Source organism: Tinamus guttatus, unplaced genomic scaffold (genome assembly GCF_059628265.1).
Source record: "Tinamus guttatus ecotype Peru unplaced genomic scaffold, ASM5962826v1 Tinamus_guttatus_pri_ptg000547l, whole genome shotgun sequence".
Taxonomy (NCBI): domain Eukaryota; kingdom Metazoa; phylum Chordata; class Aves; order Tinamiformes; family Tinamidae; genus Tinamus; species Tinamus guttatus.
In genome coordinates this window covers 695,600-761,219 of record NW_028289081.1, presented here as the reverse complement: position 1 = coordinate 761,219, position 65,620 = coordinate 695,600, and the positions used below count along the sequence as shown (strand labels likewise).

Genomic DNA, 65,620 nt, shown 5'->3' with positions numbered 1-65,620 from the left:
TTCCAATAAGGACGCAGGTGACTGGAAGGTCTATCAGGTCTGTACGACTTTCATGCATGCAGTGCATGAAAGGAACATCACCTGCCAAGTTTTATAAGGCCATTTGCTGCAGCTCTTCCCTATGAAGAGACCCAGCCAGTGAGTAAAGCGGGAATTTCGACATTGATTTCCAAGGGAGCTAAACGGAGCTCCCTGAAAATGGAGCGTTAGCATGCAGTGCTCTTTTTCGTCTTATGAATGTGACTAATTAAATGCGTGTATTTTTTAAGCACTAACTGGCTTTTGATAGTCATTTAGAGACTTTTGAGAAAGTCAATAATTTTGATGAAATAAGGCTGTAGGCTCCAGAACAAAGTCCACATGGAATCTGCGGTGTTGCTAGGATACAGCTATTAGTATTTTCAGTGGCTGGGGTATTTTTTGGTGATTTTTATTTATTTATTTTTTTCCTAATAGATTTAGTCTAGCCACTCTTAGAAATAATAGAAGAGGATGTGATTGACTGATCTCATTTACATCATACTCCCCCAGTTTACAGTAACTAAGCCAAATTTGACCCATTCATTTCATCCAATGTTATATACAAAGAAGAAACACAAGCAGTAATTTTGACCTGAGCTCCACGGAGCACCTTTTATTCCCCTTTCAACTTTTTTTTTTCTTTTTTTTTTCCCTGCAGGTGTAGAATTTTCTCCATCTCTGAGTTATGTTCGTGAACTCAGTCTCCCTCTAGTGGCTCATTTCCAAAGGGGTCCTTGGCTTTACTGTCCTGGAGACTTGGATGGGCACAGGATTTGCTCGAGGGTGATGCAGAGCACTGAGGTGACCCATGCGAGTTCAACTATAGAGTTCATGATGTTCAAGAGGTGAGTATAAAATCAATCATCATTTATTATTTTCTGTATTTTTTCATTTTAGATTACTTTAAAAGATTTTTACATCTTCCCATCTCAGACTTACTCTGCTGTACAGACTAAATCGTTCTGCTCAGCATGCAGGATTTGCCTCCTGCATCTTGTTTCCTTCAGCTGTGTACTGTATAAAAGCCTGTATAAAGAAATCTGTGTTTAAGCTGAGAAGTTTCACGTCTAAGAGGTGGACAGATGTGCCAATAACATTCTTTTTGACTTAATATAATGAACATGGTGGATTATGCTATTTTGAGGCCCTTATATTTAGGGGAGAGATAACCAAGAGAAACACTCTGCAGTTATTTTAGTGGCGAACAAGGAAAGGAAAGCTCATTGGAGTTTGTTTTTCACACAGAACAAAGCTTGCTTTTGAAGTCCTCCAGGCCTCTTGCAGTCCTGCATGTGATCCTGTGCCTCACAAGCAGAGGGGAAGGAAAGGTGGTGGGATAACAGCAGGAAGCTTGTATTCAAAGCCAAGTGAGAAATTCACGTTTCTTTACAGTGGTGCATGGATTGAATACTGAGTTAAGCCAGTTCAGCTCCTTGGAAATGACTAGGTAAAGAATACAGATCTGGTTTAAAGAATATTTAAGTCATTATGTGCCATTATTTACTGTGAAGGATGCTGGACCAGGCATAGACTTCCTTCCCAAGCAACAGTAATCAATGAGGGCTGATTCTGAAATGCATCAACAACTCCAGAAAGACCGAGTCTTTCCCACTCGCCTGCTGACTTGAGATAGGCAGGGAACTGTCGTTGCCTTCTTCATGAGCACACTCACATCTAGCAGACATCTGCCCTGTGATGCAGCTTGATTTTCATGTGCCAGAGGCCACTTGGCCATGGGTTTTGCTTTATATGCTGTGATTAAAAAGAAAGCTTGGAGCAATTTAGGATTACCTAGCCTAGAAGTGACCAAACTCCCATGGCATTTCCAGAGACCCCTGAACTACAAGTTACGGAATACTGTTACCTTTCTGTGGAGCATTTTACAGTGTATTCAGCCATGTAACAACTTTCAGAATTTACGTTTTGCTTGAATTTTACTTAATGGTCAGCTTCTATCAGACAATCAGAATTCCTGATCCCTTGAGATATCACTTGAACACTTTCCTGTATACACCATTGAGTAAAAGGTGCACAGAGATGCCTGTTACAGCTCTTCTGTGGCCATTTTGTCTTTCATTTTTGTTTTCATGTTTCAGGTTAAGTTTTCACACAGTTTCCGGGCCAAAGGTGATTTGATTTTGATCTTTAACTTGAGCAAGAACTATTCTATTAGTTTTGTGTGTATAAAAGACTTATATTTATTCTTGACAAATAGAACAAGTTTGGTTTTTTTTTTTTTTGTACTTTTTCTTTCTAACAGTTCCATAGGTAAAAGAGCAGATGTCAAAAGGTAAGAGTTCAGTGTGCCCATGGTCCACTCTGAAATTTCTTCTAGCATCACTCAAAGTAAGTTAAGACTCTCATGTTTGCAAGATAGTCAAGAACATTTGAGGGGTTTCCATGAATACATGAACTGGTTTTAGTTTTAGGTAATTCTCTAGGGTTTTTTTCTTTTGTTTTTAGACTTGGACAATGCATATGTAGGACTGTTTTTGAGAAGGAAGGAAAGGATACAGTTGAAAAAAACTTCTTTTCCGACCAAAAGCACAGGTTCCTTGGGAGAAAAGTCCAAATGACAAGCTGTAGTAATAGCGCCTGGCTAAATGTCAAAAGGGAGGAAATGCCAAGCTGAGACTTCATGCAAACCATGGCTGTCCCAGGACTTGTGCACCTCAATCACTCTCAGAAGGATCATGCATTTGAAGGAGAACATCCATGAACAGCTGTTTCCAGGGGTCAAATGTATCTGGAACCTCTCCTGCAAGCAGTGCTTGATTTTGTCATGTGAAACTTTCTGTCCCAGACCAGACTGGCCCAAGCTTGTAGGAAAAATAATGAGGGAGAGGGGGGCAGGTTTTTTTTTTTTTTTTTAACAAAACAAAGTTATGCAATATCTTGCATTGCTGACATGTTCCCAACATGCCGCAAATGAAGAACTCACTAAATACAGTATATCTCTGGCCATATCATTTGAATATATCTTGTTTCCATGGTAACCTCATTTAACAGCTTGGCTGATATGAAATCATTCCTAGATGGGGGAGCTTTTGCCAAAATCATTTGTATTCAACACTTTAATACCATGTTTTAGGTTTTTAAAAACATTTACTTAAATCTCCGGAGGCAAATATCCAGTTAAAAATCCCTTCAACTTCACCTCTGCTTTGGCCTTTGGTTATTCGTTTATCTTCCTAGGAGCCTGTCAAAAGCAAGGCTTGTGTTTCTGAAAACGCTTCTAGAATCATGGACAATTATTCTACAGCAAGTGATGGTCATCCTGTTCCAGCATTTGGTATAGAAATCATGTTTGAGGGTTGTTGGCTGATTTTGTGGCTGCAGGAGCACCAGCAGCCTGGTGACCACTCAAGCAGTGAAGGCTTCTGCTACTACTAGCTTTGGCTGAACACTGAGTGTCCACGTTAACTGTTTCATGCAGTTTGATTTGCTGTAGGAGCACCGAAAGAAGCCCAGTTACTCTGCTACGAGTTCTGCAAGGTGTCACACCTATCATCTCTAAAATAGCTGATGAATTGTGGAACATTTCCAGTATAGGCATGAAATATGACTGCTCAGATGGCGCTTGTTCTCTTCCTCACTTCCAGGTGCTAAATTGCAGTAAAGCACAGCTAAAATAAGCCTAATGCTTTCCCCGCGTTTCTCATGCATACAGGTATTGTAGTTGCCACAGTGACAATGCACAGCTGTTGGGGAGAGGAAGGATGCTGCTGAACGCCTGACGATGCACTCAGCCTCTTCGAGCCTCCACACCGCAGGGTGCACCACGGTAGCTATTTGAACAGGCAAATAACTTTCCAAGCACCTGTAATATACCCACTTTGGGGCATATTATTGATTAAGGATTATAGGAGCCTGATTAAAGATCTGGAGTGAGGCCATGGAAAGAGTTATGAAGTATTTGGTGTTTATTCTGGCTGCAGTGAGCTTCCTTCAGCTCTAATTAGCCCCACGGTGAAACCACTTGGGCCTTACTGTGCCCCTCTCTGGGGGCAGCGAAACAGTGCTAAAAGCTTGCAGAATGTGTTAGCATTTGCAACCCAACTTTTCTTTTGCCATTTGTTGCCTGGAATTAGCTGAGCTGATCTAACTGCTGACTGTGGTTGTAGTCTGTAGTCTCCCAGCTACACAGATCTGCTTTTTAAGGCCCTTTTATAATCTGATTCAGTTCACTAAGTAGACATATATATATATATGTATATATATATATGTGTATATATATATATCCAGAAAACTCCACAAGAAACAGGAGCACATGGCTGGGAGCTGCAAAAGGAGTGAAGATTTGAGATAGGCAGCCTTTCTGACACGGAGAGCTTTGACTCATCTTTGCACCACCATCTTGCAGTGCAGAACTACACCTTAATACAATTTGTTTATTGTAAATCTCCTGAAAAGGTTCAAAGCACAGGGGACAGCTTCAGCTGAGTTCCTTTAAAGAGGAGGCTTCCAGATATATGGCAAACATCAGGGAAATGTGTATTTTTTTAATTACATCCCTATGAATATCTAAAACTGCTAATATGTTCTTGGGATTTTAAATCTCTGAATTGATGTTGTTCAAGAAGTGCTGGCAGCACACAGCAGCTGAGCAGAGTCAGGTTATCGTTCTCACCATTCTTTTTCCTTGTGCGATGCATCTCGGGAGACTCATTTTTGCCTCTGTGTCACGACTTCTTAGAAATCTCCCTAGGCAAAGGATGTGCTAATTCAGTGCATCCTGTGATTGCCCTTCCTCCACAGCCAGATTAATTTACAGTTATTTGAGATTCCCACAATGTACCTTGAGCTGCTGTGAAGCCTGGTATTTACTGATGTAAACAAGAAATGAACTGAGGCTTTTTTACATGTCTCATTTGGAATAATGATGCAGACTCTGTAGCCTGGCTTTCACTCAGTGTCTTGGAGGTGTGGGGGTTGTACTTGTATATTGTTACTTACAGCTCAGATTGCTTATAACATAATAATTTGTTTTCAACCTGAGACATACTGTTTTAAACCATGACTAGCTCGGTGATAATGGAATCTGGAGGTTTTCATTGAAGCTTACGGTTCCCGTCACAGAGGCAGGTGGTAGATTTTAAGTTAGATAGTTTTTGGTATTATAGTCTCATAGTTTCAATCTTATTTCCAGAGTGCTTGGGTGGTATATCCAAAACCTGATGCCTCACCAGGCACCTTAGCAGAAAATCCCCTGAATTTTATAGATGTACAGACTGAGAACTGCAGTTACGGAGGCAAGGTGAGGTCTCTTTGGGTCAAAAGAAACCAGCACTTTTTTCCTGGCCTCTCTCCTCCTGATCTGAGAAAATCCAGGCTTCTGGCTTTGGATATAGCCAGATATTGGATAAAATGGATACAATATTTATTGATATTTTTCAAAATTAACATTTTTGGTGGGCTCGTCACCAAAATGGAGAGTGAGCTCAGAGCAGGCCTATCACTGAACGGGAGTATCCAAGCTCTCTCAGATGATCATTATCTTTTGCCTTCTATTTAAAGAGGAGTAAATTAAATTGCAAGAGATGGCGCAACTGGTTTTCCAGATCTTATTTAATTTGGCTAAGCAGTTAGCATTTTCCATCTGCACAATATAATCATTAACTTTTTTTCTTTTTTTTTGTCTCTTAGTGTTACTGTACAGACTGCTTTTTTACGGGTGATCTCTGCCCTTTCTTACTGTTAAATTTCATTTCTGAGGGAGTGTGGCTTCACCTTTTTTTTTCTGTTTGGATTAAGTATATATAAAATTATTCATTCTACTAAATATACTTGCAAGGAATCCTATGTGATTCATGGTCTTTGATCCTGCTATCACTTACGTGGGCGTTTTGCTTTACTACTGTGCATAGTCCCACTGGGGAGAGTCTGATTTTATGAAATACTGTTAAGAAAATAACGTGAGATTTCAGCACATGTCCATGCTGCATTAGGAGGCACATATAGAAGCAGGTGTGTAAGTTAAAGAGGCAAAGAAGACAAGTAATTCCTCTGTCCCTGCAATTTTGAAGCAATGTTGTCCCCATCCGTGGTCAGTTTGTAGTTGCTGTCCCCTTATTTTGGGAGACACGTGTGAGAGTTTTGTGGCCTGAAAAGTGGATTTTCAGGGCTATTTTGGTGCTTTCCAAGCTGAACCAACAGAGGGTTTTTGAGGCGGCACTGCCAGGCCTCTGGTTTACAGCAGCTCACCCACGGGCCAGGGCAAGTGTGGTGCCACTGCGGGGACCTCCTCGCCGTCCCAGTCCTGGTGCTTTTGTCCTGTTGCCTGCGTCCCTGCCCCTCTCTTGTCCCTTGTCCCCCTGGGGCTCCCGCTTCATGTCCTGGTCGCCTGTGTCCCCGCCGCCTCCCCGCGGCCTGTCGCGGCCTGTCGCGGCCCGTCCCCGCGGGCCGCCCCGGCCCCGCCGCGGGCGGAGCGCGGCCGCGCGAGGGAGGGAGATGGCGCTGCGCCCCCCCGCGCCGCCGCCGGGCCCGGAGCTGCCGCTGCACTCGCCGTGGACCTTCTGGATCGACAAGTGAGTGCGGGCCGCGACAGGGCCTTGGAGCGGCGAGCGGCCGCCGGGCCCGCGCCTTCCCCTTCCCGGCCCTCTCCCCGCTCCGTGTTTCCCCCTCTCCCTTCCCCGCCGCCGAGGCCCCTCAGGCCCTTCCCGGCCCCACAGCCTGCTCGGCTTTCCTCTATTTTTTCCCTTAAAAAAGGCACTGTTGGGACTGCTGTGCTTGTGCACTGCCCCAAGCACCGTGAACCCACGGGGAACCCCCAGTCCACTCAACTTCCATTGCTGTGTTGTGGTTTGGTGAAAAGTATGATTTCACCATGTTAAATGCTTTTAAAAACTGTTTTTTTCCACTGATTTCTCCCTGCCCTCCCACTTCCCTCCCGTGATTCCATATAAGCGCACTTAATTAAATGCTGCTGTTGTTTCTTTAGTTGTAAGACTGGTAGCATATGTCACTTTAAAAAATATATAGCTATCGCCTTAAATTTCCAGAAGTTCACGGCTGGTGGTAAAAAAAAAGTGGTCAAACCAAACTAGTGGTTTACGAGTAGAGCTCTTGTGCTTTGTGGTAAAATAGCACCCGGGAGAGGGGTGATAGCAAAGCAGGAGGGATGTTTCCTACCCCAAAAGCCCTTTTGAGCACTAAGGGGCTCTTAAGAATCGGTCTAAATAGATGCAGATATGGATATGCAGTTGTCTTTTTTATTATTATATCACTGTGAGAGAAGTCCATAACTTATGTTCTAAGAGCTCCATAACATGTCATTAAGTTATACTGTTAAAATAAATACCCCTGGGCTCCACAGCGCTATGCGTAGCAGCTGTGAGGGCTACCAGGTACCTGACACCTGAATATGGTGCTGACCCCACCTGTATAACATTATCCCTTGATGCATCTCCTCCTCCAAAAGTCAATGTCTTATCTCCCATCAGCATTTCTTTCTGTAGATGCCTTAGCATCAGCCCCTGGAGGCTGCAGCTCTAGGAGCAGGTAAACTTTGTTTGTGGCCTTTCCTATATGGTGCTGGGCAGCTGCATTTCCTGTAAGCATGAAGCCTTTTTTGGCACCTGGGGCTACAGCATTTACCATCTGATACTGCTTTCTCATATATTACTCCATATTCATTTTAGTAAAGAGAGAATGATAAAAGTGTTAGGGGGAATATTATTCATCAGTTTGACAAGTAAGATCTTCAAGTGTCAGCAGGTCAGCCAACTCATAGAAGTCAGAAAAAGGTTTATTTATTTATTTACTTTTAAGAGAAATAAGATTTTCTTATTAATTGTGAAAATTTTTTCAGTAATTTCAAATATTTACCAGTGTTAGCAGCTACCTGTTTTTTTCAAGCTGACCATGAGGAGCTAGAGGTTCGGTGTACGGTGAGTTTTCATACGATGTGTGTGAATGTACATGTGGTGGTGGGGACACGTGCTGCTAATGTACCAACTTCAACCAACTGCAAGGAAAATATCAGTTCCTTCCTTGGCAAATCAGTGCTGTCAGAAAATAAGCATAGATTGTGTTAAAGTCTGGGAAGGAAGGCTCGTGTCTAGCTGAATTTTGTCAAAGATTCTCTTCCTTGGGGGGAAGTGTTAGTGTGTGTCTGTACAGATGGGATGGTAGGATCATGGTTGGCCTGTTGGGTCTTCTTGCCTGTCTCCTCACAGGGATTTTCAGTTAGTTTGTTGTAAGAACAATTTAACTTTTATGTATCTGTTTTTTGCGAGGAAAAGCATGATAATAAATATTATCAAATGCAAGGCAGTGCTATTAGTCTGCTCTAGGAAAGTGGAAGGGTTCTTAGAAAGCACATTGTCTTTGCTTGTTTTTCTCTCTCCATGTTACTCTGATGAGTTTTATATAAATAAACTTTAGAGATAAATTCTGATAATTGAGCGATTTTCATAATAAATGTGAATGTTCATAGCTGAACATATCAAATATTTGAAACAAAGCTTAATACTTTCCCTTCTTCCCTATAGCAAGATCTTGTTTATCTAGAATTTTCTATTCCATCTATTAAAGCTCATGAGTAGGTGGCTTACAATGAAAAATGATGGATAATATTACAAAAATGTTCAAACCAGTAAATGCTTTTTGACAGGCTTTGATAGCTTGAAATCAGTCTTTGTCTGGATTCAGAATGCATTACTAGATTTGTTTAGTTGCCACAGCATGGTTTTTGAGTGCATGCTTTGGAATTAAATATTTTGCTTATCTATACCAAAGCCAGTTGCAGCTAAATACTTACAGTGTTTTTTTTTTTCTGGCATGCTCAGATGCCTTTAAAGTTGCTGCCACTGGAGCCATGGGAAGATTCCCATTGGGAAACAAAGGCCTGTGTGACAGTGAGCACATGTGGGAAAAAAACCCTACCCTTAATTCTTTGTAGGCAGACAGAAGAGCTACAGTTCAGCATTAGACATTAACATAAGCACGACCACCTGGATATTTATTCACAGATAAAACAATGGCGTTTATCTTTGTGTCTTTGTTCATTATTCACGGCAGAATAATGAAGAAGTAGCTGCAAGCTGCCATTGGGATTCAGTTTGGGCAGGTTATGCACAGCTCCGTTTTCTCTCTCTCTTAACTAATGCTCATGCACTTGGCTGTAAGGTAGGGAAGATGTGTGGAAATTAGTTGTTGGCCATGGCTTGAATGGAAAGTTCAACATGGAATGGCAGATTGATGTTGCTGCTGATGGCAGGAAAGTTATTCTGAGTGAGCAAGTTCTGTCATGGCCTGTTTTAAGGATCAGTATTTGCAGTTTACCTGGTTTGTAGTGAGGTTTGTCAGCAAAGTGCACAACCACCTTATGACTCTTAACTTATGTCGTAACTCTTTTTTGGAAAAGTTGCAAAACCAGGAATTTCACTTGAAACTCATCTAGCTACTCTAAACTTTTTCTGTATTATTATTATTTTTAGTTGTTGTTCTGTGGGTTTCAAGGCACAAAACCCAGACAGTTGTCATTCATGCTGATGTGTGGAGCTTATGGGTGGCTATCACAGAATCACAGCACTCCAGATTTGTCACCGTCCTGTAATCTGGCAGGAAATTGAGTGCTTTTTCCTCCGGTTTTCTGTTGCTCGAGTACTTTGTTTCGATGTCTGCCACTTTGGCTGACTGTGACTAATACATTGTTTCTGTCTTACACAAATGCATTAATCCTAATTTATGCAAGTGTAATTCCTCTTAGTGTGGCAAATGACACAGAACTGAAACTTTTAAGTTGATGTATGTTGTCATTTTATAATTTGCAGTCTTTCCAATAGTTTGTTTCTCCTGGTTAATCAAATCGTGAGTTGGGTTATTGGCTGTAGCCAGAAGTAATAGATTACGAATGATCTAGAGGTATAGCAGAGTGTTCCTGAGAACTTTGAACATTATTTAAGTGTAAGCTGGATGTAACAAATAAAAAGGATTAGTTGGTTATTTGAATATTTATTTTGGAGAGTTCTCCATCTTTTTAAAGTTTTATTTGCAGCTATCAAAATGAAGCTTTTGATGACCTTGGAGTGGAATGTTCTGTCTGTCTGTCTTGGTCCATTTTCAGAATGGCTTTAGAGTTGCTGAATGGCTACTAGCAGCACCTAGATCATTTTTGGCTATGGTTACAGAGGATCTTTTCATCTCACATTTGAATAGACTTTATTATTATAGAATCTCAACAGCAATATCAAGGTGGATATATAGAACGATGCTTCTATAAAGCAAAGTCACAAAGCAAAGGTAATTCCATATGTATTGGTGGCTATTGAACTAACACGTTGTAAGCAGAAGCACTTGTCTTTATTTCTGTTCGATTAGTTTGAATTTCTGTTTGTGCTTTAACGTTGAGTGCAAAAAAGGCAACTTCAGTCTATCAGTTTTCCTGCGATATCTTTCATAGTACATAGACCACAATAGTAGAGCCAACACCTGTCAATTTCTTGTCTGTTTTTGGTAACCTTTGGTTAAAGTAATTATTGAGACTTGGACATTTAATACACTATTTTTTAAGATGAAATGGAAGGTTGCCTTGCTCAAAAATCAAGCTGCTTTAATGACCTTAGTTCTGTGTTAGAAACAGCACTTTGGAATTAGGGCTTACATGAGTTCGGGTCCTGCGCTGCTTATGTGACTTTGTAGTTTTGTGCCATCTAGTGGTGTGTGCAAGCAAGCAAGACTTCCAATTCAGAATACAATTCTGCAAATTTACAGTACTTCAAATGTAGAACTAATTATGTAGCTAGAATTTTTTAAAAGAACATGGAAGTACGAAATAGTGAGAATGTTTTAAAATGGCCCAAAAAATCTGGGTTATACTGAATGCAAGTAAAAAGAAATAATGGATGATAGCTTGAAACCTTTAAAATCAAACTATTTTTTTAAGGCTGATAAGAAAGTGTGGTGGCCCTTAAAAGGAACACAGGTGTTTTTGGTTTAAAATCTGATCTTAAGTTCTGCAAACATCTTAATTCTGCAAACAACCTGACAAATCTCAATTCATCCAAAATTATAAGAACAGTTGAATTCCGGGTTTTAAATAAGTAATTGCAACTTTGCCATGTGACATTTCAGCTTCTTGTGAATATGATTCACTTTTCTCCATTTACCTCCCTCCCTTTCCTTCTGCCCCCAGGTAAAATATGTATTTTTATTAACCTCTCTCTTTTTTTTTTTTTTTTTTTTTCTCTCCCTCCCAGGTCACTTCCTGGTACAACAGCAGCTGAATGTGCATCAAACTTGAAGAAGATTTATACAGTGCAAACAGTGCAGGTGAGATTAGCTCTGCAACAGTAGTTCCTACACATGCAAATTGAAACTTAAGGTGTGGAGTTACATTATCTCTCATATGGATGAGTCATTCATGCCTTCACTCACCTGTGGTATGGAATGTATGTGCTGCTCTTTGCATGTGGTGTCACTTAGTCATTTTTTTAATTTCATTTGGCTTTCCAGACCAGAATAGGGTGATTTATAATGATTTGTTTTGATCAGACGAGCCAACTCTCCTGAACCATTCCAGATTCCTCTGGTGCTGCTATTGGATTGTTGTACTTGATGTACTTTAAGTATTTATCCTGTTTTTTTCTCTAGTTGCTCTTTAATATGTCAGAATTAGAGCTTGTGGTTGTGATTTTTCTGCTCTACCCTTGGCACTGCAGCGTTCTGGCCAATTGATTCTTGTGAATTTGAGCCAATCACATGGTAATTCTTTTCTCATCTTTTCTTTGATCAGCTTTTGCAGATCATTGCTTAGCATTAAAGAGCAAAAACAGAACACAGAATTCAATATGTGTCCTTGATTTTGCTATCCTTTATTGATATCCTTGATAATTTTTCTTCTCTTTTAGTGACGAAGATAATGGAAATGGCTTTTAGATGGAATTGCCAAGGGCCATAAAAATTATCACATAATATTGTGATGTTTGGTTTTGATGTTGCATTTATACCTAGTGTTACCTGACTGCAGGTTGCTGCCACATACATCTTTAAAATCTTTAAGCAGTGAAACAAGTTTATTTCAGAGTATTTTGTTGTAAAGTACAAGAAGATAGCAATCTAACAGTAAAATATGTGATGGTTTTGGAGAAAATGAACAGTGGAAATTAATCTGCTTGAAAGTTTTTCTCACATGTTAGTGCAATTATCTTTTCTTTTTCTTGTTTTCTTTCTTAAGAATTTCTGGAGTGTCTACAACAACATCCCTCTGGTGACAGATTTGCCTCTGAGATGTAGTTACCATCTAATGAGGGGAGAGAGACGGCCGCTTTGGTGAGTGTCTTATCACTAGACATTCTGAGGAGTGGGTAGTGAAAAGCATTAAGTACACGGTGAAAGGAGGCAAGAGGGAGACAGGAGGGTCTTGTCACTGTTGCCTGCAACTCGCTGAACTAAGGATGTTTCTTTTGTAGGTCTATCAAGGTCTTGTTAGGCTTAAAAGTTACTGAAGCGAGTCTATTTTAAAAAGATGGTAACTAATTGTCCCCTTTGGAATGAAAAAAAAAATGTAAATAAGAAATTAAATAATGATTTAGAAATTAATGAATTATGGAACTTCAAGAATGCATAGGAAATACTTAATGGAATGTTACGCCTTCATGTGAATTACTAGTATTTAATTGGTTTTAACTTACACATTTTTTTTTTCTCTCCGCTGAAGATAGTGTAGTAACAGTGCAAATGTGTGATACTCCTTGCTAGTTGTTTACCCATGCAAAAGTATAGTTCATATGCATATAACTATATGTATGGGCTTAGATTAAAGCTAAGTGTTAACTAAGTTTAACTACGTCATTATGAAGGGGTAACTTGCAGCAAATTCTACAAGATTGTAAAATGGAAATGAAATTGAGTATAAATCTTTTTATTTTTTTTTCCTCTCTCTCCCCCCAGCCCCAAGAAGCTGAGTGTAGCATATCTTCTTCCTACTAAAATTTCTTTAACTTCTAATTAGATAACTTAAACATTTTTGAGGAGATTTTTTTCTTTTTTGGCCTCGTTTCCACTAGATGCTGATTGAATTAGAATTCTTTAACTTGATCTTAGTATGTCTAACTAAATGTTGACTTAGTATAGGGAGTTTACGTCCTAATCTGAAGAATAAAATAATTTTCTGAAGTGAAATATGTCTGAAAACATGCATTACATGTAACTGGTCAGAATAGTGGTTTGAAAGAAATACTGGTGCCTGTACAAATCAAGTAGGCAAGTGTGTGCAGGTCTTGGTATCTTTGTCAGGATGAGTGGGAACATTTTGTTTCTTCTCTATTTTTAGTTTTGATTTGGTAAATGACTAGCAGGGGTGTGAAATGCAAGGATCTTTTTTGAAAACGATACATCTATTTTAAGGCATCAAAGTAAATGCATATGCTGTATTTTAGAAAAGGGATTGCAAGATGTTGATATCATCAAAGCCCACTAGCTTTTCAGTAATTACCACAGAAGCTTTTCTCTGATTGCAGTTACAGCATGCTGTCTAATTGCAGCTGTCTAATTGTTTTTAAGAGGAACAACTAATTCTGGGCTGGAAATCGAGGACTACGGATATTGGAAGCTGTTGTTCCAAAGTTTGCCTCTCTACTTTTCCCAATGTTTGTCTGGATTGGTGGGAGCCCATTATCTTGAGGAATCTTTAGGTTTTATATTCAACCCTCATTGGTTTAGATATTCAAAAAGTGCATTTTAGGCTATGCCTATGAAAATTTCAACTTTGCTTTTGCAGAGTTCTAAAAGAAAGCTTAAAAACTCCAAGTGTAAAATTTATAAAAAGAATAGTGACAGAATAATCATGGAAAGTCTGCAGGTTTGTTGTTGTACCTCTGCCATTATAAAGCAGTTTCTGTCCTGATCCCAGGCAACTGCAGTCTTTTTATCTAAATAAGGACAATTAATTTCTAGCTGTCACAGAAATGAAGTATTTTTAAGTTCTTCTGTTGAAGTGAATGAACTTGAGAGTAACAAGTTGCTTATGTGAAAATATGCCAGAGTTTTTCCAAAATACAGGGTTACCATAGCAAAACATAAAATTGCTTTGTGGCATGTTCCCATATAGTGTGCAACCACATCAAAGATAGTCTGTGGTCAGGGAAAATGTAAGTATTTTCCAACACACAAAACTTAGTAGAGGGATTAGGTGTTGAGAGATACACTTCATATGAACAATGAAAGATTTATCTCTGATGTCAAAAGTTGTAACTTGAGTAATGCTACCTGGAGTTAATAATTGCATTTCAAATGGTGTTTTTTTCTGGGAAAATTAAACCCCAGACATAGGTTTATCTCAATGTGGATTTGAATGTTTATTTTACTGGTATATTTCCCATAACCAGGGAAGAGGAAAGTAATGCCAAAGGAGGTGTATGGAAAATGAAGGTCCCTAAAGAAAGTACGGTACGTAATATTCACATTTTACTTAGAAGTTATTTGACAAGGGGCTCTCTTTAAACTCTGTAAAATAAAGCTTTTGCAAAGTTTTTCACTTTTGACATCATTCAACACAACAACCAAACACTGTTTTAAGATCCATAACTTTTTTTTGCAAGACAGTGAGAGAGCAATTTTATTTTTATTTTTTAGCAAGTTCAGTGTTTTGTTCTTGACAATATTTGCCACTGTACGGTCAGTGGAGCAAAAGCTGAAGTGTTGCACTCCGTGTCACCTTGGCAAGCGTAGTGTCTCATAAGTGCGTTTGTGCTCAAGACTCGCCGTGCTTGCAGGTGTGCAAAATAAAATATAAAAGTCTTTTCCTGGTAATACTAAAAGCTCAGTTATAGCCAGCTCCTTAGTGATACTCGTCAGGAATGTCACACACAGTTCATCACCACTGCCAGGGTTGTGCTGAAGTTCAACGGGCGACTAAGCTTTCCGCCAGGCTCAGCAGGGCTGCTCGTGCTTCCCCTGCTCCTTTGCACCCGTGTAGGGATGTTCGTAGCCCTGTTTGCTCTGCACCTTTCTCGTGCTGGCTGAAAACTAAGGCTTTGCTTGCATGGACAACTGATCCTGGTGAATGGCTTGCTCCCGCTGGATGAGGGAAGATCTTGTTTATTCTCCTTTGCTGGTTCTGCTTGCGTGGGCAGTGCTCATCGGATCATTTTGTGAGCCAGTTTAACACACAAAGATGGCAGTTTTTCTTATTTTATTTTTTTAATTTGATCAATAGATGACCAGGGATGTAAGTTTACAGGATAGAGAGGAAAAGCAAAAGAGTGGGATAGTCCTCTTTGCTGGCAACAGTGAGCTGTCACATCACCTCGTGCATGTCTTGTGAAGTTATAGCACTTTTTCATTTGCTCTTTTTTTGCTTTGCCTTTTTTTTTTTTTTTTTTTAAATTGAAGAGAGAAAATCTGCTCAGGCATGTCATTGTTTTAGCCTCACTGAAACAATTTGTTTTCTGTGTGCTGGGCTTTGTGCCCCTATTAAAAGCATGTGAGTAACTTTTCCTGTGAACTGTCACAGTGAAGAGATTTGACCTATTCACATGTGTTATTTATGTGTTTAAGTGTGCTCTGGATCAGGCCTTTAAATGCTAAAAGTGAAGTGTAAGAAAAATGTGACAGCCTTGCAAAAGGCATTAAATGCTGAAAGATGGTACTTGAAATTTCAGCCAAAAGTTAATTGATTTTGCCTGTGGGTTTTTTTTTTTTTTTCCATATGTGAATTGCAGCTTTCCTCCTCTCCAATCCCAAGTGAACGCAAAAGACTGGAAATTTCTTTTTCCTTTTATAATCCGAAGTGTGAAGATTGTCAGAAGTGACAAGTGGCTTGAGGGGCCTGCATTTTTGGGCAGTGAATTTGGAGACCTCAGAGAGACATGTTTTTCAGAGGCTAAATGATCACCACTTTTTGAAAGAAGGGAACTTTTTGATCTCTCAAATATCAAATGTCCCTGGTCACTTCTGAATGTTTTAGTTGGAGATTAACTTGAGTCAGCTTTTGGTGCCTTTGTAAACAGGGTAAATATCTTCATGCCTGTGTCTCATTTTTGGCTTTACATTTTTAATGGTCACACATCCACACAGTATCTCTTAGGCTAAGAAGAACTATTTTGCACAGAGCTAAGTGGAAAGGATGTTGTGTTATAGCAGTGCTTTGGTGAGGGTGTGGAGGGAGGGAAATGTAGTTTTCCTAAAGATGTCAGTTTTTAAGATGGTGTGACAAACTAACAGACAAAATACTGACGTTTGAAAATGTTTTTGCATGTGTACAGTGATACTTCTGTATATTAATTTTTAATACAAAAACTAATACTTTTTAGATCCTCATAAGCTTGATCCTGCCTCTGCTTGCTGCTGGATGAAGTGCTTCCTCCCCTTGCGACCATTAGGACAACTCCCGGTAGCGAGCCCCGCGCCTGGTGCCGAGCGCGCGGGGTCAGTGTCGACGTTGTGTGCCAACTCTGCTGTTGACAGGCAAAATACAGCACCTCGGAGACTCTCACACTGACATCCTCAAACTGCCGCGTGGGGCTTTGCAACAGAGAGCTCCTTCCATAGCCTCGGTCTTTATTATGCATCAGATTAGCTGATAATTATCAGGTCGCAGAAATGCATGATGCATTTGTATCCCAGAAGATGGCTTATAAGTGCTCAGAAACCCCATTAAAACAGTTTGTTGGTTTATCTTCATAGCTGCTTGCTTTTTGTTTAACCTTGGTGCCTTTGATTTGTTTTTCTTCTTTTAATTGTACTAAAACCCAAACTAATACGAAATAGCAGAAAAGGCATTTCTTAGCAGTATATGAAAAAGCCATTATGGTGGTATAGAGGAGAAAAAAAGAAAGATGTTGCTATATCCTCAAGAAAGGATTATGTCTGTGTAACCACACACCTTGGAGCACATTACTGAATGTGTTAGAGTTGCATGTAATGTGTTAGAAAACAGATTCAAGTTTTGAATGCTCTTTGGCTTAGGTGATAACAAATGTCAAAAGCAAATAACAATGTAATTAGTCTGCCAGAGCCAAAGAAAACTGGCTGATAGCTTTTCTCTTTTTTTTCTCTCCAGTTTTAATTCTCTAGTTAGCATTTAAATTTGTTGAAAGTCATAGTCGAGGAGAATCAGACGTGATGTTTAAATACCAGAAAACTCTACCAGTAAACTAAATGGGTTTATATTTAAAGTGGATAGTAATTATTTTCCATAGAAACAAATGATTGTAAGTAGAGCTTTATAGTCTCTTTCATGTAAAATTCTTCGGAGAAATCTGCTTTCTTGCTTTACAATAATTAGTGCATTTGGATGAGTCATAGACACAGACAAAGAGAAGGTAAATTTATACTTAAATATTTTAAATATTTATTAGGCCAACTCTGTGTTATGGTATTTACAATCAAAGTGAAAACTTTCTCCAACAATTCTGAAGGAATTAGTAATATAATGCAGAGTGCAAAAATGTTTGCAAAGTATTCGGTGTACAATATATTCTCTTTTTGTCCAGATGACCTGTCCGAAAGAGAATGTGCTCAAAACTGAGCTAACACTTAAATTAAAAGAAAATAAAACAATAGTAACTGTGTGGTTTTTTTTTTTTTTTTTTTTTCTTCTTCTTAGGCTGCAGTTTGGAAAGAGTTACTGTTAGCAACTATTGGAGAGCAGTTTACAGATTGTTGTGCAGCAGGTAACTTTTAAAAATAATTTAGGCCAGCATCACAGTCACTTGGCTTGAAGGTAGACTGTGAAAAAAGGACATTTCAGACATTTTAAGGATGAATTTCATCCTGTGCTTGCTGGTTTGCATGTTCCATTTGGAAGTGGTATTCAGGGAGGGCTTGTGAGTGCTACTTCAAGTTGTATCATCGAATTCTCTATCTCAGTCATGAATAACAAGTATGAGTCTATGACCATTTCATAAGTGAAGGTTCAGCTGCAGAACTGGTTCTCGTTACTGGGAAAAGCAAATGATAACTTGCCAATCCAGTGGCCTACAGGGAATGGATTCTAAGAACTGATTGCTAAGCTAACTTTTCCATTTAGTGTGATATTTTCCATCATTTCTTGCAACCATGTTTACTTCTAGATTATATATAAACAATTAAATTGGCTTTTATTTAATGATAAGGAATATCTCATTAGGAAGTGTTATACCTCTGCTTTATCATTCAGGAGAAAAGAATTTGGTTTCTCCAACCAAAGAGTCTCTTCACAGAGTAACTCAGCAAAGATTTTTTCAAACAAATACTCTCTAGCATAGTTAATATAATAGAGTAGTCATAGCATTAGTTTGCTTGTGATGCATTGTTGGTTGTTTTATCTTTCTCTAAAAGGTTTACTGAACCAATTTCTCACACAATGTATTTCAGTGCTTGCCTGATCTTTTTCAGGATTATAAGAAATAAGTACAAACCTCAGATCCTTTACCTGCAAAAGACATTTCCAATGGGTGCTTTTTAAAGGCCTCCTTATTCCTAGTTGAGCTGATATCAAGAAGGGAGAGTCTCCCCCGGGGAGGGGAGGCAGTCGGTGGAAGGCAGGGGCTGCTTCCCTTTCGGCAGCATCCTGGTCTCGGAGCTGTCTGCACAACTGCATCCGGAGGATTTCCTACAAGAAGTGCTCAAGTTCAGAGTTACCAACACTGCTGGCAGCAGCAGGCCTGCCTGTGGTTTTGGTAACTTCTTTTTGCTGCTACTTTGACAAAATGGAAAGGGAAAACACAGCAATAGAGCTTCCAGTCTAGAATAAGTAGTGTACAGTCTCTGCTCATGTTGTTTTTCCTCTCAATTTTTTCTTTTAGTAAGCTGCTGGAGTAACTTACCTTTAGGAGTTCATGTTACTAGCTTTAGTGAATATTGTGTTCCCCTTCTAGCGCGATAATAAAGATGCATAGCTCTTTGACAGTTCATTAAAACTCTTGTGAGGTAATATTTACAATAGTTTCTACAAGTAATAATGTTTGTTTCTCTCTGGTAACTATTTTGTCTGGTTTCAGCATTGGTAATCTCTTCACTGGAGATTGCTCTCCTTCATTTCTTGAGTTTGTTCAACTTTTGGGCAGTGTTTCATAATACATAAGTATTAAATTAGACATGTCTCACTTTTAAAGAATTCTTTAATAATGCTTCCTCTTCTGTACAGATGATGAAGTAATAGGGGTTAGCGTCAGTGTTCGTGACCGTGAAGATGTTGTACAAGTCTGGAATGTGAACGCTTCTTTAGCAAGTGAAGCAAAAGTTTTAGAGAAGATATATAGACTTCTGCCACACGCATCTTTTAAAGCAGTGTTTTATAAATGTAAGTATTTTGTATGAGTTCATCTCTACCTTCACTAGAGAACTAAAGTGCCAGTAGGATAATATTTCCATGGGCATAACCTGCTTGATTCATCATTAAAGATTTAGAAATTTAGCATCTCTCATTTAATTCAATTTTTTACATCAAAATTACAGTTTTATGCCCCTTCAATGTCATAGTTATCACTCAGAGTATAAAGTATTTTAATTTTAGAATATACTTGGTTTCATATTTAATATTCAAGGTTCGTAAAGTGAGTGATAAAATCTCTTCATAACTCTCAAGACTGCATGCTTTTTAATTTAGGTATTCATATGGTGCAACTTTTTACTGTGAGGATTTTAAAGGATGTCTTATTTTAGGCTGTAAATAAAAGTACTGTCAGAGTAGTCTATTGTCCAAACTACTTGTTTGCATGTTATGTCTTCCTTGACTGCTCACATATTGTCTTCTATTTTCATCTTTACCTTCTTGGGAAAGCTTGCTTGACCAAGTTTGCACTTTATTTTTTCCCCCCCCCTCTCTCTTCTTTAGCACACAGAGAACATCGTGCTTTTGAAGGCCGACGTGGAAAACACTAAGTGCAGTTTGCACCAAGTTCATTCTTTGTCATTTAGCGTTTTCAAGTGCTGTAAACACAGAGGAGGATGGACGAGAAGCAGAAACACCTGCAGAAGTACCACATGGAGGGCCCTTTTGAATTTCTAACATTTCAAATTGGGTTATTGCTACTGAAAATGAAGGAAATTATTGCCTTAATTATTAAGTGCACCATTCATTACTTGTTGTGTTTTTTTTTTAGTTCTTCATTGTTTCTTTACAAATATTTTTTCATCACTTTTTTTTTTGATTGGATTATATTTGTTCCTGTTTCACTAGGAGAGAAAGCTTAAATTTTTTCTGTACTTAGTTAAGTGCAAATGTGCACAAACATGGTATACTGCTTTTTCTAGATGTGCTGTACATAGAGGAGTACTGGCTTGATAAATATGTTTTCAATTTTCATTTTGAAACATTCCTATCATGTTAAGACTTGCTCACTGTCTTTATCCCAAGAGAGAAGGAAATTGTACTGCATTATTCTAATATACCATGCAATCTGGTTTTACACTGGTAACAGTACATATACTGTAAGAGTAAATAACAATCACTGAATGAGAGACTTATAAACACACTTATGTTGGGACTAACCCTTCAAGAGATTATGTTAACCAATAACTTCAGTAATTTCAAAAGAACACTTGTTCAGATTGAGAGATCTTTCAAGAGGAAGCCCTTCAACTCCACACCTCTCATTTTAGGGGGGGCAGTGTTTTTAATTATTTTGTATGTCTCTAAAATATTTTTCTGCACTTTCATGAAAAAGTGTCACGAATCACTTCTAATGCATTTGACTAACTGGATCCATCCCTCACATTTCTTGGATTATTTTAGGCCTCTGCCTGCACCCACAAAAGCATCAGCATCAAAACTTCAGTGCAAAGGGATAGGTCCCATCATACGTAGTTTCAAGCTGTCATGGCACCTTAAGTGATTTTTTTTCTTTTTTTAATATTTACTGGAAAGAAATGGATTTTCTTTTACAGTGTGAATATGAACCATGCTAATCTTTAAATGTTTGTCTGTATTAATTATTTGCGGCGTCGGTTTCTTTTGCTATGCTACCAAAGATTTACTTCGTTCCTTTTGCAAGAAGCTGCAAAGTAGAGGTGAATGTGCACTCCATTGAGCATTGCTTCATTGCTAAGAGTCTTCATTTGGCAACTGTTCAAATTGCACTGTTCAAATTGCACTGATTTCCAAATGTTTAGTATATGAAAAAGGCAGCCATTAGAATAAAAAAATCAAATAAGAATCACATTTGAGGTTTTTTACAGCTTCATCTGTTTTTATAAATTAAAGCTGTGCAGTTAATGAACATTATTAATTAAACAAGTTTTTTAAAATCAAGTATCTTGCCTCTGTAATTGCTTTCTGAGATTAAGTGTTACTGAACCTTCTTTTTTTAAACCCATGTGTTTGGCGATTTTTTTAAATCTTTTGTTCATAGACAAAAAGGTCTTTTTTTTTTTGTATGAGTGTGTTAAATCAGAAATTTGGTTTAAGATTTGGTTGTATCTCTTCTGTATTTTTGGTTACTATTGCAGTGCTTTTCTCACAGTTGAGATTATTTTCTTGCAGTTTTTTGTATACTTTATAAAGTATACACAAAGACTGAAGTTTAAAATATCTCTTTTAACATGAGCTCTTTTTCTGTGGCAATGAGTAAAGCTTCAGCTTCGACAGTTTTTACTGAATAGGGTTTAATGTATGTGCGTGTTTAAAAGCCTCCATTTTTGTCCCTAAGGAGAGGAACTCTTTTTCTAAAGAATGGGTAGAGGAAGGCCTCGGAATAGCAGTTACTTGTTAGGTACCTGCTGATATGTGTGTTTTTGATGTATACAAATATGGAAAAGAAATGCCCCCAGCCTGTATTACAGAGTCAGAAGGTGATTTCAGAGAAGTGAGGGCAGAAACCTTTCAGAAAAAAAAAAAATGTTTTCAAAAGGAGAGCAAGATTTCTGCCTTGAAGAACTTCCTTGTCTTTGGAATACTGATAACAAGTTAATCATATACCTCGCCCTTCCCTTGCTTTTCCTTTTGGGAACAAGCCAGCTTGTCTTACCTGTCCTGCAGGTGAGAGGAAATTCCCTGCAGCCTCCCTGGCTGCAGATCCATTAACTGCAGGAGAACAGGATCTGCTGGCAGAAACAGCAAATTTGGTGATGTAACTGGAACCTGCTAGTTGAAGATGCTACATCCTTCATCTTCCCGAAGGAAATAATTTTTGTGCAGTTCCCTTTCATGCCAATTTTTTCTTCATACCTTTGTGCTTGAACCTTGAATAGGAATTGAGAGATCTTTATCCTAGCTCCATCACGTCACTCTAAGAGTTGCCCGTTGTCCACCAAAACCCAAACTAAAAATTGTTGTCATTTTTGTTTGTTTGTTTTTCCTGTGAAGCTTGCAATTCTGCAGGTGATTATTGCTGGATACTATGATAGTTATTATTACCAGATATCTGGGTTGGCAAAAATACCTTCTGACTAAAACTTGGTATATCATACACCACAATCCAACCTTGAACTTGTTTCAGAATGTGCAATACAAGTTCACAGGAACAAGACAAATCATATTTGTGAATTTTTATCATTGCAAACATTAAGTCTAAGTCCTTTCTAGAATTTTCCAACTGTTTTATAATCCACACTGATCCCTACAGCACTTATATATTTTTACAAAATGGTATTAACAGTTAATTACTTAAAGTCTTTGAAGATGTATTACTTTTACCTGGAGATCTGCTTCATTAAACATGATTAAATGAACCCTTCCCTCCTGCAACACCGCCTAACTTGAGCTCCATCGGCTCCGCAGGGCCAGCTAAGGCTGGGCCAGGATGGTCCTTAGCCGCTGCTCTTGCCCCTTGGGTGTTGTAGAGTGCAGCAGAAGGGTTGGTTTGTGCTGTGTGCGTGCTCACAGTTTTGTTTTGGAGAGCAAGGTTGAAAATAGTAGGGGAGGAGCAGGAAAAAGGTCTAGAAGACGCGTGTTTTTGTTGTTGTTGTATGATGTGCCGTAGAAACGCTGCTCGGTTGCCTCGCAGGAATGCATCCCAGCAGCTGCCGGAGGCTTCGCTGGCTCTTCTGGGCGCTTTCCTTTCGGTACGGCGGGTGCAGAGTGTGCTTGCACATCCTCAGCAGTAAGAATTAGCTGAACTTAATGCTTCCAAATGATGAATGCAAAGGAGGTGCAGGCCATAAGGGGGTCGATCAATACTCAGCCCTTGCCAGGCGGTAGGAGCACAAAAGAAACCAAGCTCATATCCTTCCTAGGACAAGACTGACCAGAGGGCATGAAGCTTAAGAGTCTGCTTAAAACATAAATGTCAGTGCATCGGAGGGAAACTACTGATCTAGAGTAGCTTATATAAATACTCTTGTAGCTACTGAGATGCAAAAGATGTGTATTTTCAGTTGGAAGTCATTTATTTCTTCATCTTTTTCTTTTCTTTTTTTTTTTTTTTTTTTTTTTTTTGTAATTCTCTCAGAAGAAAGAAGATGAGGAAATTAGATTAGACAAAGAGTGGGAGATTGCCCGGGTTGCTATAGAAGCCCTCTCCAATCTTAGGTACTCCTTGACAGGTCTCAGCTTCCTAATTTGAGAGGTTAATGAGGCCTGAGTTATCGCGGAGCTGGCACGCTCCTCCCATGGCACAAATGTAGGGAAATGCTCCGCATGGGAAATCCAGCAGTTCCTCCAGTGGGCATAGAGGGGCTGCCCATGTCACAGGGCCAGGAGCAGCATCTCCTGCCTTACTGCTCCCCAAATCTATTTTTCTTCCCCAAGCTGCCTCTTGCAAGGCTGCTGCCCACAGTGCCTTCTGTCTTGTGGAGAAACTGGGGGGAAAAAGGGTTTTCCATCAGTGCCAGTAAAACTCCATAAATCGGCAAAGCAGAGCAGGCTGAAAGCAAAGACCAAAGTAGGTATCATTCATCACATGAGGGGGCCTGGAGTTTGTTCAAGCTCCTAATGCGTACGGGCGAGCAGTGTTATGAATAGACACGGGATGAATCCCCTTCTTTTTGGATCATGAATCTGTGTAATAAACACACAAGACAATTTGTATAAAATAGTGAGGATTCTTTCCTAGAGAGGTCATGTAAAGCTATATTTGCACATTGGAGAATTGTTCTCAGGAACGTTTGGCAGTTCAATTTCCATACAAACATGCAAAGGGAAAACAATGCGTTTCCCCAGCGATGGAGGGTGCACGGAAACCTGGGTGACATGAAGCAGCTCCGTGTTCCACGCAGCCCATGGGGACATCTTGTCACTTGTGCCGCCACAACAACGTGCTGCTACGTGGCCATGGGGCCACCAAGTTCCCGAGCCTGGTGGCCAACCAGCTGCACGACTCCATGGATTATCCCCAACAACTCCCTGCTTTCCCTGTTGGCTTTTGCCAGACAAAGACCCAGGATTTTTTCAAGGAGAGGCATTTTGTAGCAAGAGATGTGCTGTCCCAGGCTGCAGGATGCTCTTCTGGAGAACACTGTAAAGGGGGGTGAAAAATTATCTTTTTTTTCACTTCTTTTGAGTTCAAATGGTGTCATGTTCCCCGAGAAAGAGAAATTTTTGGGGTGGGGGGGAAAAACGAGCTGAAATAGCCCAAGTCGAGGACAAAAAGCAAAATACAGGCTTAGCCTTTCCATGGCCTGAGTGTGGCTCCTGGGTGCCTTTAGGCATGAGCTGAAGGTCTCAGACTCGTCCCACTGCAGGCAGTGGCACCAGGTCCTCCCTTGGGTGCTGAACCAGGTGCTGTGAGTGAGGATGGGCTGGGCTGGGGCTTGGGTTTCTTCCACCAGAGTAGCTGATGCTTAGGTGCTGTGGCTGCTGCACGGATGCTTCCGCTGCTGGGTGAGTCGTTACTGCTGGTTCTGGACAGGAAAATACTGGTTTTATTTTTTGCTTGCTCAGATTTACTCCTGTAGATCCCCTGTGATGATTGCAGCGCTCACCAAGGAGCACGGGGGCTTCAAGCTGCCCAGCTGCCCACAGACCTTGCTCAGCAGCATGACGCCATCGACATCTCACCTCCTGCTGGGGCCTTGGGCTTCTGAGGCGAGCCAAAAACTTGCAGAAAAGATTTTTGGCCGCTTGGCTTGCCCAGCACACCTCACTGACTTGCAAAATGCCACAAGACAGGGAGTGATGTCTAAATTTCAGGCTCTGCTGCTTCTGCTTCTCCCTCTGGCGCTGCCGTCGGAGCCACATACAGCTTCCATTCCTAGAAACTTCTCGGAGCCATGAAATCTTGAGTGGAAATTCAACACTGTGATAGTTTTGCTTTTCTATAGCTGCAATGTCTTCCAGATTTAAATGCTTTTTTTAAAAAAAATCCTTTTTTCCCTCCCTGCTCCTGAAATATAGGAGCCATTAGAGATAGTCTGTAATATGGAAGACACATGTTTGTATAGTGTTACTGGTCATATTACTATAGTCTGGACTAGAAAGCCGATCATCTTATAAGAAAATAAATTGTCTCTTTGCCGCTCGTGCTCAGTTTTGTGATTTTCCTTTTAAGGCTCTTGAGTCGAGGGCATAGAGCTCTGATAATTAAAAGCTTATTTAATCTTTGGATTTCATTTGGGCTTATGAATCTAAAACTTGATGGAGCAACAAGAAAATACCTGGAAAGATTCTGAGGAGAAGGGAAGCAGAGGAACTGCCACGAGATGGCAATGCAGCATAACGCACGGTGAGAGACTCATGTAGGCACCGCGCTGCTGCGGCCAGGGCACGCACAGAAGCACCTTCCTGGTGGGAAGTAATGCCCGGGCAGAGGAAGGACTTGTGTAAGGATAATTCTGCCCTTAGTCAGGGGTGTCTGTCACGGAGCCGCGGCTGGGCTGGACTTTTCCTGCAGGAGGCCGCAGGAATTCGCGTCTAACCGGTGCGGCGGGGAGGCTGCTGCAGCGCCCGTGCGAGGGAAATGGGTTTCCTGACGGCAATTTAGGAAAGCCTTTGATTTCTGGGGGGGTATTTCTGAGCCTAACAGCACCTTTGCAAATAGCCTTGGCATAAGATTGTGCCAGGTTTGTGTGTTTTCTCCCTTTTCTGGAGCGCATGCACAGCTAAACCTTGGCCCTCAACATGGGGAGGGGGACGCAACAGGGAGCAAAGTGGAGCCACCACAGGGCAGAAACGAAATTGAAATATCCTTCCCAGCAGTCAGTGAACAAGTGGGGAAGGGTGTTTTAGAGCCTGACTGACATTTTTCCAATGCATTTTCTTCTTTTTTTATTTTTTTTTTCTGCACACTGTGGATGCAGAGATCCAGCTCAAACTTCAGCAGCCAGAGGAGATCTAAAACTGCACACATTGTTATGAAAACAGCCATGGAATTGCTGGGATGAGTCCAATGCTGGGACACATCATGAGAAAGAGGAAGAGAGGAGGAACTTCCCTTCTTAGCATTTTGCACCTGGAAATCTCCCCCAGACTCCTAGTTACTGCCCTATCTGCATTGGAGCTCAAGCATGGAGGCAGAAAAAAAGGACTTTCTTGGGTTAGTAAGCAGCAAAATCTGTCCCTTTGGTCCTTCTGCTGGGGCAAGGTCATGCTGAACTGGCCCTCCATGCCATGGGGCATATTTCCATGCTGCGGGCGGTATTCCCATATCACAGGCCGTATTTCCAGGCAGCACCATGATGAGTATGTAACCATCATGCAGCCCATAACTGACACGAGCTTTGACGGATGCTACTTAGTGCAAATGGGCCAGCGCTCACGTGTTGCCTAATGCCATCCAGGATATTTTTGCCCCAGTTGCAGCCCATCCATCAAAATAAATTGCCAATAAGCAAAGCATTACGATGCTTTCAGAGGGGAAGGAAAGTGGGCGAATTCTGCCCCCAAATGGATATTCAATCTTACAGCACTCGGTGTGTCTCAGCAGCGTGGGACGCCTGGGCTGGCGGCCACGCTGCCACCGTGCAAGCTGGTGTTTTATCCTGTCTCCGTGCCCTGGCTCCTGCCCTGCTGCGCATGGATGTGGAAATGAAGTAGCTTCCGGGGAGCTCATCAGCATGGATTTCATTAGGTTTCCGATAGAAATTGCAGCCTGTTCCCCAAGCCAGGGATGCTACATGGAGCCCGAGGGATACGCTGGCTCTGCCCGCATTTCCCTGGGAGGCTGCTGCCCAGGGGGTTCTGATGCTGCGGTGATGGGCAGGCGCAAGAGGAGGCTGATTCCCAAGTTGGCTTCTCCCACCTTTTCTTTTGTGATTCAAGATCAGCAGCTTCCCTTCCCTGGGGATCCCTGTCAGCGCATCACCCATCCGCATGGGAGCAGATGGATCAGAATAAGGGGTTGAATAAATGCGGTGGCCTCCTGTGCATGGTCTGATGGCCCTTCCCGAGCCTGCTATTCCGGAGGCAATATCTCCTATCAATTGAGATTGGGAGTATTGATCCGAGTTGATTGCTGGGGACAATCACAAAGCGCGAGGGTAATTGACTGTCATGTCCCTCATTGATCGGGCACCACAGTTCACAGCAGCTAACATTATTTTCCAAGTACTTTGCTGCATCTCTTCTAATAGAGAAATATAGGATTTAAGTAACAAAGTGACCTGAGCTCGCTATCACTTAGAGGGGAGCTGAGGCTGTGCCTTAACCCAACCCAAGAATGTTCTCCAATACAAGGGCATCTGGGAAGGAAAACAGGGATTTATGTTTGCATCCAAGTACCTGGGAGACAACACAGGGCTACAGGGCTTGCATAGGACTATTTTATTGCTGCTGCTTGACCACAACATATATATGAAAGAGCAGCTTCGGCCCCAGCGCTGCCTGCAGGCCATAGGACCACGTCTCTCTCTTGCTTAAAATGCTAAAGCAACAAATATTTTATACGCTGGGCTCCACCAGAGTTTGCTAGCAGCTGATCCAGAAAAACTATCCTGGGAAAGGAGCAGATCAGGAAGCATCCCAAGCTGCTGCAATCAAATCCACCAAAAGCTCATATAAAATTTTTACATATAATCAGACGGATGGAAAAATTACCTTATTCCCTGCTGTGCACTTCAGATTAATATAGCCAAATATTATTCAAGCCTAGTACTTACGGTCACTATGAAACATCTTCCTGTACTTACTAGTGCACATAAAATGGCTTTTCTCCTGGAGGATGTGTATCTGCTGTTGTTTTTGTGCAGATCTTGGGATAAAAATCTTCATTTTGCCTGGCAAAACCCCATTTTACCCAGCTGTGCAGCAGATGATGTTTTTGGTCCACAGTGCCCTGGATGCACCAGGGGCTTTTCCTGCAGCTTCCGTGGCTGCTGTTGGAGCAGCAGCTTCAGTCAAGCCCCAGACTTGACTTTTTGCCCCCCAAACCCAATGTCTTCAGCCTTCAGTGAGCATGTTGCCATCTAGCAGTAACTCATCCAGGATTAATGCTGGGCTTGGAGGTTGGTATCGTGCCATGACATTTTGTTGCGGTGGCTCCTTGCAATGCAGATGGCAAAGTCCCTTCTAGTAAGGTCCAGAGATAGTTGCATTCCCATCTAAATCAAATTTCCTAAAGAAAATCAGGCTGCCAAGCAGAGGGTTCCCCTATGCGCTGGCTCCCTTAGGCATTTGTCGCCTGCAAGTTTCACAGAGGCAGATTTTGGAGGGGTTTTGTGTGTGTTTTCCTCAGATTTCCCAACGTTTGGCAGCCTGCAGGGAGCTGCCAGATGTCCAGACGCTCTGACCTCGCGCGCTGAGCACGTGCCAGCCCTTTTGCTGTGAGCTCCAAGGGAGCCCTGCAGCGTCCAGCGCCCTTGGGGAGCGCACAGCAAGCCCGGGAAGCACCAGGTCGCTGCCAAAGACCCGGTCCAGATGCACAGCCTTGTTTATTTGGGTTGTCTTAGCAGTGTTCCAGGAGCAACTTATCGATAGGAAACCCTTTGCAGGAGGCAGCCAAAGGGTTTTGTGCATAAGCATGAAGTAATGTCTCTGTGAGACACATGCACAGCCTTCCTGCTTATCAGTTAGACTTACTGAGCTATCCCTGACCTTAGCCCAGATATCCTAGTACCTTCCCTACATCTGAAACCACACTTTTTCATATGGCCAAGTCCCATTTCTGTGAGATTTGAGCCCTTCTGGCCCCCAGGAGCAGCCCAGGCACACAGGCTGACCTGTGTTTTCTGATTTGTTTCATCTTTACTTTCTGCTGGAGAAGCTCCTGTGCTTCAGAGCATGGGGTAGAGCTGCCAGGAGGAAGGAGCCCAAGCTACTGAACGCAAAAGTAAGCAGGACTGTGAACAAATCGTATCTGCTGCTGAGAAGATGAAGAAAATGAGGAAGAGAAGGGCTGGATGAAGCAGCATCTAGGACAAAACAACAAAAAAAAAAGGGAAAAAAGTATCATCTCCATATTAGTTTATACAAAATAACCGCATTTCTCCTTAGCGGGGGGGTATATTGGAAGAATACATTGCAGAACAAGCAGATCAGATGCATGCCACAGCTAGTGAAACAAGAGTTAAACAACATCAAATCATTCCCCGTGATGGATCATTAAGGCTGTTGAGTCTGAATGTGCAGTGAGATTACGGCATCGTGCAGATGTTCGTATAGTGGAAGCTTATTTTGCATATTGTAAAGGATATGGATAATTCTTAGCAGCACACACATGCAAAGACTAGTCAGTCCCACAGCGGGTGCACATTTGACTTGCTCTGCAAGGTAGGTTTGGTGGGGTGGTAAGGACCTCTCAAAACTGCTCCCCAGGATGAAGATGCGTAGGGCTGAAGGACTCCTTTGCCTCTGACCTCATCACCTTCACCTGGTCCCACTTTGCAGGAGGGACAAATAAACAGTGAGCAAAATGTGCTAAGTCAACAATAAATGGAGACTAACTAAGTAAATCTTGAGAATTTGATTTTTTTTTTCACATGTGCAACATCATACCAAAATTTAAGGCAGCATTCCTCCTGCTAATTAGTGTTTCCACGGCACTGCAAAAACTACAGCTGTAGGAAGAATTCAGGAAAAGTAATCAGCAGCACAATTAAGCAATCTGCCATAATGACAGAACACAACATTAGGGTAGAATAATCAGAAACATATATATTTTTCCTCGTTGATTTTCACTTCCCACCCAATGATTTGCTTTTGCAGGTTGTATATAAAGTGATGCCTGCTAGAAATGCCCATGTTTACCTGCTACAACCTACAGCTCTTGCTCCAGTGAAGATGTCTACATTAATTCTTCCCGATCACTTAGAAGCAGTGTTATTTTTACTGTATTCTTTTGCAAACCCCATACTTCAGCTTCTTTAATCCTGATCAGTCTCATTTTAGAAGGGCTCAACTCTTTTAATGAGAAGGTATCAATCCAGAGCAGAGCGCCTGCAGCTGAAGGCTCCTGTGGTCCTGGCATCCCTCCTGTCTGGGGAAGCGGTGCAGGGAGGTGGCTCACAAGGTGTTTCTGCAGTCTGGAGCTCCTGCCCAGGACAGAAAAACACCCCTTGCCTTCAGTTAGGAGCAGTTGAAGAGGAAACAGGCTTGACCTGCTCCAGCCCTGCAGGGTGTTTTCCCAGAGCTACAAGATCCCACCAGGAAGGTAAGTTCTCTCCTCTATTAGTTTTGAAAAAGGGAATATTTGGTCTTTATAAAAGGGGAGCATCATGCACAAGCTTTCTACCAGCTATGTGTTAGAGCTGGCTGGGCTGAAGCCAAGAGGGACTGAAGCTCCCTGCACGCTGTAGGAGGTGGGTCTCCTCCTTGGGCCTTGCTCAAGGCTCTTTCTGACTGTGGGCACTTTGGCCACAGATCTCTGCCTTAGTAGTGGCTCTTCTGGAAGAATTTTGCTGATCTAAAAGCTTCTTGAAAGAAGCAGCTCAAGTCTGTGGCCTCCGCTGCCAGGGAGCCCCTGGGATGCTTGCATGTCCGTGTGGTTGCTGAAAAGCTCATTTCTGTGGGAAACACACCAGAAAACATCCACCGGCTCTGATGCTAGAGCTTCGTAAATGCGGTGGCTATTTTGCATTTGGCGTAACTTAATGAAATGCCAATTAGAAAATTACATAGTTGGGGAATTAAAGTCTCATACTGGGATAAGAACAGCTGGGAGCCCAGAACCTTGTAACTCGAGTTTTTTTTTTTCTTTACCTTCAACTTAGGAGAAAAAACTTTCAGAATCATCTCAAACACCAAGGAGCCCAGTTCTCGCTGATGGGCAGGAGGATAAAGGGGCTAAAAACCTTAGTGCCACTTAGCTCAGTTTCCTATACTTGCTTTTACCTGTCTAGTACCGACCAGCATGTCTGGTGGCCACATCCTTCTGTCTCTCCAACTGGTGGAAAGCCACACTACCATTCCTCCTTGCAGAATTGCTTCGGTTCAAAGTTGCTATTATTTTAAGTATTTCTTTTTCAATGGGAGACCATCTCGCCAGCACACCCGGAGCCCTTCCTCCTCCTCTCGTGTGACATAGCCGGAGTGCTGCCTGCAAGCCTCATGAGCACTAAACCCGCAGCCATGCAGGAACACCGGGTTAATTTTTCATTGAGGTATCAGCTGAGAGTAACGCACACCTCAAATTAATGCAGAAAATGCCTGGCCTGGTCTGCAGGCCCTCTGTATTTTTAAGTTCTTTTCTACTCAAACTCAGTAAAAACAAGGGGGTGGAAGGTGTTGCTGGGAACTCGCTTTTTGTTCTGCATAAGTGCTGTATTTCTCAGCAGTCTTCATGTTTCTCAGCATGAAGATATTGTTACACCAGAACTACTGCGGGTTTAACACAATTCTCAATTTGCAGGCAAATGGATGTATTGTGTTGGGACTTATCCGACGAGGACTGTGAAACTACAAATTACAATCCAGCTGCATTCTCTTATCTGGGTGCTTTTTTTCCCCCACGTGTCTGCAAGTCTTCCCCAACGCATAAGTAGAAAGCACAGAGACATTTGAGTGAGGAAGAGAAAGGACATTGACCTAAAGTCAAAAGGGACTATGACAAGTGCAGGTGCTGTCTGGAGCCATTGGGTTTGGAAGGGGTAGCATGGCCAGTGTCCTTCCCTATAGCACTGGTAGCGATTCTTCCATCACAACAAATACCTAAATGCATCTAGAACCTGAGCCCAGGCTTCAGAATGTCACTGCTGTGTGTGAACACCAGCAGATCTGGGCTTTGTCAAGGCATTGAGGTGACTAGTTCTTGGCAGCTGCTCTGGTGAAAAGTGTCACTTGGTCTGCGATAAATTTGGATGGAGGTCTCTAGTACAAAGCCAGAATCCTGTTCTTGGAGATCCCTGTATAAAGCTGCTCCTCTGGTGTCTTGAGGGAGATGGTGTCTTGGTAGATTCCAGCTCCCCAGCAGGCATCAACCCCTGCATCCCCATGAGATGAACAGAGCTGAATGGAGTTAGCAGGGGATCTCATGCACCTGAAATCTGTGTGTTTTGCTGCTGCCTGGAGATTTTCTCTTTTCATAGCTCTCCCTACCCAGCCAAGGCAGCTGGTGGTGAGAGCCAGCGCATCCTGCAAAGGCTGCTCAGCTAGGAAAAAGGCAAGGAGAAGGATCAGTCTCTGGGACTGATCATTGCAGTAAAGTAGGGGATCTGCTTGTCTGATTTTTCAGCTCTTCATCCTCATTCCCTCTCCTTGAAGGGAATCTAACTGGGTAAAAGCCATTCAGAGGGCTGCATGGATGAGACAAGCAGCACTTCTGTTTCACCACCTCTTCGAGCACCACACGGGTTTTGTCTCCCTGTCACAGCCCCACATCTGACCCGGGTTACATCCTGGACACCTGGTAGCCCGTGATAGAGCTAAAACCAAATGATACCTCAGTAATATAGTTACGTTGATTTGCTTCCTTCCAAATGGCTGTGGATATGCGAGAGGCTGACAGATGGGACCTGAACTCACACATTTAGTTGACCAGGAAATAAATATATCAGAGTGACAGGACTTCTTTGGGCTCTTTTGGAGACCTGGGAGTTGCTGGCTCAGTTTGAGCAGCAGAAATGTCCATGTGTTCTGTCAAAGCACTTTACTAGTGACAGGCAAAGTGCTGCCCTGAACTGGAAAACCATTCAGAGCAAATAAATGCATTAGTTCAATGCAGAGTATCTTATATTTGATACACGCCACTTCCTAATCACTTTACTGAACATCTGGATTTGCCTTGAAATGAAACCAGTTCTGGCATCATCTTCGCTTTGGACACGCGTTCCCTTTCTGAAGCCTTTTTCCAGTGGAGCGCCTCTCGGAGCTCAGCAGCATTTAGGTTGGGTCCTGCAGGTCTAATCTATAGTAAATACAATTAATGGCTACTTCAGTATTAAAGGGGAACAGAAAATAGTACATAGGAGCAGCTGAGCCCTTTGGTACTTGTAGTTCAAATCACAGGATTAGATTAAAAAGTGCAGATGTTCCTAAGTGAGATTTTTTTTCCTGTGTTTCTGCCTTTGAAGTAGGGTCTGTGTCTGCTTCTCTTAGAAAAATACTCAGTACGGGTATTTTCTTGCAGAATAAATGAAAATATTTAATTGTAACTGTTAACGTGGCATACAGGAGACTGAAATTAAACCCATTATGCTGATAAAAGATGTGAAATAGCACCCAGTGTGCAGAGACACTGGCTGCTCCGTGCAAGCCAGGGAAGAGGGAGCAGAGGGGATGACATAAGGGACGGGAGAGGCTGAAGAGCAGCAAAATCTGTTTGCAACATCTTCTGTCAACATCTGTTTGTCTTCGAGCTCATGAAAGTGGAACAAACTCTTATTATTAATTTTTTTTGTGTGAGTGTTTGTGCTGATATTTTGCATGATTGTTTCTGCTGTTTCGGCAGCCAAAATGATGCTGGAATGTTTCACCTTCTTTTTCCAAGTTATTGAGCTGAGTTGCTTGGTGGAGATTTGTCACATAAATCATGAGGTTTTACTTCTGCTGCAGCCAGATCATAATCCCTGTATCATAAGCCTTTTGTTATTTATTGTTTTTTCTTAAAGCTCCAGCTTCTGGAATCGCGGGTGTGCATGAAAACATACTCTGCCTCTCGTCATGTGCTTGCTCTTTTCCCTTAAGTTTCCACCACTAATAACAGCAGAGAAACTCTTGGGTGTCATCTGAAAGATGCAAAACCGGAATTCATTAATATATGTGTATATGTTTTTCCTAACAGCAGTTAGATAATTTTTGGAAAGTGTGACTCACGGCTCGAGCGTGTCGCTCCGGCAGCGCTGCGGGGCTCTGTGCTGCTCCCACGTGTCCCGAGCGCTGGCAGGAGCCACGTGGGGCTCGTCCACACGGACAAGCCCCAGCACAGTAAGCTGGGGTGCGAATTTGCAGCGCTCTAGTTACATTGCAGAATTCCCTGTGTGGATGCAAAGTGCAGAGCCCCCGCAGCCCACAGCAATGTGTCCTCACTGCAGGACCGCTGGTGGCACGTCCGTTCTGTGCCTGAACTGTTCCCGTTAGCGCGGGCACCGCTCTGAGCCAGTGCTGCCCTGGTGAGATGGATCTTCCAAGGATTTGGTGGCTGGCTCAGTGTTAAACCCTCTTGTGGGCTCCCTGTCTCGGGTAGCATGGCCCAGCTTCTTGGATCCATGCAGCGGCATCAGCAGAACCAGGAAAGTCTCTGGAGTCCCTGTGGGGAACGGCTTGGGACAACCTTGAAAGGATGATTTTGGGTCCCTTCTGGCTGTCTCCATCACCTGGTGATGGGAAAGGAGGCACTGGGGTGGATCTAGCGACATGGACAAGGCAGGGGCAAAGCCAGTTAGGAATAACTGAGCCGGCAAGGGGAGAAGGGCTGTGTGAGCTCCGGGATGCTCGTCCCATCCCAGAGACCTTACTCCAATGCTGTTCTCAAACTTACCCAGTGCTACCTCAATGCTGGGGCTGGGGCCATGCTGGCACAAGGCTGGAGCTGCTGAGACCACAGTAGGAGCACAGTGACGGAATAAGTGATGCTCTGTCCCCCAGAGTGCTGGGACAGGAGCAGGGGCAGGAAACTGTGAGGGATCTCTGTGGTTCTTTGAGCCGTGCACAGGACTCTAAGGGATGGGAGACAGACAGATTTCCATCTGCTGTGCCCAGACGGGGGGCAGCGAGTGCAGCTTAACCCTTCCCAGCTCCTTCCACTGCCCAGATGAAGCAGTGCCTTAAGGAACTGCTCCAACAAGCTGCAGAAATTGGGAGCCCAAAACAAGGACGAAACTGCTGGAATGGGGCGATGCCGCGAGCTTCCTTAGGCCAGCTCTCTCGGGCACTGTTTTCCACTTGGAAGTTTGTTTGTGGAGTGGCATCGTTCAGCCCCGAGACGAGCCCCGGTGATTCCAAGGGAGAGCCTTGCAGGACATCGCCTCATGTCAGCCAGAGGCGGGCCGTGGGAGACGGCCATGGATTTGGGTGTCTAAAGAGCTTTACCTTGGAAGGCTGGAAAAAAAAAACAAAAAGATGAGGTTTCACTTTTCTTTGGTAGCAAGATTGAAAACAAACAAACAAACAGGTATTGCCCCACAATACCACTATGTGCAAACCTTTCCACTCCCCATCAAATGTGAGCCCTTGGAGACTGTGCAAAGCATGGATCTGGGAGCAGACCTTTAGGGCGTGAGTATGGGAAGGCACCTGGGAGAGGTACCAGGCATGAGGGAACAGGGAAAACTGTTCTGTTTACTGTGACGGAGTCTCCCAGCACAGCGGAGAGTCCGTGTGGCTGCAAGTTGGCAGCCGGGATGCAGGTGTGGTGGAAGAGCTGTATTTTCTAAACACATTAAGCACTTGTTGCTCTGGCCTTTTGTAGATTAGGATCAGCTTTGGCTTTAAAAGAAATCATAACAGAAGGGCTGGTAGCTGGGAGGACGAACACCTACTTCCAGGTCAGGCTTTGTAGAAGAACACTTCATAAACAAAAGGCTTGGGGTGATTAACCGAGTCAGAGGAATGGGGGAAATGTGCCTTGGATGCCCACAGTATCGGGGTGGAAGCTGGAATATGCCTTGGGTAGGGACAAACAGCAGGGAGGGGCCTGACTGCCAGGATTCCCATTTACATCACTTCTCTCAAGAGAAAAAAAAAAACCCATATCAAAAATAACAACCAAGTCCAAAACGTTGTCCTTGCTCTGCAAACCCCTGATGTGCAAAGATGGCAGGAAGGAACTCAGAGCCCCAGAGCAGCAGGGAGCTCGCAGCAAAAGGGACAGTTGCTCCGATGATGTTTCTGCCCTGATTTCAGGCCCGCTACTCACCCCATACAGGATATGCGTGTTGGCGTATAGAGACATGGGCCTGCTTAGCCCTTTGCAAAGTGTAACTTAAAAAAGAAAGAAAGAAAGAAAAGGCTACTCTCTGTAGCCAAATCTGAGTATGCATTGACTAGGAAACAGGCAAAAAGTGACAAAAATGGAAAGCATATAAATATAGGCAACAAGGCAAAGGGACCCTCCTGCCTGCTGCAGAGGTGAAACCTCTCTGGATGTCACTTGTGGCCCATTTGTGAGCCGAGTTCACTGAATCTCAAGCTGAGGCATTGATGGTGGTGGTAGCTTGGCAAAAGAGTGTGAAAAGAAAGATAAGGTCTGTTGGGAGAAATCCCTTTCTTTAATGGGGGGTACCATGTCCTTGCTGGCACCAGAGCTTGTTCTGCAGCTGGGGTGGGCTGAGTTCTCAGTTGGACACACTGCTCATCCCATGGGACTGTTGTGCTTGGCACCAGGAGAGCATCATTTGGGGAAGGCCTGGCCCCTGCACGGTGGGCATAGCTGCTACCCGGTTAGCTCCACGGTTTGCTTTTCCTTAATAAGGTTGCTGGAGAGCTGCTTGTTTTTGAGTCCGGCTTTAACATGTCCCTCCCATCACTGAGGTTAACTGAGCATCCTGCTGAGCAGCAACTCAACAAATTAGAGGGAAGCAGCGAGATGTGGCCCTGGAGCGATCCCCATGCTGGCCCCAGAAAAGGAGTCCCGGGAAAGTGGGTCACGCTGTCCCATGAGCGACACACTTGAGGCTTGGCCTCGCTCTGCACGATGAGGATGGAGACTGGGTTTGGCAGGAGCCGAGGTTCATTTTTTTGGGCCGGTTGCAGGAAGGACCTCGGTGTCTCTCCGTGGGAGCTCTTGTCTCTGCTAGGACAGTATTGCCAAGGTACCTTGGGGCTGGGCTAGGTTTGAAAGCGAGCCACGAGTTAACCATGGCACAAGCTCCACCTGAAGCTTTTCCGCGTTTGCGATGTGCAGCTCTCATCTTCGGTGTGACGCTGGCCTCAAATCAGGCCATTTCCACCAAATGAGTTGCCAGCTTCCATGGCCTTGGACATGTGGAGTTATCTGTTCAGGGGGAGGTGAGATTATTCTGCTCAGCTCTTTTGGGCAAGTGGACGTCAACCTGCAGGTGACAATGATGGGCCACTGAGGATACCCCTATATCGTGATTCATCCTCCAAGAACAGAAAAGAAGATTAGTGCGCTAACAGGGGAGACTCCTCTTTTGAAAAGAGGCTTTAAATGATGTCAAGAACCACCACAGTGATATGGTTTTTACATAAATAATAATTAATTACATGTAAATCAGACTTTTCCCCACCCCTTCCATTAGTATCGTCTTTGCTAAGCTCTCTGTCTTGTTTCTGTCCGCTCGCTCTGACTAGTTGAATGGCAGCAGACATCATTTGCAATGCTAACGTCAGATACAGGTCAAAATGGACAAGGAAAACACAACCCGGGGTTTTATCAATGCAATAACAACCAATTCTGTCTAGAGATGGCAGCATCCTGGGCCTTAACCTCTTCGCTGCCACGGAGCAAGAACCATCAGGAAATGACTTTTCTGATCTCTCCTTTCGTGCTATTTCTAACTTATTTCCAGCCCTTTCCTTCTCCTGACCACTCTTTATTTTCTTTCCCTTCCTGCTACTTGCTAGAGCATCTGGTAGGGCTTATCTCACCAGACAAGGGAAACCGCTGTTTTCAGAGATATGCAACTAGAGTGAACGGTTTAATTATTTTTGTCGTCGGACCTTTGCATTAAAAAAATTGTAATAGTGGAGATGTTGACATGAAACATTATCTTGGCCATGTGAGACAGCATCAATCAAAGAAATCTGTTATGGGGAAAGTTGTGGCTGCCCCTGTCTCGTTTGCTGGTGGTGACAGGAGCTGGTGTCCAGCAGGTCTGGATCAGCCAAGGCTGCACTGGAAGTCTGTGGAAGCAAAAATGCTCTGAATTGGATCTCTTGCTCTAGAGAAGTACTCTGATTTTTCTGCAGAAACTTTGCAGATGCAGAGACTGGGTTAATTAGAAGTTGTCAAGATGCAGGAAAAAAAAAATGTGACGTTGTCATAAGAGAGATGTAGCATTATAGAAATCTGCTGGCAAAAGACAGGTGCCTGTTATCTGCAGGGGTGAATCCCGGCCTACGTGTGTTTATGGCAAAACTTCTCACTCCTTTTTCTGGTGTTTAGATGCACAAGAGGACACAAACTGCAGCAAAATCTGCATGGTTGCAGGCTTAACAGGAAGAAAAAATTCAGTTGTGCATACTGACAATTTTTATTAGAAAATACCTATAATTATATAATATATATAAAAATATACTTTTCTTTTAGCAATAGCATGTCATATAACTCAAATCTTCTAAACTAAATGCCATATTTCAGGTGCTAGAGGCTTCCAATCTTCCTGCTAGGGAAGTGAGTGTGCAAACTTGGGCATCCTACTTGAGAGGAAACATTTTTCTAAAAGGATGGATCTGTGATGGCCTCAAGCAGATGGAGTGGAGCTGGGCACGTAACTTTGTCACTGCAAAGGGCGCTGTAGCCAGGCCACGACCGAATGGTAAAATATTAACAAGCTGAGAGGAGGTGAGGGGCATCCCCAGGGCTCTGCTCTTGCTGCGGGCCAGGCACAGGCGCTGCAATCGCAGCCTGCGCGCGGGCGAGTTTTCGCCCAGCCATTTCTTGTGTGCAAAAATGCAGATTCAGCAGCACCAAAACGGTTGAGCACATGTGCCAAACTTGTCATTTATAAAAACTCAAAAAAAGCTCTGACAAATGCTGAAGCTGTTAGTTTTGACACTTCTGACATGAAACGCTTTGATTTTTTCATTTTGAAACTACTTTGTGTTCAAAATGTCCTTTAATTTTATTTGCAAGTAAAGGGAGGGGGGCTTTTTTTTATTCCCCCCAAAAATCAAAATCGAAGTGAAATCTTTGGGTTGACTCAACATGAAATTGTTCTTGGATATTGGTTTTGTGAGGTTTTCTAAATGTTTGTGTTTGGTTTTTAGTCACTTCCCCTCTTTCCCCTCCGCAAAAAAAAAAAAAAAAAAAGAAAAAAAATGCCAGTTGGTTTATCAGGAGCTGCAAAGAGCATTAGGGCCCAGTCACCGCAGAGGAATAATTTTCTGTGGCCATAGCGGGCCAGTGGCACTGAAGGTCTTCCGAAAAAGTCCTTACCCTCAAAGAAGCCAGAACTAGGAGACCTTGAAAGAAATTCTATGGGCAAGAAAGGGGAATTTTTTTGAGGGGGAGGGTGGGTAAGAAAAAAAAAAGACAAATTCAAGTATAGACCGTATTTCTAGATAAATATCTGGGGGGGGGGGGGCTCACACTAAAGTGCCGTTATCATATTTTCCATCACTAAAGCCATTGTTTGCTTCCTGCAGGATATATCTATCTCCTTTTATAAGCTTCCTTTGCAGCCGTCCCCTGCGCCGAAGGAGCATTGCACGTGTCGGGAGGCTTTGTGCATCTTGGGCGCTGCGAGCGCCTCTGCCTCGTGGTGTTTCAAATTAATTGGTCATAGGCTTTTCAACGAGATCGGGTGTCTTGTGGTGTTTGCCAATTCACGCATGGCAAGTAATGACATTCAGGAAGCAATAGGAATTAGATGGCATTAATTCCCATGAATATTCATTGCAGAATCGCTACCAAATTCAGGCAGATTAATAGCGTGGCGCAGATACTGTGGCTATTCATTGCCCCCGCAGGAAAAGGAAATATGGATTGGCTGGCAACTCAGGCCAAATGGAAGTGGATACAGGAAAGTTGTCTTGGGGTGGCTCATGATGCTTTTGCTGCTGGAGGGATCTCAAGGAATAAAGCAGGTTGCACGGATAAGAATGCGGGAAGCTGGGCTAATTAGGCAGGACTAATTCGAAACTCGTGTGTCTGCACCGGCACCACGCCGACTGCGGGAAAGTTGGGATCTCCTGCAGAACTCAGAGTCCTAAAGCCAAGCTCGGAAACCAGAGCAGTGACGAAAGGGCGGTGGAGCTGGAGCCACCGGAGGTGTGGTGCTGCCGGAGCGAGGAAAACATCCCCGCTTTCAAAGAAGCAACACCTATAATTACGGAGGCGTCATCGCCTTCCTAATTTTTTTTTTTAGTTGGAGTCATAGCCTGCGCACCCTTGCCCAAACCCGCCGATTGCTCTTGGATGACGATGGCGGTGGTGGGAACATCGAGGCTCTTCCTCCAGGCATGTGTAAAACACGGTACAGGAAACACAGCGCAAAACAACTACTTCTTAGAGGAGCAAAGGTTGGGGGAAGCCTCTCCAAAGGCTCTTTTAGTAGTTTCACCCCTTTATCTTCCCACATGCAAACAAAAAAGATCAACCAAAACAAGCAAAACTTTGCCTCTGTGTATTTTTTTTTGTTTGTTTATTTAAAAAAAGCTAGTTTGTGTTGCAAAAATTTTGAGGCTGAGGGTTGTATTTCAGCCAGGAGAGCCGGGTTGCTGAAGACGTTGCTCTTGACCCTTTTTGCTAGTTTTGCCTTTCCAGCACCGCACTTTGCTGCTCTTAAGAACCAAAAGGACAGAAAAAAACAGACGAGGAAAAGAAAAGATCTTCCTAAATATTTATTTGCAGCGCTTTCCCTCTTAATTATTTAAAACCTAATGAATTAGGCCGGAGCACGGCGATGGGAGGGTGCTGCGGCGCGCGCCCCCGCGGAGCCGGGAGGTGGCGCCGCGTCCCCGCGTCGCGACACGGCGGCGCTGCCCGCGCAGGGCGGAAAAACAAAGGAGGGGGGGGATAAAAAAAAATACTAAAAATAATTAAAAAATGAGACACTTTCGGGACGGGCCGCCCGGCGCGGGGGAAGCGCGAGGGTGCGCGGGCGCGCTCCGAACTTGCGCCCAAGTTTGGGAGCCGCGCGCGCTGCGCGCCCCGCTCAACTTTGCGCATGGCCACGCGGGAAAGTTGGCGCAGGAGGGGGACGTCTCCCTCCTCTCTTTCCCCGATTATTTAAAAAAAATCTTTTTTTTCTTTCTTTTTTTTTCCCCTCTTTGCACCGAGCCTTGTTTACCCAGCAGGTGGATGTGACGTCAGAGACTGACAACAGCAAAAAATAACAACATGTCCCTCCGCGGGCGGGCGGCCCGGGGCCGCGGGCGCGGGGCGGGCGCGCGCTCCCGCGGCGGCGCGCGGCGCGCTCCATTGTTATTTATTGTGCGGCGGAGCGCGCGGCGCGGCCCGGCGCGCCGGGAGGAGGAGAGGAGGAGGAGAAGGAGAAGGAGAGGAGGGAAGGGAAAGGAAGGGAAGGGAAGGGAAGGGAAGGGAGGAGGAGAAGGAGGAGGAGGAGGGCCCGAGGGCGCGGGACGCAGAGGCCGCCCCGCTCGCCGCCGGGGCCGCCCGCGCTCGGCCGCCGGGTGCAGCGGGTGAGTGCGGCGTGTCCCCCCCGTGCGCGGCCCCGCGCGCTGCTTCCCCCCACGTGCCCACCCCATCCAGCGCCCGGGGCGGGGGGGGGGGGGTGGTAAAACACGGGGCGCTGCGCGGGCGCGGAGCCTCCCCCCCTCCCCGCCCACTTTGGAAACTTCCCCCCTCCCCGCCGCTGTGCGCGCAGCCTCCGCGCGGTGTGTTGCTTCTGGGGGGGAGAGCGGGGGGTGTGAGTGCGGCGCCTCCTGTCTCCGCGCCCGCCCCCCGCGCGGGCTCCGCGCTCCCTGCGCGCCGCGCAAGGGCCGCGCGCGCCCGCCCGCAACTTCGCCACGCGGTGCAAGAAGTTGCACTGGGGCCGGTTACCCCCCCCCGCAAGTCCCGGGCACCTGTTGCGGCACCGCGCGGCCAACTCCGCACGCGCGGAGCCCCGCGCATCTTCCCCCAGCCTCTTTCTTTTCCTTTATTTTTTTATTTTTTTTATTTTTTCTTTTTTCCTCCCCGGAGACGAAGTGTCTCCATAAACACCCGCGCCGCCCCGGCGCAACTTGGTGGGCACCGCGCATCCCGCCGCGCCCCGGGCCGCCCTCCCTCCCCCTCCGCCTTCCTCCGCGCAGAGGCGCGGAGCGCAGCGCGGCGCACGGAGCCGCCGCCGCCCGGTAAGTAGGAGCGGGGCCGAGCCGAGCGGGGCCGCGCTGCCCCGCGCACCTGCCGCGCAGCGGCGCCGCGCCTCTCATCCCCCTTTCCTTTTTTTTTTTTTTTTTTTTTTTTTTTTTTTTAAAAAAAAATATAGCAAGAAGAGTGCGCGGAGCGGTGCGCGGTTGCTGCTGGACACGCTGCACAGCTTCCCCCTGTGCCTCCGCTCGTTTTAACCACGAGGTTTTCGCTTCGAGTGAACTAGAGCGAGCAGAATTATCTTTTTTTCCCTTTTTTTTTCTTTTTTTTCTTTTTTTTCTGCTTTTCCCCTCTTTCTCGGCTTTTTCCCCTGCCGTCACCCAGAGGCTGTCACATCTGCCAGGCGCCTGGCCCAGGTACGAGGGCCGCTCCGGTGGCAGAACCCAACTTGGGCGCTCCCAAGTTCGGAGGTTTCATTTTTCGTGCCGCGCTCGGCAGCGTGCGTGTGTGCTCTTGGGCGCGCTAGCTGCACGCTGGCCCTGCGGCTCCTGGGATTAAAGAAAAAACAATCTCTGAACTGTGTTTCCTTCCCTAGCAGCCTTCCTGAAGTTGCGTTTTTACCCGTTTTAACAAAATGCTGCTGTCACTATTGACAGCCTCTTAATTAGACAAACTTTCAAGTGAGTCGTCGAAGAAACTTGCTGCTTGTGCTGTTGAGCCAGGGTTCGCTTTAATGTTGGTGGGTGGAAAATAGGCATTTCACTAGACATGATATTATTTTACAGTTTCTGTTACTGCTGAGATGCTCGTGCTTTTAAAAATATTTTATTTATTCTTCTAATTTGAGGGGTTCGAAGTAGAGTTGCCGGAGGAGTAAGTGCCCTGAATCCCTGCATCTTGATTTGGGAGAATGGGGATTTGGGACTGCTGGTTTCAATTTCTCTCCTTGGAATCTTTTCCCGGGCACGTCTAATTTTCAGCTATCTCATAGTTGTACTGAATGGACGGGGGGCCAGGGGAGGAAGCTCTCTGCTAGTTACCATTCAAAAGGTGTCGGCTAAAATCTCATTGCAAAAAAAGGTATTGTAGTTTTAACATCTTGCATTGGCAGCATTCTTCCCCCTTAGTCTTTGGATTAGTCATTGTATGAGAGACAGAAAAAAAATCACTTTTTTTTTTTTTTTTTTTTTTTGGAAAAAGTAAAGTAAACAGCCTCCAACAAGTGAACCTTGACAACCCAGATTAAGGAAGGCAGGAGAGATCAAACAAAGCTGCTGCTGGGCTGTTGTCAGGAGCTGCCTCACTGAAAGCTCTGGACTATTCGATCAGGCAGCAAGGCTATATGTTCACTTATGCAGAAATGGACCATTACAAATGCTGAGCTTTGTTGGGAAACCAAAGGATAACTTTGAGCAAAATAACTACTATTGCAAACAAGGTTTTCTGTTGCTTAAGTTATTTTTTCTTGCCTATGAAGTTAGTAGTTGTGCATGGGTTGGGGTTTTTTTTTTTTGAGTGATAGTGATTTGGAGTGCAGTGTATACACTTTCAGAGTGACTTAGGATTGATTTTATTTATGCTGTCTAGAGCTGCAGAGGAGAAAGTGTTTCACTGATTAATGAAAACAGCGTAAAAGTTCTGTGGAATTCAGCTTTTTATTTCCGGATCTCTCAATTGTAAGGAAATGCGGATTTTTTTTTTTTCATGCCTCTGTGTGTAAGTGCTGTTATGATGTATAATAGAAGAGTTTAGTTGTGGTAAGACATTATGATTTCTATGACTGAGTTCCTAGAGTTTAAAAAACTTTTTTTTTTTTCCAAAACACATTACCAACCAAGGTGCTGAGGGGCACCCTATTTTTGATACATCGCGATTTTTGTAAAGCTATATTTAACTTGACTTCATAGCTAAATTAGATTCAATTACTGTTTAGTTTTTTTTGTAGTTCAAATGGTAGCGAGGGTTATTAACCGTTACTGGGTTTTGCTCTTAATAAACATATCAGCTATACAAATATTTATCAAACTTAACCGGTGCAAATAGGTTATTTTTGTTGCTTGACAATTTCATATTTTTGTCCAGACTCTTCACTGCAAACTCCACAAATATGCCACCAATTTCATTTATTCAAAGCATTCTAAAACAATGGAAATGCCAATTAAAAAAATCTGAGGAAAAAGGCTATTACTCTAATGTATATTAGGCAGGAGGCAGATCAAGTACACATGTACGAAAGAATTAAAAAAACCCAAAGCTTTTCACGTAAGTATTTCTTTAATTAGCAGTGCAGATCGCACAATAAGTACCTTATACTTTTTATAAGGTAAGGTTTCATAACTATGCTGCATAACTTATTACAAAGCCTGTAGTTTTTTATGGCATATATTTTAATTAGACAATAAAAAGTATGTGTGTTAAACATGCACATGTATACTATTAAGCCATTTTGGGTAATGGATAATGTTTTTTAACAACTGTAAACATTTTCGGTTTAAATCTGTTCCACCAGTGCTAGTAACTCAGCCAGTATTTATACCAGTAAGAGAAGGAACAGGAAAGTTGAGCAAAGAATTATGCATTGGGTTTTTTTGCCCAGCGTAGGCTGCAATGTGTGTTACTGTTGGAGAGGTTCACTTTTTTTTTTTTTTTGAGCTTAAATTTGCATTATCATCTTTGGTATGAAATACTGTAAACATTTTGGCCTGGAATTATTCTTGTTTTATGGTATTGTAAAAATTAGGGAGAAGGGCGGTAGTAAAAAGCTACATTTAGGGAATATAGCTTAGCATTTTAGTGTTCTTACTGCTTGTGGTCATTTATATTGAGAGATTGAACCAGATAATGTAATTCCTTTTGTGAAATGCCCTTTGAACATGTATTTGTATATCCAATGAAATAACATATGCACACACATATGTAGACTATGTATGTAAAATACAGTTATTTCAGCAAGGCTGTCCGGTTATTTATAGGACATAATGATACTTCTGTCATCTTAAATTTTCCCAGAGAAGCTTTAATAAATTTAAACAGATTATACGCTGTCAGAAAATAGTATAAATTTTGTTTACGATTCACTCGCTTTAAGGTACTTACACTAAAGAAGCTCATTTAACCCCAAGACTGAGGAGCATTAAGTGGTGAGAGGAGTCTGCTGAAGAGCTGCCGCTGCCCTTTGCTCTTGTGATAATCTTAAATTACTGCGATTTAATTGCAACTTCGAGGCACTGAGCTGAATTTTTTACATATGTATATATGTGTGTGCGTACATGGATATATATATAATATATATATATATATTTTCCTAATGCAGCCGAGGCAGGGCGGGGGCGGCTGCGGGGTCCCCCCGCGGGGATCCCGGTTCCCTCCCCGGCGTCGCGGCGGGAGCAGCGGCCGGGGCTGTGCCGGGGCGGGCGGCCCGGGGGCCCCCGCGTGCCGGGGGGCGGGAGCCGCTGCGAGCAGCCGGCGGCGCGTGGGAATCGCTCCTCGCGCTCCCGGAGCTGCTGGCGGAGGGAAGCGCGCGGGAGCATCCCGGGGGGATGCGGGGGGCCCCTGGATGCCTGTCTGGAGCAGGCTGTGGCGCAGGGGTCGCTTGGATGCTGCTGCCTCTGGCTTTTGGGCTGTACTGCCAAATCCTAAGCCTGCAACTTTTAAGTTTTCTCCCTCTTTATTTTTCCTCTCTTTTTCTCCCTCCGGCACTCGTGTGTTTTCCCACCCGGGAGCGGTTTAGCAGAGGTGAGATGTGCAGTGGGAGCCGGATAGTGCACGTGGAGTGGGATTTGCATGATCCACGGCACCGTTGCGACCATTGGCGGAGATGCTGGCGGCCAAACTTTGCTCGTGCACTTGGGCGAGCGTGGCCGGGCTCAGAGTCCTCGACTTCACACGGTCGAGGACGCGCGTAAGTGCTCAGCTATGTCCCCAGGCGCAGCGGCGCTTCAGTTGTGACCTCCCTCGCTTCTCCCTTGGCCAAATCCTCATAAGAACGTCTTGTTGCGATAGGGAATTGCAAGGTTTGGGGCTTGATGGAGTTGCTTTCCTTTGCCCTGGGCGATGTGCTGCTCGCGCGCTCGGTGCCGTCGCGCCAGCAGTGGGTACGGGGGGATGCCGGTATCGGTATGGGAAAGCCGGGCTGGAGCAGCCCACACAGCCATTAGAGAGAAACTTAATTGTAAAATCTCAGCAGTGCTTAATTAAAAGGAGAGAAGGGGGAAAAATGCTGAAGATTGAATAAGCTGTTCCATTTTTAGCAGTTTGGATATTTGCTCATGAGGACGTCTTTAGCATGTGTCCTTTTTTCTCATTTCTGTCTTGGACCTACCCAATTGCAGAACCCGCTGGCTCTGTTAGCACTGTGCAGGCTTCCTGGCAAACGTGCTCGGGGGTTTTGCCTTTCTGCTCTCCTGGCACCGCTCTCCTCCGTGCGTGCAGGGGAACAGCCTCGTGTAGGATGGCTGTTTGTGTGTGGCAGGAGTCCAGGATAATCTCGATAACTTTTTGTTCAGTCCCATCCCACAAACGAAGGGAAAATCCTCTTGAACAGGATTGAAACACAAGTGCCAGGACAAAAACAGCTTTTTCTCTCTGCAAAGCCTCTGGTACCTGAGGAAGGCTAAATAATTTTTCTCCTCTTGTTGACCCTCTCTGTGCTGTTTTTCAAGCATCTCCCTTTTAGTGCCTTGAAATTGCAATTAAGATGTAGTAATTTAAGATTATTGCGAGAGTGCAAAGGGCAGTGGAAGCTCTTTAGAAGTCTCATCTCAACACTTAGTGCTACTCAGTCAGGGGGTTAAATGAGTTTCCTCAATGCAAGTACTTAAAGTAACTAAATCGTAAACAAAATTTATACTAGATTCTGACAACTAATAATCTATTTAAATTGCATTAAAGTATGTGTGTGAAAATTTAATTAAAGATAGAAATACTGTCAAGCCCTGTAAATATCTTGACAGATCTACTGAAATGGAACCCATATCATAAAATATTTACATATATCTGATCTGTTGCAGGGTTTCTGGGAGTGCTCTTCTAAAACTAATTGTAGGCTTTTTTTTCCCCTCCTCGTTTCCTATTCAGTCGGAATGGTCTCGGAAAGCAATACAAATACATAAAGCGTTTTATTCAGATGATCCTCAAGTGTATTGTTTACCGTTAATCGGTCTCTCTGCACAATACTTGTCACCGCTGTGTTTTTATTAGAAGTGCCTATTTCCTCAATAAGTTAGTTTAGAACTGCTGTTAATTCAGGTGTAAACGCTGAAGCGCAGACATCTCCTGCGAAGGGCTAATATTTTATGGTACTTTCAGTGTGACAGTGTCAGATGGGCAATCTCCAAGTCAACTTTCCTGTGCGGGTCTGGCTGCAGATGAAATGGCCTGGAGCACCGTGCTGCAGGGTCTGCTGCCACTGTGCATTTAATTGATTTTTTTTTTTTTTAAGACAAAAAGTCCTTAGCATTTTTTTTTAATCCCAAATTTGGGCATTTGTGCAAAGGTGTTTCCCTGTGGTGGTTTTGCTGGGCCCCCATCAACTCTCACTTCGCTGCTACCTTTGGGATGCAGTGGCTTCCCTCTGTGACGTTTTTTAGGGATCCCTTTCACAGCTCCTAATCCAAGCTGTTTATTCCCTGGTTGGAACATGTTAGCCCATGGGTGCACTGGAATAGCCACCTTCCCGAGGCATCTCGGGAAACCCTTCCCGATTTTATGTGACCGGACATGCACTATTGCTGATTTAGATAGTGGAGCCAGTGATGCCAAAGTGTTGTTAAGAGAGAGATAAATAGAGGGAGCAGAGCAGTAAGTAGAATGTCATGTCTCTATTAAAAAGACGGTGATAAAGGAAGATAAAATGGTGAGGGGGATTGGATGTGCGCTCGGAGCGGCCACGCAGCAGCTCGTTGCGGGCATCCCGGCCTGCCGGAGCAATTGCACGTATAATTAATACACAAGAGCAGTTTGGGATCATTGCAAATATTGTAGCCCCGAATTTCCCCTGGCTCATGTGGCTTCGTGTCTGGATAAAAGCAGTGCCCATTTTTGCATGTTTTGAGCCTTTTTCTTGTCTGGGCAGCTGGTGGCAGAGGCTGCTCTGCAGAAGTGAAAAATGTAACTGATTGTAAAGAAATGAGTGGTTGCGGCAGCAGAGAGGGGAGACGTATTAATTCTGCTGGTTCTGTAATGAAACATGCAGTGTAACATTAAATCATCACTGCCTTGTTTGCTGAAAGAGTGTTAATCATTCCATTAAGAAGAATTAAGTAATTAACTGGTATTTCTTTAGGAAACAGTGTCAATTTTTTAAAAGCATCTTATTAATGAAGTAGAGCGAATCTCAAGTTTACATTTCTCCCTCTGCTACTGGAGGACTTGGCGGTGAGATGGGTGGGAGAAGGTTTGGGAATGGTGTGGAAGGAGAATAGGTTTTCTCGACACCAAAATGTGGTATTCTAATAGTGTTTCAATTACAAGGCTGTCTTTTATGACTTTTGTCAGCTGTGTTCCTTGCAAACCTTATTTCATGAGTGGCCTATTTGGGATTAAGAAGTTAAAGCCTTCTTGAAGTGTTCATCTTGGTGCTCGCTTTTTTTAATAATAGCTTTTATGTTGTAATAGTAAGCTGGCTGACAGTGAGTCATGAACTCTTATCTTCTGTGAACCCTATGACAAATTTTTGCTCGCCAGTCAGGCAAGTCGCTTAGTTCATTCGGCCCAGTTCCCACATTTTAGGTCTGTGATGGGAAGGAAGAATTTTCATCGAAATTGACGGTGCAAATCCTGCTTTTCTCCTGCAGAAATCCCCTGAAAAGCAGTGTCGTGGAGAGCGGTTTGGGGGGAGCTGGGGCTTCGTGGTGGCTCCTGGAGATCGGCTTCGCATGAGCATTTGGAAGTGGAGCCAGCAGGGAATGGTCAAATCAGAGGTCAGGGAGGCTTTTGACGTTAGGGATTGCCCAGAAAGGTCAATGGATGTTTAGGAGAGGGTGCACGCGGATGGGCATGGGGCATTGATGGAAATACTCGTCGTTTTTGTTCAAAAGGTCCAAGTTCAGGAGCTGGGGGAGGTGTGGGGACCGGGGATACGTTTGTTGAAGTGCTCTGCATCCCGCACCTACCTTTCCACCTTTCCCTGTTATTTTAGCCCCGTCAGGAGATGCAGAATTGACATTTCCATGCCAGATTGTCACCGTTTGTCACCCTACTTCTATTGCAGCAAGCGATTCTGAAACTTAACCCAGACTGCGATTTTTCCCCAGGCGATATGAATTCTGCCCAACAAGTCGCATAATCCAGTAGCAGCAATTGCATTAGCATCAGTAGGTTGTAGCATCGAGGGAGCTTTCGTAGTTCTCTCCGACGGCACCTGCAAACCCTCCTCCTCAGGGCGCGGAGCCTGGTTCCCCCCCTGCCCATCCAGGTGAAACACCTAAGAGCTGTGCTTGGGTTTTTCTTTTCTTTTGCAGCATGAGCCCCCCCTGCCCAAACCTCTGTTCAGTCTCATGAACTTCCCTGGGTGGGTTGAATAGAAAGGAAAAAAAAAAGAGAGAAAAATCATTTTGTCCCTGAGAATAAAATCTCTGAATATTCACCAGGTCCCATATAATAAGGAGCTGTCTAGATTATTCTATAGAACATCATAGTCTATATCTACCTTGGCAGATTTGGAGGAGAGATTTTTCTCAGTTCATTTTGCAATAATAAGGTGATAACATCGCTGTTTTCTTTTTCTTTTTTTTTTTTTTCTTCCTTCTTTTAAAGAGTTATGTCAATTAAAGTGAGTGCAGGCAGAAGGGATCTCTAAAATAGTTTGTAGTAAATTGTTTTTGTTAGATTTAAATTATATGCTTGTGCATTCTTGTTCAGGTAATATATATTAGCACTTTTTTTTAAAGCTCCTGACTTGTGCCTTTGAAAAGTGAAAATGTATGTTTCAGTGATAAATTCATACTAAAAAGGTTTTTCAAGAGGAATGTTAAAAGTATGCAATGTGATTTCAGTTTGTGGAGGTATTTTGAAGGTATTCTCTCACTTACCCATTTTAGTTTTTGACGGCCAGTAGTATAAAGTATGACTGCCTTGTTCAGGAAATCTTTTTAATCCATCATTTCAGTTATAGAATTCAACTGAGAAAGGGAGAAACTTGTCTTGGTATATTTTAGCAGATATTATAGCATGTGCATTTTTTTTTCCTTCTCCCTATAGCTTCATTGCTATAAAAACAGAATCTGCAGCACTCAAAAAAAAAAAATACCATTTCATAGAAGCTGGAATGGAACATTATCTGTGAATTACACTAAAATATTTTAGGCCGATCTAGCATATTCCTAGCATTAAACAGAGTAGACTAGATATTTCCTATTTATTTTTTCAGATTGGCCGGAATATGGTCTTTCCAGAGAAGAGTGCTTCGCCAGTTTTAAGTGCAAGACTGGGTTTTTAGTGAATGCTTTATATTTGCTTAGGAATTCTTTTCGCACAGAAGCATGTTGTATGGAAATAGAAATTTATTAACAAGGATTTTTGAGGATTACAATAGATGCCATTAGATCCAGGCACACTCACAGAGAGGTAAACTAGTAAGGCTGAAGAAACTGAAAAAATAGTAGATCCAGGCTCTGTTATCAAACTTGCTGCCTAAGCCAGAGTTTATGCTCTGTGATAATGCTAATGACCAGCAGAACCAACGATGCATGACCAGAGGAAATCAGTGGTATAATCAGAGAAAGTTATCAGGTTTTTGTCATTAAATATTAGTGATAAATAACACACTTCATTTTGAGTAGATAGGACATATTTAATTCTGATGTAGAGCTTCAATTTAATAAGGGGTATTGGCGAGTAAAATGATAATCTTTTGTAATTTAAAGGGAAAAATAAAAATGCATTTGTTTCAGCATAATCTCCTGGCAGTGGCCCTCAAGTGCTGTTTGTCTTTCCTAGTGTTTGATAGCGAGGAATATTTTTGCAGTGATTTGAGGTGGCTGTTTATAGCTGGATGCTTTATTTAAGTTACTAGTTTGTGCAAAACCGAGCTAATTATATGAGACCTGAATCAAAGAGGAGTTTTTCAGTATAAACTAGGAATCTCCCTTTATTTTCTACTTTATAATGTTAATATTGTAGCCAGTCTGAACTGTGTGCGTCGTGTAGCGGCTCTCCTAAAAGACAATATGCGTGATGAGAGATTAGCAGGAGGGAAGAAATTAGGACAAAAGATGTAGATAAAAGCTATATTAGATCTCATTTTGAAGGTTAAGTTAGTGGGAGAGCATGGAAGAGAAGTACAGCTTAAGCTGAAATAAGGAGGATATTAATAGTCTCTATAAGGGATAGTTTTCGCCCAGTGCGGGGGGCGGAATCTGTTTGGCTTTTTTTAGCTGAATGGACTAACACCCAGCGTAAATCTGTGTCATTAACTGAAGTGAGGCTGATTTTAGAGCATGATTTTCCTGCCTGTGGAGATTTGTATCCCAGGCTTGAGGTTGTCCCCGTGCATCCTTTGCCTGCGAGCTGTTTGGAGGAATGTGCCAGGATCTTCCCACCGCCCTTCGGAGTCGTGTCCAAATGCGGGATCCCATCTTGGGTTTCCAGAATTAGGTGGCACAGCGAGTAAATGCTGCTTGCTCGCCAGTTCTCACATCCCCTTTTTTTTTTTTGCAGCGAGGATTGCAGCAAAGTCCTGCAGTTCTGACTCATTTCAGAAGTTTTTTACTGATTTGAAGCAAATCTCGCCTGGCTTTTGAGCAAGAACTGCGAGTCTGGCCGCGGTTCCTGAGCACACAGGCTTTCTGTGCGGGAATGCAATGAGCTGGATTTGGCCTCAGCGTAAACTTGGGCAGCTCCGAGTGGCTTGAGTTATGTGCCTGTATCTAGGGGTAAGATTTGGCCTGCAGTCATCCGTTATTGAAAGCTTTATGGAAATACTTTGTTCTTGCTACACACAAATATTTACATTCTGGTGGGAAGATTCCCCTCTATCACCACTTTTTTTTTTTTTTTTTTGTACTTTATGCCACAAGCACAAGGAGGGGGTGGAAGGTATTATGCTCCTTGCCTTATTGCCCTGTCAATTTAAAATAAGGCAGAAGTTTTCAACTAGCATTTCTTATAGATTGAAAAAAAAATGCCAGTCCTGGAAGCAGTGTCAACTTCTCTGCTTGCTGCCAGCCTTCCAGGGTGGGAGGTGATTTCTGTGCAATGCTATAGGGAAATTGCAGAGGGCATCCAGAGCAGAGAACTTCCCTGAAAAATAAAAAAGGCATAGGATACAACTCCCTCTTTTAAAACCAGCACATCCGGATGTTTCTGTTGCGGTGCTGAGTCACCCGTGTGTGTCAGCCTGTGTCTGGTGGGTGCTCTCGGCTGGCAGCGTGCTTGGGGCTGTATGCAGTGAGGGTTTGCTTCACTTGTATCTGATTTAGATGGAGGTGGTGGCTGCTGGAGCAGGCCTGCCTGCTTGTCATCAACCACTAACCCGGCAGAGAAGAAACTGGAGCAGGAGAAAAGTTTTCTGCTGGTTGAGCATCCTGGTTTGGCACCTTGGAGGTCACAGGAATGATGGGGCCAGTTTGAGTGGGGGATGAGGACCACCACCTTGGGGCCTGCATACACCTGCTTGGAGCAGCGGGAAGGGCTTGTGCTGTGTCATCTGGGTGGAAGAAGAGCCCCAGGGTGAGGAGGGGACCCTGGTGCTGGAGGGTCTGATGGCTGAAAGGTGGTAGTGGTGGACCAAAGACTTGCAAGAAATAGAGACAGAAAAAACGCTTTCCCAAGGAACGCCCCTCCATCAAGTTTTTAGGCACAAACGCTGCTGTCTCATGGTTCCTTTCAGCCTTTCCGCTAGCTTCTTGCAGCGGCTGCCCTGCAATGAGTTTCCAGCCATGCTGCTCATGGCCTCGAGGCTGAGAAGGCAGCAGCAAGCAGGGCTTGCATTTGCTTCCTTAGCAAGCAGGGCTCTGTGGGAGCCAGTCCCTGCAGTCACTCATGGGCATTTACTCAAGAAACCAGCATCACTTTTACTTTTTTTGCAGTTTTCTTCTTTCCTGTATATCCAGCCTGCTAACTAGCTTTTGGGGAAATACATCAATACAACACAAAGTACTAGAGCTCCTAGGCATGACACTGGCTTATGCCACACAAAGATCAGGCTTTGCTCGCTCTCCGTATGTTAGTGCAAAGCATGCGCCTTTGCTGCTTGTGTGTTGTCAGGTGGCTTGCATGTGTGTTACACCCTGATTCAGTCTTGGTCCTGATACCTGCATGACCCTACTAATGGTCATGCAAAACAGTCTGTCTGGCACCAACAGCGGCTGAAAGTGCCAGGTGTTCGGCCATGTAGTATGTAGGGGTTGTTAATGCAGGCTTAGGCTCGCTTAGGAGCAGAGCTTTCAATACAGTTCATGCTTTTATGGCCTCCGAGAGTGGTGCAGGTGCGTGCCGGCAGGAAGCGAAACGAGGGGAGCCCCCGGGGAGCCCCGTCCGAGCTGTGCCAAGCAGGTAGGGCGCCCATGTGCAGTTGACTCGCCAATAGCTCGTGCGTGGCATGGGGAGGTGCAGTTTGCTGGGACGACGCTCGCTGGGGAAAGTGGGAGCCTGTGCCAGCTGCGTGTGCTGTGAGTGGGGCCTCGTGGTGCCGCACGGAGCTCTCTGGCCTCTCCAGCCGACCGCCCTTTTACTCCCAGTTTTTGCATCGTCTTGCTGAGGAGTTTGGAGCCTGTGAAGTGAGGCTTTGGAGCATACCCCTGTTTTTAGTTATTACTGCTTTTATTTTTTGGACAGAAGCAGCAGACAGAATAAAATGATGATAATCTGCCTTTCCCTTCCTCCTCAGTTCATGCCTGATATGAGTCACCAGGTCTCGAGGCTGTGATGTTCCTGCCCCGGTGTCGGCGGGAGCCTCCGGAGATCCGTGCCGTCCCGTCCGCCTGGAGGCAACGGCACTAGCTAGCCCTGGGGGCGGTCACGGTGCTCTCGGGACATCTACTGTGAGCACTCAGTTATGTTGAAGCTGCCCACGGTGGTTCGTGGCTGAATTTGCCCAAGCAGCCTCTGCTGCGTTATTCTGGTTGGAAGCTCTGGCTTTAAATAAGTGTTGAGCTCAACTGAGGAACAACCTTGAAATGGCACAGATTCATAAAACTGTACGCTGGGATTTTAAAAATGGCCTCCATTGGAATCCTGGAAGCATCTGTTACATAATTAATGCACTTAAAAATATACTCTATTTATGATTAATCCAGGACTGTGGTGTGTGTGCTAGTTAAATGTCTGGATCCCAGGGTGCAGCGCGAGGAGCGAAATGCAGTTGTAATCTATTTGATGATTATAGAAAAGGACATTTTCTACAAATAAATATACTTTTCTTAGCTTCTTTATTTGTGAAGGCCAAGCTTATGTCTGTTGTTCTGAGTTTGTTGACTGGTAAATGTTTTGAGACTTACTCTGGTAATTTTGTAGATCTACTGGAAGAAATAACTCAAGAATGATTAAGGATATCGACCATACAGTAATGTTCCATACGTGTGACAGGGCTGCTGGGATGATGATCTCGGGTATGGTATATGCAATTAAAAATGCCAAGGCTCTGGGCTGTGAAGTGTTCTGAGCAGTCTGAGACACAAGTGCTCCAGCGGCTGCGTTTTATCGCGAGGGGCAATTTGGCGAAGCTGCTGAATGTCGTGGGTCTGTTGTCCAAAGAGGCGTGCGAGGATGAGACTTCTCCTTGGCGAGCGTGGCTGAGCTTGCGCCATCGCCATCCGAGCGAGCGCGAGGGCATCTCGGCGAATCTCAGCCTGCGCGGCGTGTCGTTGGGAAGGCTTCAGCGTCAGGGTTGGCCGCGGCTTGTGGATTGGTATACGGGCCCTGGAAGCATCTCGCTTCCTCCCGTTCTGCTCCTTTCTCACCCCTGCTCCTCTTGCTAGCTTGGTGTTGCCCCCTGCCGCGTCCATCCCATCTTGCCCTCGTTGCCGCTTGGCCAAGGGCCTGCGTGGCGAGGGGACCTGGGTGGCCTCCATTGCGTTCCTCCAGGTGCAGCCGCAAGAGTCGTGCGATGCCACAGAAGCTTGTAAAGAGCGCTGCAAAGCGAGCCGGCCGTGGCGATTATTATTGTTTTTTAAGCACGCAGCTGCAGAAGGGGCTGGCTGCATGGCCCGGCAGCATTCGGCAGCTCTCCCTGTGCTCGGTGGGGCTGGTGGCCTCCCCGGGAGAGGCGGCTGGACCGCGGCGGGTTGCTCCTGCGCTGTGGAGACGGCGAGCATTGGGAGCCTCCCGCGTGCGCGCCGCGTTCCCGGCGCTTCCTCGACGTGCGCGCGGATGGGAACGCCGTGATGCGCACTCCCCGCTCGCAGGCGCAAGGCCCTGCTCGACTTATCCGTGCTCAGTGTGGGCTTCTGCCTTTAGTCCCTGGGAGAGAGGGATGTTGAGATGTGGCTGTCAGGCTGTTTATATTTTTGGAGAATTGGGGCAAAAAAAATGATTACTATTGGTAACTTAATCTTCTGAAAACTAAAAGCCCTAAAGAGAAACCCACTTCAAAAGCTCTTCTTTTTCTTTCTTTTTTTTTTTTTTTATTTTTCTTCTCCCCCCTCTTACAAAGGAGTTGTTTTAACTGTATTTCAGTGGTCTAAGGTTTCAGCCACTTTCTTTGATACGGATTTGTGTGAAAGCAGTTGTGTTAGACAGAAGGAAATGATAAAATCTCAGAATTAAGGCATAGGATGAGAAGGGCAGTGAGGAGCATGAAATTGAGACATGTTCACCGCTAACAAGCGTTCCTCCAAGCAGACTGCAGCTCCTCAGCTCACTGTGGTTCATAGCGTCCGTGTTGGGTAAGTTTAATGATTTGGGGTGGGTAGCCGATAAAATCATCATCAAAAAAAGAGATTTTTAGGAAAATGGAAAAAAATGGTGACCATCTTAGCACAAGTTTGTTTTTAGACCTTGATTGCGTTTGAATCTCTACTATTAGGGGCAGGTGGGGGGAAAGGGGAAGGAAGAAACCCCAAACTTCTTAGCTCACATTATCCCTGGATTTCTTTAATTTATTTTTAAAGTGGAAATTTTGCAAGCTGACGTTTTGCAGCATGCGTAGTGCGACTTGGCTGACAGCATTGTCTGGCAAAAGAAATAACCAAATTATTATTCAGTCATGGGTTTTTAACAGCCGCAAAGCAAGTGGATGTTAACTAAATGATGCAATTTATTCCCTTCCTGCTTATTGCCAGCTTGCCTATTACAGAGAGGCTGCCAGCTTTAAATAAGTGGTACCCAGATGGTAGTCGCATGACGCCCACTTGGTTACGGAGCCTAAGCAGGGAATAACTCGGCAGCCACTACAAGCTGTGGGTCAATTGAGGGGGAATGCCTGTTGCTTCACAGTTTTGCATATGTAAATCTGTTAATGTTATGGCAGTATTGTGCGGTCTGAACACAAGCGCTGCCTTTCTTGGGGGCCCCGATGAACTTGGCCGCGCGCCCAGCTCGCGAGGCCGGCCCGGGAGCGCCGCCGCCGCTTCCTCGCCGCTTCCCGGATGCTCCGGCCGGAGCCGCCCCCGGGAAGCGCGCCGGGAGCGCGCCCTGCTCGCGGGCAGCCCGGCGGGACTCGCTCGGTCGGTCGCACCAGCGCCCGCCCTGTTATTTTTATCCCGGTGTCGGCCCGGCCGGCGCGCGCGCTCGCCGCTCGCTCGCGCTCTTCCTGCCGCTGTCTGCCACGCTTCTGCGCGCCGCTTCATCAGCTGCAGATGTGGCGCGCAGCCGTCTCCCAAAAGTCATGAACTGTTGTCGTCTGCGCGCCGTAACAGCCAACAGCTGCCGCGGGCGCCCGCCGGGGACTGCATGGAAGCAATTTGGGGGAGCGCTCCGCGTGGATTGCGCCGATTGCAAAAGCTGGGTTTGAGTCCCGTTTCTTCCCCCCTTCTTTATTTTTTAATTATTAATTGCTTTAAAAGTGGTAGTCAAGTGTTCGACACGGGAATGCTTTTTCTTGTCCATCATTTCTGGTTCTGGAAAGTTTATTGTGATGGGTGAAAACAGTGAGGGGAAAAAAATGTTGTAAAAAGCTGGAGCTGTAATATGCTGAAAGGCTCAAAAAAAAAAAAAAAAGGACTGATAGTGTTGATTTAACCAAAGAAAACGTTCCTGGAGGTATTGTAAATTTTATGTGCCAGATGAAAAGCATTAAGTGGGTTATTTTTCAAGAAGCAAAAACATTTTGATTTTAACTGTTTTGTGAATTATATGAATGCTGCAGTCCAGCTTGGAAAGCCCTGGGCCTGTTCCCTCGGTGCCTGCTCTTGCGACTGGGTCCTGTTATTCTGTCCTGGGCACTGCTTCGTTTTCTCTTGCCCTGCCAGGACCTCGCACTGGCCTGCTCTGGGGCCAGAAATCTGGCTTTGGGGTGTAGCACCCTATAGGTATATATCTCTTCAGCTGCATGTGAGCATTTAAAAATGCAGTAAAGAAAAAAATCGAGGAAGAAACTAAGCTGATTTAGAACAGAGCAGAAAGCTGAGAAGTGTCAGCATTTTTATCTTTATTTTGCTAATTATTTGTCAGGGAGGTATGAGTTGATTCCTTGAGATTTAAGCCTCTTAAGAGTAATTTTTTTTTTTTCTAATAGTAATTTTCTTGCACATAATGTTCGCTGGCTGCGGCTGCATGGGTCGCGCGGATCGGGTTTGTCACGGGCTCCTGTGGTTGCAAGTGCTGGGCTTTGTTCTCCGGCACCAGATGGGACTCTGCAGATTGCGATTTATCTCTGAGATGCTCTGCTGTAACCAGATCTTCTGTGCATCTTTAGACATCCACCCGGAATTTATGGTGTGGAAGTAAACTCAAGGTTCAGAATACGGACCAGCAAGCGACAGGGAAAAGTGATTAGGAAAAAAAAAAAAGTAAAGGATCTATAAGTGTTTTAGGGTTTGCATGATAAGTTTATTACTTAGAGGCGACTCTGTCATCCACGTCACTTGGGCTGTGATGATATTTTGTCCAGCAACTGTCCTTTCTGATGGGAAATTACTTAGTGATTGTAGAAGAGCCTGTAGCAAATCCTCATGCAATAAAGGTAAATCAAGCTAGGCATTGGTTTATATGTGATCTTTTTTCCAGTTTCTTATATTAGTGTGAGAACTGTAGCTTACCCTACTGAAAACTTAATTAGGCAAACAGAATGCTATGTTAGCAGACACTTAAAAACGCAATGTGCTCAAGACTAGATTCAAATAAGTTAATAAGAGTTATATTAGGTGTTTCTAATGGTACTTTTTAAAATAAATGCTGTCTTTGGTAATAACATACTTATGCCACACTTTTGGGGTAATAGCTTAATTGGAAGGCTTGATTGTGTCCGTTTAGTTGCAAAGGATCCCTCCTACTATGCAGTATGTTAATGCAAGTTTATTCATAGCCTTTAATATTTGGATGGCTGATGTAAAGCCCCTTTAGGAGAAAACTGGAGTGAAAGAAGGAAGCAATCTGTTTTGAAACACGCTCAGCGGAGCTAGCAGACACGAACAGCACAAATCTTCAGAATTAGAGTGGGTGTAGGGGTGCATGCATGTTTGTATGCAATGTATTTAAAATGCCAATAGCTTATGCCTTTTGAAGCTTCCAAATCGGAGCTGTCATATTAGCTATACCATTTCCAAAAATACTGTTGAGGAGCAGACCGATGCTGCTGGCTCAAAAAAGCATCGTTATTCTTTGATATTTTGGGGGCTTCTCGTTTCCCCCCGAGAACAGGTATTTCCAGGTAATGTGCCTCAAAATGGTTTGCTTAAAGGATTTTAATTCCAAATTGAGGCAGTTTTCTTAGTTTTTGTCCTCTTAGAGGAAAGGATAACAAGGGGTGGAGCCTTCTTGTTTTCTGTATTATTCGTCTTAGCAAATGCGGTTTGAGACAAAGGATGCCACTGTGAAACCTGCACGTGTAAACTGGGAGTCACAGGTTTGGACTTCGTTATTCTGTAACTAACGTCATACAACTTCCCTCCTGCCTGCTCCTGGCTGTGAAGTGGGAATAGGGAAAAGCTGCATGGTTAGCAGGCTGCTGGAAGATTTAAGTAATGCTTGTGAAGTGTTTTGGGGCCACCTAATACACAAGATATGTTGACAACTCTGCAAAGAACCTGTTTTTTTTTTTTGTAGATTATTATCCTTTTTCAGTTGTTCTTGGTTGCAAGCTGTGGTGCAATGGAGCGGGTAGAAATGATTCAGTACCACCACAGTCCCATCACGACAGGCTTGAAAACACTTCTTCAAAATTGGTAAACTGGCCTTTTTCTTGTGATATTGCTATAGATCAGGTCACTTGTGGTTGTTAAAACGTATTTTAGGCTAGTGTCTGTGGATGGTGGGCCAGTATAAGTGCCTCTGGGCTGGATATGGCAACCTATGGCAAAGAGAGTGGAGTCTGGCTGTCCAATAAGGCTAGAAAATAAACAGTATCCCAAAACTGGAGGATCGTGCATACAAATCTTAGTCTTTCATCATTTTGCACCCTGCTCTGACACAGCGGAAGCCTTCAGTGTGCAGAAGTGCTCGGAGCAGAACTTAAAAGGTCCTTTCCGAAGTGGAGGCGAGTAGGGGATTCCCTGAGAGGAGATCAGATAAGATAGCGAAGGGAGGATCTGGGCGGAAAAGTGGTTTGGAATTGCAAATCAGTGGTTTGCCCATAAGTGGTTTGGGTTGGCTGCGGTGTGTTCTGATCATATATTTTTCAAAGATCTGTAGTGATTTCTCACTCCTGTCTCGAAGCTCTCCTGGAAGGATCCTGGTTTTCTGAGTCAGGGAGGGATGGTCGGGCAGTGCAGAGTGCCGGGACCTGCGCCTGCCAGTGCGGAATTCCTGTCCTCTCCAGGGGACCCTTATCAATGTCTTGGATAGAGCACTTTACTTTCAAAACAGTTTAGTGCAATTCGTCACTTTCTTGAATGTTGGAGGTGGCTGAATACTCTTTCTACACGCATGAGCATGTATATGTGTACATACACCTATATTGATGTCAGTTCTTCATCTCTCCATATGTAGGTGTGTGTGTGTGCGTGAATCAAAGGAGTTTGGACATGCATGTTCAGCAACTTGCCAAAAGCAACAGGAGGAATTACTGTTAGAGGGGGCCTGCAGTTTTATCCCTTGCTCGTGATGCCACAGCTGGGCAAGACCACACCGAGCCAACAGTGATGCAGCAACCTACCTTTCCGTGTACAACACACTGTTGTTGTAAAATGTGTACTAAAATATTCAAGAGTTGGCCATATTTCACACAGTGATTGGACTGCAGTAGGTGTCTTGTGCATTGCTTGGTTAAAGCCCTCTAAGCTTAAGGGCAGATTTTTCCTGATACAAAACGTATAGCCTTCATCTAAAAAAAAAATGCAGTTTAACAAATTACTGAAACCTGGTTGTAAATAAGTGTGTGGTTTTATTTGGATTTTTAAAATGTTTTTATCTATTTTTTTAGCTTTGGAAAAGCTAAAGCAGAGTAGCTGGGTGGTACAGGAGAATTGTGTAGCTCTGCCACGGGTGTCTTGTGTGTCTCTGAGTTTTGGTCCAAAGCCTGGTCCTTTGTGTTCTTGTACCTCAACCGCTCTGCTTTCACCGAAGAAATCATCTGAGCAGAGTTTGGGTTATGATTTTTGTCCCAGCAGCTGATCTGCCTGGTTTAGGAATAGAAGGATTTTTTAAAATAAGGCACGTACCCAGCTTGTCCTGCACCCCCACATCACCTTCAGTGCCTGCTGGCCTCCTGCCCGTGTCCCGAAACCTCCGGCTCTGTTTCACCAGCCTCCGCGAGGCACTCGTGCTATCTCAAAGCACTGGCAGTCTCGAGGCTGAAGATATTGTTGGCATAACATGAGTATAATTACTGTCAGTATAATCAACAAGGATTACTGGATTGATTTCTCTTGTGTTTGTCTTCAGATGTTGAAGTAACCCCAAACTTGCATAAGAGTAAAAAACTTGTAAGACTTCCCTGTTGCTGGAGGCAGGTTTCCGCGCTGGAGCGCAGCTTCCCCTGCAAGCCATGGGATCCTGCGCGTGCCTGATCCAGAGCAGGAGCACAGCGTTGCCAAACCATGGGTGCAACAGCAAGCTGAGGATGCTCTTGATCAGAGGGTATGTCCAGCAAGGTGCTTTTTTTGCATTTAGCTGCAGCGCGGTGGCTGGACAGCCTGGGGCCACCCCTGTCTGGAGGGGAGGATGCTCCGCAGCAGCGCGAGCTGCAGCCTGGCCACGCTGCTCCCATGTGCTAGCATCAGTGCCAGCTTCACTGCTTCCAAAAGCTGAAGAGAGCTCAGTCTCTGTGGTGATTTGGGCGAAAGAGCTTTAATCTTTTTGGCCAGAGTCTAAAATGAATGTGCTCCCTTCTTGATGCACCTGGCAGAGAAATGTATTTCTTACAGGTGTAGTTGGTTTTGTTTTATTTTGCCCTATGCTTTCTTGCAAATGTGCATCTCTCGCTTTCCTTTCCTTTCCTTTTATATTTCTTTTCTTCTCCTTTTGCATATATACTTCCTTTGGAAGCTCTCTGTTCCATCCAGGCACCTGCATTTCAAGTCTCTATTGTGCAGATACATTTTTTTTTTCCTCTTTAGACATGTGCCATGCTGGCAGGCCTGAGGCTTGAACATGCTTTTCATCTGTGAAGGCTTTCTCTTGCACTTTCACTTAGAGTAGGTGATGCTTTAGGCGAAGCCTCGGAGGCTGTGCCCTGGTGGTTAGAGCCAAGACCCAGCCTCCTGCTCGCGGTTGAAAGTCAGACTTTTCCAGACTTGTGACTTGAATTCAGGAACACTGAAAGGTTTGCATGTCTGAATCAAAGGAAGGGAACTGTAGATTCTGGAGAGGCTGAGGTGACCTTTGAGTGTAATTTCTACATCTACTGTAATTTTTCAAAAGACTCCGTAAGTCCTGGGTGAGATTAAATTTTGGGACCTGTGTCCATGTAGCCTGCATGATCTGATTCTTTTATGCTGGCCAAATATTTGAAGTGTGGACCTGCATGTCAGCAGTCTGAAAATCACAGGAATCCAGGTGAAGTGGGGAATCTTAAGAGACAAGGTATGCATGCACAGAGATTGCATGAAAAGTTAGTATCTGGTAGTGTAACTTCTTTTTTTTGAGTCCCTATGCCATACCATCTCTGGACTGCCCCAAGAGTGTGTTCACTGACTCCCACAGAGTCAGTGCATTAGCATTGACTTATTTGCTCCAAGATTTTCTCCAAAGCGTTACATAAACAACTATCGTGTAAATACAGGCATTTGTAATGGTGCTTTTAAATTAAAAAGACTTTTGGATTCATGCAAGTATACACATGCATGTACAAAATAACTTTTGGCTCCCCCTTAACACTCTTCAGAATAATTTAAAGGAAGAAAAGATTTGCAAACAGTTGTAAAAGAGCCATAAAAAAACTGTCAAATACCAGACCTTCAGCTAATTGTAAACTGTTTTGCTCTTGGAAGTCATACAACATTGATCTCATAGCTGCTTCATTAAGAAGGTGCTCCTGTGTAGTGCAGGAGCTGCCTGCCCAGGTAGCTGTGAGCAAAAACAGCAAGAGGTGCTGGACCGCTGCTACCAGCGCCTGCTAGAAACCGGGATAACTCCGGGCAGCTCCGCTGTTCTGCACCAAGAGGGAAGGTGAGCGGCACAGGGAACTGGTTAGAAGCTGCACAGCTAAAATCTTTGTTTTTGCCCTCCTGCCTGCTCCTCGTGTAGGGTGTTTTGGGAGTATCTGTTGGCACGGGAGGATGTGGATTGTGAGCGGGGTATTTTTGTAGGAGTATTTATTAGGCTTTATGGAATTATGGAATATGTTGTAATCTTTATATTAGAGAAAAAAGTCCTCCAGCCCTTTCTTCAGTTTTCATAAAGAAGCACGTGAAAAATTCTTTCTGGACAGAGAACTGGCTGCCATCCCAGGCTGGAGGTTAGTTACAGCTTCTTTCTTCCTTTATTTATTCTGATGTACCAAGGAAAGACAGGCTCTCATGGGGTGGCTTTTTATGGTTGAGGTTTAAAAAACAACAGAAGTCAATAGTCCATTAGACTATATCCGTGAAAGAGAAGTTTTCCTGAGTTGGGCTCTGGTGTGCAGCGGTGCCAAGTCCTACCTGAAGCACTTGCCTGGCTCTTGCCTTTGTGCAGCCTGGCGACTTCTTCTGCCTCTTGCAAATTGGGGTGCCTACTTCCAGGAAATATTAATAGCAGCTACTTGGTCTCATCTCCAGTGTGTTCCCTCTCACAGAGCGTCTCCTTTAACTGGTTTCTAAAGCTCTATCATTAAATCTCTTTGGAAAGGGAAATTCCTACCTTTGTGTGCTGGGGGAGCTGCTGAATGGCAGCCTGTTATCTGCAGGTCTGGGGCTGAATCTGGCTGTCAGTGACAGAGCTGGACTTAAAGGAACTTTAGTTGAAGCCTCATCACCTCCGCTGGCTTTGCCATGGAGAGGCACCAGGATGCTTCTGGTCAGCAAGAATGAGAAGGTGGATTTCGTTTGGCCTGGCTGTCTGCTTGATAATTCCCCTATTTCCTTCCCTTGCCAGGGGTAGGAGGCAGGTCTCTCTTTGCAGAGATCCCACCCGCTGCTGGGTGAGGTGAGGGCTGCTGGAGCGTCGCTGCTCACCCCGTGGGCGCCTTTGGGCTTCATCCTGCTGGGAGTCCAGGCCGATGCTGCAGAGTGGAGGGTTTTAGTCGGCAAGGATCGATGTGCAGCTGGGAATCCCGGCTGAGGTTAGATTTGTGGTTATGTTTGTAATAAGAAAAAATTTTCTTTCTTTCTTTCTTCTTTTTTTTCCTCTGGGAAAAAAGCTGACATGCAATTTACTTCTTGTTTATCAAACTTGGCTTGTATGTATTCATATATACAGGGTGTATGTGTGTCCAGTTTCAGTAAATAATGTGTGTTGGATAATGCCATTTAAATAAGCTTTCTTTTTCTTTCTCTCCTTTTTTTCTTTCTCTCTCTCCCCCTCCTTCCAGTCACCCCACAAGTAACTACAAGTTGGGAGCGAGTTGCCAAACCTTAATCAGGGTTATTTTGGTGCTTATTTAGTGTCTACAACGTGTCAAGTTATTGGCTGGGAGATATTACAGGGTGGCAGAGTCTTTCTGAGTGTGGACTTACAGGGCCAAACCTGAATGTCAGGAGAGCTTTTAGGAAGACTAATTTGCCTAGATACCCTTTCTGAGGGGAAGGGAAAGTAGGTGAAGCCAAGTGGATTTTGGAGAGGTCTGGGCTTGGTGTCCAGTTCAGCTGGGGATGATGAGCGTGACTTGCAGAAGGAAGGTCGCCCTTAGGGTTGCCCTTAGCAGAGCCCAGCAAATGGTCAGAGATTAAGGCAGCAGTTCATAAATCAAGAAGAAAACACATGTGAGTAATTTCATCATGGAGTTTGGTAATAAAAAATAATATGTTGGACAATACCAAATAAAAAAAAAAAGCCAACTTTGAGAATGATCAACATGTCTTATGTGCTTATGTGACGACTTGGGTGTCTGGTGGTTCTTGCTAGCTGAGGTGTAACTTATTTTTCTGATCTGATTCCGCTTCCTGGTCAGAAGTGAGTCCAAGAGACATTGAAGCAGCTGGTAGATTTTGGCCTGGTTGACTGTGATACCTCTAACTTAATTTTTTAAAAACCATTTAAATATGTCTTCTACTTAAATACAAGGAAGGGACTGTGAGACCGAACAGCATGGGTCTGGAGACCATTCACTTGCTCTGCGCAGCACCTCAGTCTTGCCCTTCCCTGACTAACCTGTGGCAAAAAACGAGTTTTCTTGCATCTCCCTGTGTTTTTTTCTGGGCTATTTGTTTGCAGTGCCTTCCCCATCTGCAGGATTGCTCTGAGTGTTGCTGCTAGCATTGCTCTGACTCGTGCACGCTTTCACATCCCATCATGGCTTGTCTCAGTGAAGTGGAAGAAAACAAAGTTTGTCCCTCCTTTCTCAGTTTTGCCCCATTTTAAGTACCTTCTCATACTCCCAAATCATCTATATCTCTCCTGTTGCGCTGGTGACTTGGTCTGCAGATGCTGCCACCGTAAGAACGAATGTTCATCAGCAATCAGCATTGCACAAAGCTGTAACGCTGCTAGGATGAGGGTCTGGAGGTGAACTTTGTGGGAATGAATGATGTGGGAATTGATTTTTGAGTGCAGACTTCACCTTCTTTTGAGCAGAGTTCACCCCTGTTTGCTTTTTATAAGAGCATTGGAAGCTGCCATGAGCTTCCTCCTCCGTCTTCTGTCCCGAGATCCAGTGGTGAATGCTGCTCTGCCAGTTTGGGGTTTTGCATGTATGGTGTTGTTATCACCTGGCTATAAACACTGATGCAGGAGACGCCTGCTTTAACTCGGAATTTTCCAATAGTCACAAAGCAAGGGCCCAGAGAGTTTCAGTGTTAAAGGGAAAAAAAAGGGAAAAAAACCCCAGAGCTCTTCTGCCATACTAAGAATACCAAAAGCGCGTCTTTAAACTTCTGCTCCTGCTCTGTTTTCTGTATGAGTCATGAGGCAGATGCCGAAGTGGCCTCCCAACGCGTGTG

The 65,620-nt window shown here is 44.2% G+C and overlaps 2 protein-coding genes across 2 annotated transcripts in view; both read left to right on the top strand.

Moving 5' to 3' along the window:
* The first annotated feature begins 6,471 nt into the window (after positions 1 to 6,471).
* LOC148592592 (eukaryotic translation initiation factor 4E type 3-like) lies at positions 6,472 to 19,949 on the top strand. Its single transcript, XM_088534322.1, has 7 exons — positions 6,472 to 6,548; positions 11,223 to 11,295; positions 12,200 to 12,294; positions 14,352 to 14,412; positions 17,573 to 17,639; positions 19,094 to 19,249; positions 19,867 to 19,949. Exons 1-7 carry the CDS (start codon positions 6,472 to 6,474, stop codon positions 19,947 to 19,949), a joined length of 612 nt encoding a protein of 203 aa, XP_088390448.1.
* Positions 19,950 to 41,377: 21,428 nt separating this feature from the next.
* FOXP1 (forkhead box P1) overlaps positions 41,378 to 65,620 on the top strand; it is a 326,447-nt gene continuing 302,204 nt past the window's right edge. Inside the window, exon 1 of the mRNA XM_088534324.1 lies at positions 41,378 to 41,458. The gene's annotated coding sequence lies outside the window, so the exon portion shown is untranslated. The remainder of the gene's footprint in view (positions 41,459 to 65,620) is intronic.

Bases quoted from the DNA above. Each gene is read 5' to 3' on its own strand.
- LOC148592592 (XM_088534322.1), top strand. From the start codon at position 6,472: ATGGCGCTGCGCCCCCCCGCGCCGCCGCCGGGCCCGGAGCTGCCGCTG. The intron at 6,549-11,222 runs GTGAGTGCGGGC...TCTCCCTCCCAG, and splicing joins TGGACCTTCTGGATCGACAA to GTCACTTCCTGGTACAACAG. The intron at 14,413-17,572 runs GTACGTAATATT...TCTTCTTCTTAG, and splicing joins AGGTCCCTAAAGAAAGTACG to GCTGCAGTTTGGAAAGAGTT.